Source organism: Corythoichthys intestinalis, chromosome 8 (genome assembly GCF_030265065.1).
Source record: "Corythoichthys intestinalis isolate RoL2023-P3 chromosome 8, ASM3026506v1, whole genome shotgun sequence".
Classification (NCBI taxonomy): domain Eukaryota; kingdom Metazoa; phylum Chordata; class Actinopteri; order Syngnathiformes; family Syngnathidae; genus Corythoichthys; species Corythoichthys intestinalis.
Window position 1 is genome coordinate 40763504 of NC_080402.1, and position 50885 is coordinate 40814388.

The 50885-nt window shown below is 39.2% G+C and overlaps 2 protein-coding genes across 8 annotated transcripts; one reads left to right on the top strand and one right to left on the bottom strand.

Annotated features, from left to right (window-relative positions):
• Positions 1–1973: 1973 nt before the first annotated feature.
• Positions 1974–8181, bottom strand: LOC130920299 (homeodomain-interacting protein kinase 1-like). 2 transcript variants are annotated; one of them, XM_057843399.1, is made up of 2 exons: positions 7929–8181; positions 1974–4894 (listed from the first exon to the last, which is right to left on the bottom strand). In XM_057843399.1, exons 1-2 carry the CDS (start codon positions 7975–7977, stop codon positions 3600–3602), a joined length of 1344 nt encoding a protein of 447 aa, XP_057699382.1. In that variant the 5' UTR covers positions 7978–8181; the 3' UTR covers positions 1974–3599. The 2 variants fall into 2 exon arrangements, with proteins under 2 accessions (XP_057699382.1, XP_057699383.1); XM_057843400.1 differs by lacking the exon at positions 7929–8181 and having other exon boundaries at positions 1974–4561; positions 4633–4812.
• Positions 8182–8297: 116 nt separating this feature from the next.
• Positions 8298–50634, top strand: wbp1lb (WW domain binding protein 1-like b). Of its 6 annotated transcripts, XM_057843403.1 has the most exons (6): positions 8385–8424; positions 8978–9070; positions 12711–12781; positions 42006–42108; positions 43725–43886; positions 47342–50634. In XM_057843403.1, exons 3-6 carry the CDS (start codon positions 12749–12751, stop codon positions 48118–48120), a joined length of 1077 nt encoding a protein of 358 aa, XP_057699386.1. In that variant the 5' UTR covers positions 8385–8424; positions 8978–9070; positions 12711–12748; the 3' UTR covers positions 48121–50634. The 6 variants fall into 6 exon arrangements, with proteins under 6 accessions (XP_057699385.1, XP_057699386.1, XP_057699387.1 ...); XM_057843402.1 differs by lacking the exon at positions 8978–9070 and having other exon boundaries at positions 8298–8424; XM_057843404.1 differs by lacking the exons at positions 8385–8424; positions 8978–9070 and adding an exon at positions 8460–8478.
• The last annotated feature ends 251 nt before the right edge of the window (positions 50635–50885 follow it).

The following is a 50885-nucleotide window of genomic DNA, read 5'->3' on the forward strand; positions in this document are numbered from 1 at the left end:
CTGTATTGCACAAAAGGGTAGTGGTATGGAGTTTTTGTATTGAAGAGAAACGTTTAACCGTCTTACTTTTAAGATTAAATTATTTCGATAGATAGGTTGAAAATGCCTTTTTCTCTTCGGTGCCACACTTCGTTGCATTGCGTTTTTGTAGACTGTATTTTGTGAAATAATAGTTTCAGTGGGGACTGACTTTAGAGGTGGCTAAAGTCAGTCCCCACTGAAGGTCCATGTACCAAAGACACTGGCTGTCAAATTTGGGAACGACTGCAAGATAGACACAATGTTAATATGAAGGAATGGGTGAACTAGACACCTCTCTGAAAAAGTCTCTTAGTCCTTCTGAATTGAAAAATATAATTAAGTCTTTAATATACAGAAATAATTCAATTCAGTTGAGCTAAATTTCACAAAAGTACTAAGTCCTTCTCAAAAAATTAGCATATTGTGATAAAGTTCATTATTTTCTGTAATGTACTGATAAACATTAGACTTTCATGTACAGTGGGGCAAATAAGTATTTAGTCAACCACAAATTGTGCATATTCTCCCACTTGAAAATATTACAGAGGCCTGCAATTGTCAACATGGTTAAACCTCAACCATGAGCGACAGAATGTGGGGGAAAAAAACAGAAAATCACATTGTTTGATTTTTAAATAATTTATTTGCAAATCATGATGGAAAATAAGTATTTGGTTAATATCAAAAGTTCATCTCAATACTTTGTTATGTACCCTTTGTTGGCAATAACGGAGGCCAAACGTTTTCTGTAACTCTTCACAAGCTTTTCACACACTGTTGCTGGTATTTTGGCCCATTCCTCCATACAGATCACCTCTAGAGCATTGATGTTTTGGGGCTGTCGTTGGGCAACACGGACTTTCAACTCCCTCCACAGATTTTCTTTGGGGTTGAGACCTGGAGACTGGCTAGGCCACTCCAGGACCTTGAAAAGCTTCTTACGAAGCCACTCCTTTGTTGCCCTGGCTGTGTGTTCGGGATCATTGTCATGCTGAAAGACCCAGCCACGTCTCATCTTCAATGCCCATGCTGATGGAAGGAGATTTTCACTCGAAATCTCTCGATACATGGCCCCATTCATTCTTTCCTTTACACAGATCAATCGTCCTGGTCCCTTTGCAGAAAAACAGCCCCAAAGCATGATGTTTCCACTCCCATGATTCACAGTGGGAATGGTGCAATTCAGTATTCTTTTTGCTCCAAACAAGAGAACCTGTGTTTCTACCAAAAAGTTATATTTTGGTTTCATCTGACTATAACACACCTCTCAGTCCTCTTCTGGATCATCCAAATGCTCTCTAGCGAACCGCGGACGAGCCTGGACGTGTACTTTCTTCAGCATGGGGACACGTCTGGCAGTGCAGGATTTGAGTCCCTGGCGGCGCATTGTCTTACTGATAGTAGCCTTTGTTACTGTGGTCCCAGCTCTCTGTAGGTCATTCACTAGGTCCCCCCGTGTTGTTCTGGGATTTTTACTCCCCGTTCTTGTTATCATTTTGACGCCACGGGGTGAGGAGGGAGTTGAAAGTCCGTGTTGCCCAACGACAGCCCCAAAACATCAATGCTCTAGAGGAGATCTGCATGGAGGGATGGGCCAAAATACCAGCAACAGTGTCTGAAAAGCTTGTTAAGAGTTACAGAAAACGTTTGGCCTCCGTTATTGCCAACAAAGAGTACATAACAAAGTATTGAGATGAACTTTTGGTATAGACCAAATACTTATTTTCCACCATGATTTGCAAATAAATTCTGTAAAAATCAAACAATGTGTTTTTCTGGGGTTTTTGCACCACATTCTGTCTCTCATGGTTGAGGTTTACCCATGTTGACAATTACAGGCCTCGCTAATATTTTCAAGTGGGAAAACTTGCACAATTAGTGGTTGACTAAATACTTATTTGCCCCACTGTATTTTACATTCATTACACACAACTGAAGTAGTTCAAGCCTTTTATTGTTTTAATATTGATGATTTTGGCAAAAAAAGTCAAGAAAAACCAAAAATCCCTATCTCAAAAAATTTGCATATCATGAAAAGGTACTCTAAAGAAGCTACTAACCTAATCATCTGAATATACGAATTAACTCAAAACCCCTGCGAAAGATTCCTGAGGCTTTTAAAAACTCCCAGCCTGGTTCATTACTCAAAACCTCAATCATGGGCAAGACTGCCGACTTGATTGCTGTCCAGAAGGCCATCATTGACACCCTCAAGCAAGAGGCTAAGACACAGAAAGAAATTTCTGAGTGAATAGGCTGTTCCCAGAGTGCTGTATCAAGACACCTCAGTGGGAAGTGTGTGGGAATAAAAAAGTGTGGCAGGAAACGCTGCACAACCAGAAGAGGTGACCGCACCCTGAGAAAGATTGTGGAGAAGGGCCGATTCCAGACCTTGGAGGACCTGCAGAAACCGTGGAATGAGTCTGGAGTAGAAACATTCAGAGCCACCGTGCACAGGCGTGTGCTGGAAATGGGCTACAGGTGCCACATTCCCCAGGTCAAGCCACTTTTGAACCTGAAACAGCGGCAGAAGCGCCTGACCTGGGCTACAGAGAAGCAGCACTGGACTGTTGCTCAGTGGTCCAAAGTACTTTTTTCAGATGAAAGCAAATTTTGGATGTCATTCGGAAATCAAGGTGCCAGAGTTTGGAGGAAGACTGGGGAGAAGGGAATGCCAAAATGCCCGAAGTCCAGTGTCAAGTACCCACAGTCAGTGATGGTCTGGGGTGCCATGTCAGCTGCTGGTTTTGGTCTACTGTTTTTTATCAAGAGCAAGGTGATTGCAGCTAGCTATCAGGAGATTTTGGAACACTCCATGCTTCCATCTGCTGAAAAGCTTTATGGAGATGAAGATTTCATTTTTCAGCACGACCTGGCACCTGCTCACAGTGCCACTGGTAAATGGTTTACTGACCATGGTATTACTGTGCTCAGTTGGCCTGCCAACTCTCCTGACCTGGACCCCATAGAGAATCTGTGGGATATTGTGAAGAGGAAGTTGAGAGACACCAGACCCAACACTGTGGATGAGCTTAAGGCCGCTATCGAAGCATCCTGGACCTGCATAACACCTCAGCAGTGCCACAGGCTGACTGACTCCATGCCACGCCCCATTGAAGCAGTCATTTCTGCAAAAGGATTCCCGACCAAGTATTGAGTGAATAGCTGATATAATTAATTGAAGGTTAATTGAAGGCTTTTTTTTTGTATTAAAAAACACTTTTTTTGTATTTGTCGGATGAAATATGCTAATTTTTTGAGATAGGCATTTTTGGTTTTTCTAGACTTTTTTTTGCCAAAATCATCAGTATTAAAACAATAAAAGGCTTGAACTACTTCAGTTGTGTGTAATTAATCTAAAATATATGAAAGTCTAATGTTTCTCAGTACATTACAGAAAATAATGAACTTAATCACAATTTGCTAATTTTCTTAGAAGGACTAGTATAATTTAGTGGACGTTATTTTGTTTTTAATTATTAATAATTAATCATATGAATTTAAAAAATATTGTGGGACTAACCAGAAACAGATCGTAATTAAAATATACAGAAAAATATCTCAGAACTGTTTACAGTTTAGTCATCGACCACGGGTCGAAAACATGAAAATAGTGAGGTAATACTGCGACAGAATCTGTATAATCGCTTCAAAATTGTCTGAGAAGAATCCAGTGTAGTCGGTTTTGCGGTTTTAATGGGTCTGTCCCTATCAGAACACTGCTTCTCTGGATCTTTGTCTTTGCAGGCTCCCTCTCCCACATTGCTCATCATGCTGCGAGCAGTGTGGAAATAATCACTGTACTGGTAGTCAGGGTCTTTGTTCAGGTGAGCCAGTGTAATAAATGGGTGCAGCAAGGCCTGTTGAGCGGAGATCCTTTGGTCACCATCAAGGTCCAGCAAGCATTTCATCAGCTCAACAAATTCTCTTCGATCCTCCAACTCCCCCACCTCCAGGACAGGATAAAAGTTGATAAGGTCGTCCAGGGAGCTGGGAGGTTCAATTATGCAACTCCACTCAAGAAGTGTAACATGGTTGGCAACCTCATACTCCTCTGGTGTCCTCAGTCTGTAGAGTCGACCTTCACTGCCTCCCTCCATAGTGAAGAAACGCTTGGTATATTTCCCAGCGCAGAGCATACGGTCCTCTGGCTGACCAAGGACATCCACCATACACTTCATCATCTGGTATTCGCAGTCTACAGGGAAAAGGTTGTCAGCAATGTAGAGGAATCCTAGTATGCAACCGACACTCCAAATGTCGACAGCCTCATTGAAGGGAAGGCCAAGGGCAGCTTCTGGAGCTCTGTAACCTTTAGGCTGTATTTTCATTCCCGGATGAACGCTGGAGACTACAAGAGCGAGACCAAAGTCTATTAATTTTACCCTGAGGGGACGGACTTGCTTGTTGACACACATGACGTTGTCTGGCTTGATATCTGTGTGTAGAATGCCAAGAGGCTTAAGAGCATCCAAGGCCACCAGCAGCTGCATGGCAATTGAGCGGATTTCGCTCAGAGACATTGGCTCCCAGTCTCGTCCTGTGAGCAAGTCAAACAAGTGACAGTCTAGCATCTCAAAAACCAGACAGGTATGTCCCATGTATTCAAACCTTTCGAAGAATTTGATGATATTGGCATGGTCTGGGTTCAAGACACTGACCATGTTCAGCATGGTTAGCTCTTTCTCAGTTTCCCTCATAAAAGCAGCACCTTTCCTGATGATCTTGATTGCCACTGTGTCCAAAGTGGGTTTTTTTAGGCATTTGGCCACTTTTCCGAAACGACCTTCACCCACAAACTCCAGGATGGTGTATGGCGAGGAACCACTGTTTAATATCTGGCCTTTCAGGATGTCGCATGTTACCGTCAGCACTGTGGAGAGAGACATTCAGAGAAACCACTGTCATAGCCCTTTAACAAAGAAATCAATTAGTCAGTCTAAGATATGCATATCTGAACTGGCTAACAGCCAATTTTAGGGCACACATAGACAAAGAAGCATTCACGCCTACACTGCTGGCCAAAAGTATTGGCACCCCTGAAATTCTGTCAGATAATCCTCAATTTCTCCCAGAAAATATTTGCAATTACAAATGCTTTGGTAGTAATATTTCATAGATTTTTCTTGCAATGAAAAAAACACAAAAGAGAATGGATTTAAAAAAAAAAAAAATGTATACAAAAATTGGCCGGACAAAAGTATTGGCACCCTTTGAAAAATCATGTGATGCTTCTCTAATTTGTGTAATTAACAGCACCCGTTACTTACCTGTGGCACATAACAGGTGGTAGTAATAACTAAATCACACTTGCAGCCAGTTAAAATGGATTAAAGTTGACTCAACCTGTGTCCTTGTATGTACCACATTGAGCATGGAGAAAAGAAAGAAGACTATAGAACTGTCTGAGGACTTGGGAAGCAAAATTGTGAGGAAGCATGGGCAATCTGAAGGCTAAGAGTCCATCTCCAAAGACCTGAATGTCCCTGTGTCTACCGTGTGCAGTATCATCAATAAGCCCATGGCACTGTGGCTGACCCTAGATGTGGACGGAAAAGAAAACTTGACTAGAGATTTCAACGAAAGATTATGCGGATGGCTGATAAAGAACCTCGACTAACATCCAAACAAGTTCAAGCTGTCCTACAGTCCGAGGGTACAACAGTGTCAACCCGTACTATCCGTCAGCGTCTGAATGAAAAGGGACTCTATGGTAGGATACCTTTGAAGACCCCACTTCTGGCCCAGAGGCATAAAAAAATAGGCTGGAGTTTGCCAAAACCTACCTGCGAGAGCCTAAAACGTTTTGGAAGAATGTTCTCTGGTCAGATGAGAAAAAGTAGCTTTTTGGAAAAAGGCATCAACATAAGACTTTACAGGGGAAAAAACGAGGCCTTCAAAGAAAAGAACACTGTCCCCACAGTCAAACATGGTGGAGGTTCCCTGATGTTTTGGGGTTGCTTTGTTGCCTCTGGCACTGGACTGCTTGACCGTGTGCATGGCATTATGAAGTCTGTAGACTACCAACAAATTTTGCAGCATAATGTAGGGCCCAGTGAGAGAAAGCTGGGTCTCCCTTAAAAAGCGCTAGAAAATTGTTTGAGAGAAAGCACTGTAGACTTCTAAAGTGGCCAGCAATGAGTCCAGACCTGAATCCCATAGAACACCTGTGGAGAAATCTGAAAACGGCAGTTCAGAGAAAGCATCCTTCGAATGCAGACACCTGGAGCAGTTGGCCAAAGAAGAATGGTCTAAAATTCTAGCAGAGCATTGTAAGAAACTCATTGATGGATACAAGCGGTTGTTCACAGTTATTTTGTCTAAAGGTTGTGTTACCAAGTATTAGGCTGAGGGTGCCAATACTATTGTCAGGCCCATTTTTAGGGTTTTATGTAAAATGATAATGATTTTTTTTTTTTTCATTGCAAGCAAAATAAATGAAGACATTACAACCAAAGCATTTGTGTTTGCAATCATTTTCTTGGAGAAATTGAGCATTATCTGACAGAATTGCAGGGGTGCCAATACTTTGGACCAGCAGCGTATAGGGACAATTTGATCTTCAATATAGAAGACTCTCAAGGCAAAACTATGAATAGGAAGGCCCCAGCCTGAATTTGAGACATCCACCCCCGGACTGTGAGGTGTGCTTACCAGCCAGCCACAATGCTATCATATCAGATATTTTCTCATCAAATTATTGCTCTACTTGCTGTTTTGACTTTTATCGCGATGTGCTGTCTTTGTTTTCGTTTTTTATTTAATGTCATTGTATAATACTTTCCTGGCTTTTACTTATCATGAACCATGTTTGTCTTTGTTGTAAAGCACTTTGAGGACCTTTCGGGTGTTTGTAAAGGGCTATAAAAATACTTTTCACTGATTGAAGACCAACATAGCTAAGTTTTTGCTTGAGCTAATGTTTTTTTTAATGCATTTGTATTTAGCTGTTTTTTTTTGTGGGAATATGTGTTTGAATCATTTGTTAAGAGCATTGTTTAAAAAAACACTGAAGTATTTTATAGCATTTAAACTAGCGGACTTTTGCTATGTAAGTTAGCCAATTGTTCTTTTGTTGTACTTAGATCCTCATTTTTTTATACCGTTTGAGGCTTAGCTCTGGTATTTTAATTTTTTAGGTTCCTCATTCGATTACTCAATTATTCTAACTAGCTAGTTAATTAATCGTCTACTAAAATAATCGATAGCTGCAGCCCTACTATATTATCTATTTACATTGTCAGAGATGACATTAATCAGATTGTCACCATTCACTTCTATCACATTCAACTCGGACCCACAACAGAGCTTGGCCTACTTTGGCGTTCATTCACATTAAACTAGGACCATCGAAAAAAATGTTTTTGACCAATTTAAATCGTTACAACTTGAACCGCTCATCTCTCATCTGAAATTTTATTCCCTTATCATCATCAAGGAAAAGGGGAAAACACGGAAAGGAAGAGTCCGTGTTACGTAGGCCAATGGGAAGACTATTTAATTAGATTAATAAGAAATAGTTAACATATCTGAATTATGGTGAGTAGTGTTTTTGCTAGAGTAAAGTCATCGAGTTTCTCATGAAGCTTACGCATACGGCGATAAAAAGCCAATGCCATCTTTATTCACTCGTAACAACATAATTGACGCATGCGCCCTTTGTTCAGTACAGTAGTCTGTTAATGAGATTTTCACTGATTTCAATCGATTATTTTGTCATTTTGCTATAATTCACGCCACTTAAAACACGGACCACCGCATCAAATTATTTTAGGTAAAGCTGGTTGAAAGACATCATTAAGACAAAAAAAGGACCAATAAAAATACTATTTGCATTAGGGTTGAACGTATTGGCCAATGTAATAAAGGCGTAATTAGTACAAACATGAGCCATATGTCACTCTTACCTGATTCATATGATGCACCTGAAGTTACAGAACTTATGCGCGATGACATCGTTCCATTTAGTTAAGAAAATGGCATAAAATTAAATTTCAAGTTTGGTCAGATGACTTGTAACGAGATCCTAGCAGATCTGCTCCAGAGTTCTGAGTTTGTTCGTTTGGCCTCTGCATTAGAGTGGTGCCTTTTCATGCTCGGATTAGTTGTTTTAAATACACTCACACGTTATTTAGTGTTTAACTCGCAGTCGTATTTGGTGTTGTACGCCCTCTCGGTTGTACTCACTCTAGCTGGGGGCGGATCCCGTTTTGATTGACGTCCACCCATTTCACGATTGAAACTCTATGTGACATCACAGAAAGTCGGGAAAGGGGCGTCGCCGCATAGTTGTACAGTACACTTTATCATAGATTTCCTGCCCTAAACAACTGGCGCAGGAATACGTACGACAAATAACAAAAATCCACCTGGTTCATCCCAATATCATCGTTTACAAAGTTGGTGAGGAATACTGTAGCTTCACCTGTTTTCGGCTTGTTATGTAGGATTGTAATTGTAAGTGTATCTCATTAGAATTTTTGTTTATCTTTTTTAAAAAATATATATATTTCAAATACATTGATTTAAGAAAGATACCGTATTTGTATTTTCTTAAATAGTGGCCACTTCTCACATCACATAGGGAGAACGGGGTTAGTGGTCACAATGTTTCCTCTTTCATGATTATCACCCTATTGCCACGTTTTAGAATAGTCATTCCTGTATTACAGGGAAGATCATTATCTTGGGTTGAATTTGACATCCTGGTTCATTTTTTAATGTATTTTTTCCACAGCGATTTATTGTTAATCAAAGACATCCTGACACTTTGTGACAACAGTCACAATCCCCATTGTGGCATTGGTTGTAAGTGACAACTTGTCACACTTTATGGGGTTGAGTGTAACATGTCATTTTAACTGGACTTTCTTTAAAAATGATGGCAATCGTCAGAATTAAATCTAAGTCTAAATAAGGAAAATGAACAAGAAATGTTACCATTAAATTCAAACAGGTTTAGAATGACACTTCAGCAGAACAGAAAGCAGAGATTTTCTGAAGTTATTCTGTAAAGATGAGCTCAGTGCACTCAAGAACTCATTTCGAGGTATTCAACACCACACACAACTGAACATAAACATCTTACAGCTATTCCCTGTCTGAAAAACAATTGTAGCAGACATATGGTCTGTGCGCTTCAAAAATGCTGAGTTGGTGTGGCCACTGAATTGTTTTTATTTTCTGGAGTTCTTTATTCTGTTTATAATACAACATAAAGAACTGAAAGGTGTTGGGAAAAAAGCCTTTAAAGTGACAATTAAAGTCATTTGAACTGTTGATGGTGTGTTAACCATTCCCATCCAAATTGTGACAACAAACCCCAGCTTGTGTTTTTGACTGAAAGCTAAACTGACACCAAGCAACAACTGACTAGCTAGACTGCAAATCAAATCTCTAGATTTGTCTTCATACATTTTAATGGCACCACATTCATAATTAGAAATAGTGAAGACCTTAAAGACGTTTAATAAAGTAATAGGCTCTTAGCTTGGAAAATGGGCCACACAGCAATAAAGACAAGATAGTTTTGTTTTTTTTTACTGTCGCAATTCTGAAAATTTCAATACATACAGTGGGGCAAATAAGTATTTTGTCAACCACCAAATGTGAAAGTTCTCCTTGAAAAGATTAGAGAGGCCTTTAATTGTCAACATGAGTAAACCTCAACCATGAGAGACAGAATGTGGGGAAAAAAACAGAAAATCACATTGTTTGATTTTTAAAAATTTTGTTTCCAAATTAGAGTGGAAAATAAGTATTTGGTCACCTACAAACAAGCAAGATTTCTGGCTGTCAAAGAGGTCTAACTTCTTACGAGGTCTAAGGAGGCTCCACTCATTACCTGTATTAATGGCACCTGTTTTAATTCATTATCGGTATAAAAGACACCTGTCCAAAACCTCAGTCAGTCACACTCCAAATTCCACTATGGCCAAGACCAAAGAGCTGTCGAAGGACACCAGACACAAAATTGTAGACCTGCACCAGGCTGGGAAGACTGAAGCTGCAATAGGTAAAACGCTTGGTGTAAAGAAATCAACTGTGGGAGCAATTATTAGAAAATGGAAGACATACAAGACCACTGATAATCTCCCTCGATCTGGAGCACCATGCAAGATCTCACCCCGTGGCATCAAAATGATAACAAGAACGGTGAGCAAAAATCCCAGAACCACACGGGAGGGACCTAGTGAATGACCGACAGAGATCTGGGACCACAGTAACAAAGGCTGCTATCAGTAACACAATGCGCCGCCAGGGACTCAAATCCTGCACTGCCAGACGTGTCCCCCTGCTGAAGCCAGTACACATCCAGGCCCGTCTGCGGTTCACCAGAGAGCATTTGGATGATCCAGATGAGGACTGTGAGAATGTGTTATGGTCAGATGAAACCAAAATAGAACTTTTTGGTAGAAACACTGGTTCTCGTGTTTGGAGAAGTAAGAATACTGAATTGCATCCAAAGAACACCATACCCACTGTGAAGCATGGAGGTGGAAACATCATGATTTGGGGCTGTTTTTCTGCAACGGGACGTGGACGACTGATCTGTGTAAGGGGAAAAAAATGAATGAGACCATGTATCGAGAGATTTTGAGTGAAAATCTCCTTCCATCAGCAAGGGCATTGAAGATGAGACGTGGCTGGGTCTTTCAACATGACAATGATCCCAAACACACAGCCAGGGTGTTAGGGATCGCGGAACCGGAGGGAGGATCCCCACGCAGACAAAGGGGAAGCAGATTAGGTTGATGTCACATTTATTTAGCACAAGGTTTTTTTTTTATCAGGCGGAAAGGAGGATTGTTGCGGTGAGCACCGCTGATTCCAACGTGAGATTCCGGCGGTTGTCTGGTTTGGCGGTTCACCGGGGAAGCGGAGGTATCCGACGAGGGGCGCGCTGATCAGGTCCTGGAGGCAAGGAAAAGAGATCGTGAGCCGGGTGTCAAAAGCAATGTGTATAATAGGAGTGCGAGAACAAATGACTGGAAAACACGACAAGTTGATCGGGCGATGTGGTGGTGCGTCTGCTGGGCTTTTAAAGCTGGCTGATGGTAATTGCCCACAGCTGTGGCCGCTCCACCCATCTGTGAGTTTTCAGAGGGAAAAATGTGGGCTGAATGGAAGCTGGACTACCTCAAGCGTCATATTCAGCAGAAAAGTCATTTGAAAGCTGTTGAAAATTACAAAGACTCAAGATGCGACAGGGGATTGGTACATTATTGTGGGAGAATGCAAAAGACCGATAGAAGAGAAACGAGCGGTCCCACAAAACAAAATCTGACCCAGAGCAAGTTGAAGTTCTCATTGAAAATATTTTACTTGCCATCGAAATGAATGCGTCAATGGTGTCAGTTCAACAAATCCGCAATCACATGGCAAAGTATGTGAGTATACCAGAAAGCTGGCGAAGTAAAAACTATGCCTTTGAATTTGTAAACTCAATCAATGATATAGTGGAGAACAAGACTATGTGCAGTGTTAAAAATGCACCCTGGCATGCACTGATAGTAGATGAGAGCACTGACATATCAGTACACCAAATGCCAGTCCTATATATTATGACGTGAAAAATAAGGTACAATTTAAGTCAGATTGGTGTGTATTCCACTGACATTTATTAAGATATTTTAATTATGGGTGTTAATCATTAAATGCTGTTACTACTAAATAATTTACGGGCAGTAGAAATGCTAATAGGCGTGAAAAGGCGTGATACTGGTGTGTGGCCGCTATGTACCGTATTTTTCGGACTATAAATTGCAGTTTTTTTCTTAGTTTGGCAGAGGGTGCGTCTTATTTTCTGGAGCGACTTATATGTGAACTTATTCACACATTAGTATATCATTGTTGCTAATTAGCATGTTCTTTATGCTTTAGTTATCTGAATAACTCTAAATAGCTATGTTACATTGACATACCAGGCATGTTCTCAGTTCGTTGTTTATGAGTCATGTAATGTTATCATACCGTACACTTATTCAGCCTGTTGTTCTCTATTGTATTTTTATTCTAAATTGCCTTTCAAAATGACATGTCTGTTCTTGGTGGTGGATTATACCAAATAAATTTCCCCCCAAAATGCAACTTATACGCCGGTGCGACATATGTTTTTACCTTTTCATTGCGCATTTTTTGGCTGGTGCGACTTATAGTCCAAAAAATATGGTGCACATCTGATGTTGCTCACCGTGGGCTGCAGTGTGCTCAGGGAGATTGTGTGTTTGCTCAGACACATGAAAAATTAGAGGGAACATTGCTTGTGAAGAGTTACAGAAAATGTTTGGCCTCCGTTATTGCCAACAAAAGGGTACATAACAAAGTATTGAGATGAACGTTTGGTATTGACCAAATACTTATTTTCCATCATGATTTGCAAATAAATTCTTTCAAAATCAAACAATGTGATTTTTTTTTTTTCCCCCACATTCTGTCTCTCATGGTTGAGGTTTACCCATGTTGACAATTACAGGCCTCTCTAATATTTTCAAGTGGGAGAACTTACACAATTAGTGGTTGACTAAATACTTATTTGCCCCACTGTACATTGCGCATTACCCTCATCTGGTGGTCAAGTTAAAGCAATTGTGACAACTAACCTATTTGACAACGAATCCCATTTTGCCCTTCCCCAGGGTGATTCTGAGTCTTGCATGAATATAATATTGATATTGCTCTTACTGTAGGAGGAAGACCAGAGAGATGCCAACACAATCATGAAGATATGAAAAATCCACACACAATGGCCCAAACCCAGGTTTGAAACAAAGCTACACTATTTGTGAGGTGGTCGTGCTACTTGCACATAAACATACAGTAAATGTCATTTTTAATGGGATCAGTAAAAGTGGCCATTACTCTAAAATAACATTCTGTCCGAAATTAAGAAAAATCAGAAATGATAAATTATTTGTCACTGTACTCAAATAGATTTTACAAGTGTCAGTATTTCATTCTTCTTTTATACAGCGTATCCTCATTTTTATCTACTTTTCTTGCGACTTTTTAACCTTTACTCCATGTATTTGAGAACTGTTATCTGTGCTCCTAAGTGGCTATATTGAGCTTCTTTCGACATCCACATATGAACATGAAAAACTCAACAACAAAAAAAGTGCTATAAAATCTTGTCCTCTATCATCCCCTGCTGCTTCTGTACTGACTGTGAGAGTGGTTAGTTTGGAAACAGGACGGGTAAATCGATTAACAAGTTTGGCGATGCTATGCTGCCAGTGAGGGAAGACGTGCAATGTTTGGCAAATGCTATTCGTAGACCCCCAATCCAAGCCCCCTAAACTTGTCACATAGGCAAATTTGGTATTGTAGAAGGATAAGCAAATTGTTACACCATAAAACGAGGGTAGAAGGAGTTCCTCTATTCCAAATAAATGTCAACCAAAAAGTGTAGTGATGATCGGATTGGTTTGATTACACAGGATACAAAACGAGAGATGGCAACACAAAGTGATACATACAAGTGGGAAAAGGTACAAAAAAATAAAATACACTTAAACATGTACATGAAATCTTGTATCTATTTTATTCTTAAGTGTAGTTGCATTCATTGACCTATTGTACACAGGTTGACAGTAAAGAGACTTTTATTAGTACAAACATTGTTTCCCTGTCATATAGTCCAAGATTGTTTAGACTGAACAGTTATCAAAATAAAACTATAGCCTAATGGAGGAGTGCCAACAATGAGTCAAGACATATTTATTCATTAAGCCCTTAACTCTTTCGGTGCCATTGACAGTGATCAATGTCAATCATAGGCAGAGTTTGACTTTTGGGGCAGGGGGGGCACAATATGTTGATGACCCCGAAACGCAATGTCAGCAATAAAATTAACTTACAGGAATAATTATAATAATAAGTTGAAATTGAGCGTTTTTTGTTTCCAATCTTTCTTGAGGGGAATTCTAAATCAGGCTGCTTCGGACAGCTATACTTTTCGCCAAGATCGTCATCCATTGAATATGGTACGCTCGTTGGTGTCGTGCCAATGCAGTTACCCCCGTCAAAAATTGTATCCCCTGGCCAGAGCCTCTGCGGTGCACTGATTTTCTTGATTTCTGTGTTTTGGTGATGTAGTTATCTCAAGATTTTAAAACATAGCCCATACATTAAAAAAAAAAAAAAAAAAAAAAAAAAAGACAATGTTTTAGTGTTGTACTCGTACGATGACCTATAACTGTTATTACTGTAATTTAAGTCCTGTATGGAGTTTCTCCAGTTTAAAGTGCGTACGACAGGATAAAAAAAAGTCTTAAATAGCATTATTGTGTGAATTACAATAATATTTTGAGACGATTCGACTATATACAACAATTTGGCAAAGCTCAGATGTTGAGGAATGAGTCTTTTAATCCGCCGTTTAGCCACGTCTGACATTATATAGGGCTTTAGCGTCCCCAACAGGAAAACGACGTCGGCAGGGCTATGGTTTCATCTGATTTAAAATTCAACCCATTAAGGGGGAATTATTCAGAACGAAGAAAATGCCATGAAGAGAGCCGCAAAATTTCATTATTTCAGTCTCTCTACGCCAATATTTTGACAGGATATTCTTGTTATCGAAGTATTTTCCCCCAATTTCTAAATAAATAGTATGGTCATGGCCAATAAGCCTTGTATTAAATGGAATATGAAATGATGAAAATGCTTTTATTCAGTACGACATGGCAAAATAATGGTCTAACTCCATAATGGTCAAAACTGTCGACTTCACCTTTACTGTCACACCTCCCAAACGATATTTATGCCACCGTAGTTAGTCGGGCTTTTATCGTGTCCCTGCCCTGGCTTCAGAGAATGTTAACAAACCAAGAGGCGTGACAACTAGCCGACGTGCTAACCCGAACCGAGTGATGTTTCAAAGTCTTCGAAGCGAAAAAACACAAAACTAGCCCGGATCATTTCACATGGCGGCGGGGTTATGGATTGTCTTCGCTGATCGGCAACCTGCCCAGCGGCGAGCAAGTTACAGCTGGTTCCCCTGCTACGGACAGGAGAGCTCGCCGGGGAAGCAACTGGAGAGTACCACCGGACAAACCGGCCGACGTCAGGGGACCGTGTAGCTGCCACATGGACACGAATATGGCGTAAAATAATGCTTTACTACACGGCAAAGACGTAAACAGAGACCGGGGTGCAGTTTTTGTGGAGCTAACATGGCATGATGTGTCTGAGGGGAACTTTTCTACATGTTAGTCCATGATCAAACGTAAGTAAATAGTTCTTTATTTAAAGAAAGTTTGTAGTGTTTACTTTGTAATCGCTGTATTCGCGGCAAGTTGCAATTTCTGATGGGTTTTGAAAATTTGAGAGAACACTGGGCACACGAAGAAGGCAATAAGACGAGTATAGCGCTCTCCTGACGGGGGTATGCGACAAGCTGCCGGTCGTCGGCCGAGTGGCATTTTTGGTGGCCAATCAGCCACAAAATGCAAGCTACATCCATATTAAAACGTGTGCCATGATCCCAGTATTTGACATGGTTAGATGTTTACTCACTTCCTCGTAAGTCCAGTGGTCCCACAATAGTAGGGCTTGTTTTGGCCAATATCTGCGATGAAAGGGAACCTTTTGAAACCCTAAAAGGCTCACACGCCTCTTCCTGGTGCATCAACAATTTTCTGCAGCCGTGAATCGAAAAATAAACAAATTAATCCGCAAAATCAGCTGAATCCGCAGTCCATCTGCATGCTATAAAGCAATGCTGTATTGTGAGATGCTGACCCGGGTGCAGCATTCATCCTAAATCCGAGACTGAAGCCGGAAGTCACTCATTTTCATGGCGCGGGATTCAAAAATTGAATTTATAAAACGATCGCTTCCACACACATCCAAGCGGTTCATTTAATTCAGGAGGATGAAACACCGCGTGAAATATGAAATAAACATGTTTGTTGGTGTTATATGCACTTTAATGAACGTCAATATCCAAAATATATAACTGGTTCTTTTCTGGCTTCAATTAATTGTTTAAGTCAACGTAACTCATAACTAATGTGTGTGTGTGTGTGTGTGTGCTCCCACAGCCAGGGGATACAATTTTTGATGGGGGTAACTATGTTGGCAAGACACCGGTGATGGCTCTGTTGTACAATTAGCATCTTCAGTGGGGCAAATTGAAACTCCGCTCACAATTTTGGCGGTGCGCTCTGGCGTTTCATGGTCCACATTTTCAATCCTTGGTTCTTGCTCAGTAGTTGTTTTCGCCTTTGATAGCTTAGGTTTGAAAAAAATTACGTATATCCATATTGCCTCTTTGGTCCTCAGGTGGTTTTGGCTTAACAAAGCAAATGGCCGTTTAAGGTGCTAGTCACATGATCTGTTCGAAAAATAATTTTGACCCATTATAAAAATTATTTTTTGTATATTTAATTCATTTTTGTTGATTGTTTTATTGCTGTACTAGTTTTATAGACAATATTTTACCGGAAAACTCCTAATTTTAAAATCATACATAGGAAAGTCAATTACATGCAATGACACTTTTCGGCCACCGTGGGGGGCTGCCATTGTAATTGACATTGTCAACCCGCAACTGCAGTGCCACTTGTGGTTCTTTTCATTCTTCTGCTGTGAATTTAAATTAGTTCACTAAATACTAGTGGTCTTCCAAACCATGTGAACAGTTGAAATGGATTGGACGTCTATCATCATAAAGGGCAGTCAATAAATTATTCCCAACAGTGTCTTAAAGGGTGTAGCAGGCCCACAGATGGCTAAAATGACGCCATGTAAAAAACAAACAAAATTTAGATGTGATCAACCAAGGCACTGGACCTAGACATTTTGGTGTAACATTTTGCTGGCCAACACTGTATAGGCTGCCATCATCATAAACTGGCTTGAAGGGGTTATAACCACTGCCCACTTCATCATCTTCCACCCCTCTGCCTTTCCAGGTTAATAGTGCTAGAACCGCCATTGCCGGGTAGTAATTTGGTGGGAAAACATAAAATCCAAACTTCCAGGCTACAGAGGAACGTTGCGGTGGCACACTGTTTGTCACCCATTGGAGGGGTTGTGCTAAAAATAAACAAATAAAATAAAATAAAAAGGAAGGGGGGGACAAAAATAACATGCTGAATTCTGTACCAGCTAAACCAGTACCAAAACACAACAAATCCAGCTGAACCTTAATTGCTGGATTTGTGGATTGATTTCTTTATATTTTCATTAATTAATTCATTTATTTCTCTTCATATTGAATCATTTTTGAAATTTTGGCATTCCTGTGATTCCATGATGATTTTTTTTAATGATCGTCTCTTTCCACCCGGAAGTATGTGTAAGTGACGTAATTTTGACTAATATTCAGCATACAGTATTTCTGGATATTTTATTGTCTGGAGTCCGTTTAAACGATATTCAGGATAAGGAACCTGAGGGTAAATAATAAAAAATTATATATGTTTTATATTTCTGGACAATAGTCGGAAAAAAATGCGAGAAAAAATGCACGATTTACTGATAGGGTGTCTTCCAGAAAATTATCCAATGGCGGTTCAGTCCGCTCATCGAACACGCCAATGTACGGTACACGGTTCACGTTGCTCACATGGATACGGTCGAGGTGATCACGCCACACCCCAGCAGGACGGACGCAAGCCGAGCCCACATGAAGAAGCAACAGATTGTGTAACCTGGAAGGTTTGCGGCCTCATACAGCAACCAGTTGCTCGCTGCTTTTGCTTTTGGTTCCGTGCCTCCCTCTGAAGTTCCACAATGCCGGGGAGGTGGCACTTGCAGCGGCCTCGAAGCGCAACAGTGCCCGAGAAGTAGTCGAGGCTGGCCGGATGAAGTTTGTGAACCACAGCTGTTGCATATTTTTGCCGTAGTCGTTGCAACTTTTCGGAGGGGAGTAATGAAATTCGCCTTGGCTGTCAACATGGGACTTTTTTTGCACAACGTTGCCTCTGCCACCCCCACAGTTTCCACAACAGACAGGGTAAGCTGTCGTAAGCAAGCTTTTCTCGGACGGGACTCATACCTAGCTCAACTTGGCTAATTTAGCGCACCGTCAGTACAAACATTAAGTGGTTTGTTAAAAAATAAAGCGATAGGTAGTATGGAAAACGTAGCCATACATTTATGTAATCCATTGGCCACCCAGAGTCATGTCAACGACGTAGTATGGTGAGATTATTTGCTCGCTTGCTAACTAAGCCTAGCAATGCTGAAGTTAGAAAACAAGGCAAGCTCGAGGAGTCAGGGCCTTGCTTTCGTGTGTTTTGCCCCCCCAAAATGTTGCCTAAATTCGGGTTTTGAGCGTCGTCATGGCATTTGTAATTTAATCAGGCTTTTGTTATCATTGTGTGTATGATCACTCTTAAAGATAACTCGGTGTCTTATAGAAAACTACACACGCTATTAATAAATTCACTTTGCAGTGTATAAATAGTCACACGTCGTTATACTTTAACATAACGTAAAATTCTGATTTAAATGTTGACTAAACTTTAAGCACAATGGACTGTAGCTAGACGATACAAAGAAAATCACAGTCATGTTTGCTTAATGAAATGTACAGTATTTATTCAAGAGCAAAGTGCTCTACAGAGCAGAGCACAATTTATAGTAACAGTTTAATTTTAGGTGTCTTTCATGTCAATCAAAGTCACCTTACAGTGTCAGGATGTCAATGGTAAATGGTGTTATACTTATATAACGCGTTTCCACCTTTCAATTAAATGTAGCTTGACAAAATGAGCAACAAAAGCAACGCAGCCTAATAGTGTAAAACGTAAGAATCAATACAAAGGAAAAGTTCTTGTCTTTTGAGTAATGATTTGCATGTGTTGAGAGAGCCCCAGCTACTAATGTTAGTGGGAGGGTGTTCCAGAGGTGGGAGGCTGAGAGGCTCTTGACCTCGCAGTAGTGACAATTGAAGATGGTAGGATAGCCGGAACAGAACAACTGGGTTTTATGATCAGGAGGAGGTTTGTTAGATACTGAGTGGCGATGTCATTGAATTACTTAAAGTATATTGTGGGTTGATGTTGTATTGTTGAAATAACTAGCCTGGGTGTAACTTCAATGTTGTGACTATTGAACTTTATTCTCAAGAATCTGTCGATATTGAGCTGAATTTTTGCAGTCCTCGTTTTTAACAACTTGGCAAGTACCAGGACTGTGCACACAACCCCGCAGCATAATGGATTAGCCACCAAATTTTACTGTGGCTAGCAAGTAGAGGTGGGAATCTTTGGGAACCAAATAATTTGATTATGGTTACGATTCAGAGGCTACGCTTCGATTACAAATTGATTATTGATGCCCAACCCCCCAGCTATTAGCTGCTTTTAATATTTCGTACATTAGTTCCAAAATTGTTCAAAAATCCTCTCCGGCTAAACCAGTGCTTCTCAATTATTTTCTGTTACGCCCCCCCAAGCAAGACGTAAATGTTTCGCGCCCCCCCCCCCAACTCTCTGCCGCCACTGTAAATAGTATCATTCGTCTATATTACTATTATAAGTACGCCTCAGCCTAACATTGTGTCCTTTTTTTTCTATTAAAGAAATAATAATAATAATAATAATAATATAATAATAGTTATAATAAAGTATAACTTTTTTAACATTGTGTTGCTTGTAACAGAAAAGACTTAACGCGCATCAATTTGCCTGAAGTTAAAAAAAAAAAAAAAAAAAAAAAAAAGTCACATCCAAACTGTAAAAATTCACTCAAGGTACATTTTTGACCATTTGATACTGAAAAATAAAATGTAATAAAATCAGTAAATAATAACAAATTCAAATTGATTAGAAACATTTACTCTTCAGGACAACATGCCAAAAAATTTGACCGAAAAAAAACAAAACTGAATAGAAGGGGGGAAAAAGGTCTTTGGATAGAAGGAATGTTTTTATTTTCGCTGATTCACCACAGTGCTCACTGGTTTACTGATATAACACTGACAAAGCGGGACGATTGTGACAATTGGCAATATTCGGCACATTTTCGCTGAAAAACAATCAAGCGGCTTATCAATGAGATTGAGGTCTAATGTCTTTAAGTGGCGTCTTAACTGATTTGGCTTCTCCGCTATAATCATTTTTAGACTCAGTAAACAGTGGTCTTTCCTCATTTCCCACTATATTAAAAGTCAAAGGCAAACGGCCCGAAAAAAGCGCATTCTCGGCGGCCGAGGGAGAACCGTAGGTGAGGGCGGTGGTCGTGACGATCCCAAGCCGAAAACGGCACTTCTCGGCCGGACACGTGAGAACCGAAGAAGACAGTGGGTCTCTGCGTGAGTCCAGCTCTGCATGAGTCTCTTCCGTGTGCTCTTGCTTACTTCAAAAATACTGCACGCACTTTGAAAATGAGAGCGCCACTGCCACCCACGGAGTGGATGTGCAAGTACACCATGTTCCCCGAGGTCACTCGCGCCCCCCCTGGCATCGCTCTGCGCCCCCCTGGGGGGGCGCGCCCCACCATTTGAGAAGTACTGGGCTAAACCAAACTACTCTTTCAGTATCAAGTCAAGAGTTAAAAACAGTAAATAAAATACTCAAGTCCCCATTCTGTATCAGCTTTAAACTACATTCAATTAATTTAATGTTGTGAATCAACCATTAAAGTTGTTAAAATTGCTCCCATTATTCCATAATTTCCCTTCTGTCTACTTTCGAAATGTGAAAGTTTTAAAACAGCTTCATCATTTTAAGATGGATTCAAGTCAGGATTTTGCCGATTTAGGAGTATTTTTGATAAAAAGTTAATTAGGTTCACGACAACAGAGCCTTCCAGAGAAGTCTACTGCTTTAAGATGGCGGCTGTTTACTAACGCCGGCAAGTCTGTCATTTCGCATCTAGCTCTCTACACGTTCTAACGCCGCCGTCTGTCATTTCGCATCTAGTTCTACATATATGTGATATCTACCCAGAGGTTGCGCTAGACTTTTTCGTTGTCTGTCATTTTGACTGACAGTGTCATAAAAATCCGGTCATAATCTATTTTTACCCGTCACTTACATTTTTAAAATAATAATAATGACATATTCAATAGTATTTAGTTTTTATTCATTTTTAATTAATATTCTGTCCGAACTAGCTTAACAAGAGGCAAACAGACAGCGGAGTGCACCAATCAGCGACGGGCAGACGTGCCGTTAGCAAAGCGACGAGGGCAGGATGAGGGACTTGCGCGCGGAAGTAAACATATGAGGAGAACGGAGTTTATTCAACATGGCTAGCGCGAGACAGACTGTTGTCAATGTCTCGTGTCGATGTGTTTTAGCTCATTTAAAACTGAATTTACCGCGGATTGGAACATATTTTCGGCTCTCCCGTTCGCCATCCATGTTGTTCTAGAGACGACTTTCGGCGCGCAAGAGTGACGTTGCTCGTGAAGAACACGTCACGCAAATAAACTAATCTGATTTGTCGATTGATTTTGTACCTACTCGAGAGGCTGTGTCCCAGACTTTTCTCTCAGTGTTTGAAAAATACAGGGAGAACAATCTGGCCGTGCGAGGCAAACACTCAGTTGCCTTGACATTTTTCCGAGTAAGGCCAACGACGTCATGCATCAAGAGAGACAATAGCTAACTAATATGCTCACTCGCCACCCTGTGGTCTGGGGTGTGAATTGCAACCTGTCAAAATGACGGATGGACTTCAGTTTTTTCCGTCACCGTTTTAAAAAACCGGTCAACGACGGAAAATATTCGGTTAACGCGACCCTTGTATCTACCGTAGCATTATTGTGGCCAAATGTTTGTAGCAACTTGCAACAGGGCGTTGTTTGTAGCTGCTGTCGGTCGCAGTCAGGTATTATTGTTTTTTTGTATCTAAGAGCATCAGTTGAACATGATATTTACTCTCGGTCCGTTCCTCATTGCATCCCAAAGACCGCACGGACTGTGTTTTAGTTCCGCTTTACGTGGTATAATTCAATAATAAGAATTTGGATTTTTGTGAATCCTTCTTGAATCTTCCACGGCCGAATCATGAATAATCTAAGACAGAAATTTTGCACGCCTCTACTAGCAAGTGCATTTCTTGGAAGGCAGTGTTCTTTCATCACCATTAATAACACTCCTTGTCCTCACCAAATAGTTCAATCTTTGTTTCATCAGTCCACAATACCTAGTTCCAAACAAAGGCTGGTTTATCCAACTGTGCTTTTGCATGTCTCAAGCAAGTCTGTTTTTGGCATATGTGCAGAAAAGGCTTTTTACACATCACTACACAGTGACACCATCTGCATCGAAATGATGTTTTTCTTTGTTAATGATCTTTGAGTAGTCTTGACACCCAATGATTAGTAAACGAAAATTGCCAGGGATGCCAATTTTTTCAAACCACTGTATCATGTTTTCATTTGTAAAACAATGAACATCATATTTGCCTATTTTCTGACTTGTTATGGAGCAAGCCAGTAATTCATTGTCAGTTTGAAGGAAAAGTAAATAGTTAAACCTTATGTGGAAAAAAAGTATTATTTTCAGCTGAATCTTCTGCAGCCTCTGAAGTGTATCTACATCCAACTTTTGCCTTTGAGCGCATTAATCAGTAGCCATGAAATAGCCCTATTTTCGGGAAAGGTTGTAGGGTTCAACAACATTCTCATGGGATTTTGCTTAAAGGTCTCCCTTCATGAATTTTATAAAATAATTAAAAAAAAAAAAAAAAATCTTTGTCCTTTAATCTGGTTTGCCAAATAATTTGTGTTGAAAATGCCCAGAACGTCGCTTTTCAAGCTGTTCTAGTTGTCTTATTTGCCTAGCTGAGAATTTAACTGGATAACTTTTTGCCAGTGCTTGTTGTAGTTTTTTTCGATGTAGATTTTGGAGTTGGAACTTATTGTGATCATCAATTTTAAATGTTACTACCCAATTAAAACAGCGCATCTTGGCAGCCGTGTGTTTGCCGTGTGTACATATTATTTTTATTTCCATTGTCTAGTAGAAGGTGTCACATGGATCGTATGTTACTTAACAGTGCATTTATCAGCTGTATTTCATCATTATATCATCACCACGATTATCATTTATAACAGAAATGATTAAATGATGATAAATACATCTTACTAGGACTAATTTTTCATGTAGTCAAAAATTACAGAACAGGAATATCTACTTGTCAGGGTGATTAAATCTTACGAGGACTACTCTGTCAGAGCTGTACAGTACGAGCGTTTTACTCGCATTTGCGCCTAAAAATAATTTGTTGCGAGTAGAGGAAAAAAGAATGGGAGAGCGAGCAAAGATTTTACCCCTTTAATTCACAATTTCTACTTATAAAATATGAAATTTGAAGACTTCTTTATCCCCGTCTTTTTAGCTTACAATAAATCATTAGTTATTTTAGAGATGACAATTCTTGCGGCCTCTGTATGCCTCCAATAGGGCTGATGACTGGTGGCATGGCCAATAAAATGCAAGCTAAAACATTAACAACTGAGGTAAAATTAATAAAACTGCTCATCGTTTGGAACTTAAAAAGCAATGGTATTTCAATTTGTGTACAGTGGCAATGAAGAAAATTGAGTGCTATTTACAAAAGATTTTGTCCAAGAAGGGAGAAGAAATTGGCAAAAGAAATGCAGCGTGAGATGCTTTTTGGGTCTGACAGTATTGAGTCCGAAGATATGCGGACAGCCAGTGTAGGGCAGCTACACTGCTAGCAAGATTTACAAATACCGATCAGATTGGCTCAAACTCTTACCTCGGTTAACGCTAGAAGACAATCTTATGATCTGTAGATATTGCAAACGGCAGAAGCAAACGGTGGTCAAGCCAATGGATGTTCGTGTTCCCGTGGTCAAATGAGTGGAACCTAAAATTAGCGCACCCACATAATTCAAGCATTACAGTCAATGCAGTCCAATGAATCGGCCAGACAGTTGACTTCTGTGTGCTCGCGTTGTTCCCAACTATTAAAAAAACACTCTTAACACTGTAAAATGCATACTGCCACCATTGTCATCATTTAAAAAGGAAATCAAGTCGCTTGACTTTAAAATCGCTCAAATCGTTTAGTAGATGGTAGGTTTAGGCCTGTCGCGATAACAAATTTTAGTGTGCGATAATTTATTTCATAAATTATTGCAATATGCGATATTATTGCACCCCCCATTAAAACAAAAAATACAATAACACTGTGAGAATGCAGTTTATATTAATAGATCACGTACACCCATTTAAACGCAATAAGTGTTTACTCTTAAATTCAAAAATACTTTCTTAGAAATCACAACTAAAAACAATAGACCATGCCTCTCTTAAGTAAAAGACAACAATATTAATACTGCGCAGAAACACAGAATAAATGAAATGTGTTTTTTTAACAAACAAAAAAATTCCACTTTATAATATAAGCATCTAGGCAAATGAAAACTTTTCCCCTCATAGCTTCTGCTATGGCGTTCCATGTGTAATACAGTGGTACCTCTACATACAAAGTTATTAATTCGTTCCAGGATCTTGTTTGTAAGTCGAAATGGTCGTATGTCGAGCAGGATTTTCCCATAAGAATACATTATAATTCCAAAAAATTTTTCCACAGCCCAAAAACCCACACTACATCCTTAATAAATAATTCTGTTACTATTGCAAATTGCAATTAAAAAGAGCAAAACAAATAAAATATGAGTAAAAATCCGATTAACAATAATATAATAATAGCAGTAATAATAATAATGATAATACAGTACAGTACCTGTAATAATGTAACGAATCAGATTCTAATGTGGCGGACTTTTTTTGCTGTACCTGAACGCACCGCGGGGCTGACGGTGAGCAGGATAGCGCTATTTTACTTTGTTTCGATCCTGGCGTCAACAGCAGCGGACACTCGGCGAGTTGATGGAATAAATGATTAGAAACCTGACGCAGCTGGCGATTTCTTTGGCGATGTTACCACAATAAGAACTGTCACCTTAACTTATAAAGACTGGCGAATGGAGGAGGACCACCGGCCGAGATCGGCATTCTACGGCCCTATTGTCGACCCAGTTCATGGATGCACACACCATGCTTATATTTTGCTATCATTCACATCTTCATTTCAATGGTAAGCGTCACCTTTTTTTTAATTTTTTTTTTATCACCTGCACTAAACTTATAAACTGCACTAAACTAAACGCTGGAGATTGTCCGCAGTCAATCCGGAGCACTGACGCGGCCGGTATACGTTGAACAATAGGATGTAATGGGAACAAAAACGAACGGACGAACGAAAATGCATTTTGCGTAGTTGGTAACAAGGAAGCCGAACTTTTAACAGCATGTCAGCCGCAAGCGCGCAAGCATGTGCACGCGAGGCGATAAATCGCAGCGGAAAAATTATCGCCTTCATTTTTATTTACCGTGCGATAAATTGAATTATTGCATATTGCGACAGGCTTAGGTAGGTTACAGTTCTCATTTTTGTGGTATTGTAAATCCACAATTTTGAATAGGTTCTGGCATACGTTGGTGAATATTAGTAGTAGACCTTAGCAGCCTGGCAGTATCTATCTGCGACAGAGGACCTAATGGGGAACCCTCTGGAGGAGCCAAGTCTAGAGGAGTTAGACCCAACTCATACCATTGTCGTGCATGTACTGTATGTGTACATTATTTGAATAAAAGTGAACTATTAGCGATAAAAAAAAGTGCTCTTATTTATTTTTTGTAATCCTTTTTTTTTTTTTTTTTTTTTTTAATTTATTTTTTTTTTTTAATTTGTGAGCACCTGTGCTCCTGATTAGAAAGCATAGCGTGCAGGCCTGCATGTAGTAAAAAATTCCAGAACAGGAATATGTACTTGTCACGTTAAGGTGCTGTCAGGCAAGATAAAATAACTTAGTCGTTTTTTTGTTTGGCATTGTTTCACTCAATTGTCAATGGAGGTGATAAAAAAATGAAAGTACAAAAACTGTTGAACTAAGATGTCGCCCATAGTTAGGCTGTGACAGCTCGCGTGGGGGAAAAAAGTAACTATCTAGCTAAGACATCTTGTCACCCACATTTACTTTCAGTGGCAGTCATAACTTAAATGGTGTCCTGTGCCAGACCTGCAGTTGACCTGCATGCCTATTTTTTGGTAATGTACACTGTTGGTAAAAATATTTCAAATACCCCAATGTTTAAAGTGCGTACGACTGGAGGAAAAAGTCTTAAATAGCATTATTATGTGAATTAGAATCGTGTTTTGGGTGGATTCGACTATATACAACAATTTGGCAAAGCGCGGATGACGAGAAATTAGTCTTTTAATCTGCCGGTAGCCACGCCTAGCATTATAGGGCTCTAGCGTCCCCAACAGTAGGATGACATCAGCAGGAGAATGGTTTCATCTCTTTTACTATTCAGCCCATTGAGGGGGAATTATTCAGAACGAGGAAAATGCGACGAAGAGAGACGGAAAATGTAATTGTATCAGTCTCTCTACTCCAATATTTTTATCCAAGTATTTTTCCTCAATAGCTAAATAAATGGTATGGTATTGTATGGTATGGTATGGTATGGTATGGTATGGTATGGTATGGTATGGTATGGTATGGTCATGACAAATAAGGCTACGTTCATACTACAGGTCTTAATGCACAAATCCGATTTTTTGTCATATCCGTTTTTTTGGCGTGCCCGTTCAGACGGACTTTGTCCATTGAGACCGTTCAAGTATTACGCATGCGCACTAATTCGGAGTCCGACACGCGCTGAGCATGAAGACCCGCATGCGCAGAAGCATCAAAACAAATGACACACGTCATCCGTCATTCCAGGGATATCATATTTTGCTTTTCAAAAGGAGGACACAAATAACATACATAAATAATCCCCGTTTAGGCTTATATTCAAAGTTTATATGGATCGATAGCATGCACGCACTGTCCCTGCATGTCACACACACATATGCGCAGTTTGCCCCGACTCTCGGCCGTGTAGGCAATGTTGAAATATTGCTCACTTGGAGCAAAGAGAAAACTGAGCATTCTCGGGTTTATCCTCAACCCATTTTTATTTTTTATGACTGTTGTCAAGCCCAGCCCTTCCCCAAAAGGCGTCTTCACTGCAAGCTAGGCGCTAATAACGCACAGCGGCACCGCTACGGTAAGCGTCTCTCTCGCTATTTGATGACGTAATTGCTGCATGAAATCCGATTTGGGAGAGTGGACAGTACAGACCGCCGCAACAGTCTGGAAAAATGTGGCCCAGATCGGATTTGAACCACATACGAAAGTGACCCAGATCGGATTTGAAATGGTCCAGTTCTATGCGACTTGTCACGTTCAGACCGTCAAGTTAATGCCTCACTCGAGTCGGAAAAACACGAAAAAATCGGATTCGTGCATTAAGACCTGTAGTATGAACGTAGCCTAAGTCTTGTGCTAAATGGAATATGAAATAATAAAAATGCATTTATTCAGTACGACATGGCAGAATTACTCCATAATGGTCAAAACTGAAACTGTCAACTTCACCTTTTCTGTCGCACCCTCCTAACGATATTTTATGGCACCGTAGTTAGTCAGGCTTTTGTCATTCCCCTGCCCCGGTTCGGAGAATGTAAACAAACCAAGAGGTGTGAAAGCTAGCCGACATGCTAACCCGAACCGAGTGATGTTTCAAAGTTTTCGAAGCGAAAAATCACACATACAGTGCCCTCCATAATTATTGGCACCCCTGGAAAAGATGTGTTTTTTAGCTTCTAATAATTTTTTTATTCAAATAATATGGAACCTTAATGGAAAAAAGAGAAAAATCCAACCTTCAATACAAGTGCATTCATTCAGTGGGGAAAAAATCCCACATAAAGAAAAAATTATTAGACATCAAAGAATGTGTGTCACAATTATTAGCACCCCTGGTGTTAATACTTTGTACAACCCCCTTTTGCCAACAAAACAAGGTCTGAGGACTGAGATGGCCACGGGAGGAGCTTGATTTTGTGTCTGGTGAACCCTTTCTGTGTAGATTTGGCCATATGTTTAGGGTCATTGTCTTCCTGAAAGACCCAGTGACGACCCATCTTCAGCTTTCGGGCAGAGGGCAACAGATTTTGATTTAAAATGTCCTGGTATTTCAAAGCATTCATGATGCCATGCACCCTAACAAGGTTCCCAGGGCCTTTGGAAGCAAAACAGCCCCACAGCATCACTGACCCACCCCCATACTTCACAGTGGGTATGAGGTGCTTTTCAGCATGCACATCTTTCGTGGCACGCCAGACCCACTTAGAGTGTTTGTTGCCAAAAAGCTCAATCTTGGTCTCATCTGACCAAAGCACACGGTCCCAGTTGAAGCCCCAATACCACTGGGCGAACTCCAGACGTTTGCGTTTATGATTGTGAGTGTGGAAAGGTTTTCTCCGTGCATGCCTCCCAAACAGCTTGTTGGCGTGTAGACAGCACCTCATACCCACTGTGAAGTATGGGGGTGGGTCAGTGATGCTATGGGGCTGTTTTGCTTCCAAAGGCCCTGGGAACCTTGTTAGGGTGCATGGCATCATGAATGCTTTGAAATACCAGGACATTTTAAATCAAAATCTGTTGCCCTCTGCCAGAAAGCTGAAGATGGGTCGTCACTGGGTCTTTCAGCAAGACAATGACCCTAAACATATAGCCAAATATACACAGAAATGGTTCACCAGACACAAAGTCAAGCTCTTCCTGTGGCCATCTCAGTCCCCAGACCTCAACCCCATTGAAAACCTGTGGGGTGAGCTGAAGAGGAGAGTACAGAGGAGAGGACCCAGGTCTCTGGATGATTTAGAGAGATTCTGCAAAGAGGAATGGCTGAAGATCCCTCTGTCTTTTCCCATCTTGTGAAACATTTTAGGAGAAGATTAGGTGCTGTTTTGTTGGCAAAATAGGGTTGTACAAAGTATTAACACCAGGGGTGGTAATAATTGTGACACACATTATTTGATGTCAAATAATTATTTCTTTGTGGGATTTTTTCCCCACTAATAAAAGCGCTTGTATTGAAGGTTGGATTTTTCTTTTTTTCCATTAAGGTCCCATATTATTTAGAAAAAAAAATATTAGAAGCTAAAAAACACATAATTATTATAAATCCAATAATTATGGAGGGCACTGTATATTGCTTGACGTGCTAATGTCCATTGATTGGTTGACTGAGTAGGTTAAGCTCACCTCCATTTATTGATAAAAGTAATGGGGGGGGGGAATCCAATGGCAGTCGAAAAAAATAAAATCTAGCATTGAAAATTCCCCCAGTCCAAATGGAATCCCACTACACTGTCGGTCCACAGTTTGAAATGTTTGGTGAGTGATCACCATATGTATTCTACAAGTACAATCTTGCATTTGAGCGGCAAGAATTGTAGAGTACACCAGGCTGGAGGAAATGACTTTTGAATCCTTTCTAATTGGCATTTTTTCTTCAACACGTTGTGTGGTCAAACATGGTTTGTTGTTGAATAAAAAAAAGAAGAGAAGCTAGAGACCCTAACAAACAGAATGGTTGTGTATCAGGTGGCAAAAAAGGCCCGGGTGGCCAGGTTACGAGCACAAGTTGGAGGGAAAGGCAGAGGCACTGTGAAAACAGATGTTAGTTCTCTGAGACATCACGTAGGGACATCATGTCTTTGTTATCCTAGAATTTCATGTGTTTTTCAAGTATTTTTAATTATTTCAAATACCTTACATACATACATACACAATACAAAAAAGCAAAACAATTGGGTGAGATGATGATGACCATCTCTGTTATGTGAGTTTGTAAGTGTGGACGTTTTTATGTCAGCAGTTGAGTTGGTGTTGAGCAAGTGGATTGTGTGACTGACTTCAAACCTGTTGCTTGGAAATTTCCGTAGAGCGAGCCTTACTGGGTCTAGATGTATTCATGTGTGTGTGTCTGTCATAGTGGGGGTGGGTATGTGTGTGAGACAAGAAGGTGAAAGAAGCAACACTGTGTGTTTGAGAGCTGTTTTAGTGAGGTAGTGTGACCTATGAAGTGGAGGTACTGGTCTGGGATCTTGGACCTTGGATTATCATGCCTTTAAATTTTGGGCTTCTGATGGTAATCTAGACAGAGAAAATACTTTTGTATTGATGTTTAGCTAGCTAATCATTAAGCTAATTCAAAACAAAAAGTGTCTTGAACGATTTCATACGTGTTCCATGAGAGATTCTAGTTAGTGTTTCTCTCAGCGTTCTATTTTGTCATCATTGATTAGATATGACCCCTGTTCTGGTAGAATCCTGTACTTGAAGTATTTTTAACTTATTTGATTCCTCTGTTTTATCTTAAGATTCGCTTGTTCCAAAGTCTCATAACTAGTTTCCCCGCTGAGCCAGTCTGTGACATTGCTTTCAAAGACGTTTGCTAATATACATTGAGATTATTATTACGTAGTATTATTGCCAAGTCACTTACCTACTTATTAGAGTACTTGTCATCATCTACTTGTAAAACGGTGAAATTCTTAAGATCCCAGGCACATTTACTCATCATGTGCTTAATTATTATTATTTTTTTTTTCATACTGTAGGTAAAAGCTTAGCATGCTATAAACAAGTGTTGTGCGATATGGGGAAAATCCTCTCACGATACGGGCTATTTTATATCATAATATCAATGTGCGACAATATGATGTACTTTGTAATAAATTGATGAAAATTAGGGATGTCACGATCCAATCACATGATCAGACATCGGGCCGGTCGCGCCATTTTTCAGATGATCGGAATCGGGTGAAAAGGATCTGGTTTTTAATTTAAATATATTTGGTTTTATGCTTCATGTTTGTACAGCGCCACAGCCTCTCACCCTCCCTCCTGCTAAGCAGTGTGGCCAAACTGTCCAACTTGCGTTTGGTTAGGTACTTAAATTTAACAATGATTGACAGGTTTGTAGCTTTGATCTCTCCAGAGAAGCTTGGTAGCTCTCTGATCAAAGGCATAAATCCATCAATCTTTGTTAATAAAGACAAGCATTTTTCTACGTTTATCTTGTTTAAAAATCATTCACATTATGACGGTGGCACTGGGGCAGTAACATGTTTGGAACTTTTGTTTTAGAAAAAAAAAAAAAAAAAAAAAAACAAACAAACCTAAAAACTTTTTTTTTTCGGTATTGGATTGGGATTCTGTATCTGCAGATTATCAAAATCAGGTGACTCTGATTAGTGTGCAAAACTCGGGACATTCCTAAAAATCATACAGCTTTTCTGTCATCACTTTTCTCATTCTTATTTGCCACATAGATAAAAGGAGTGCACACATTTGGGCAATATTGTTGAAATATTATCTTGCCTAGTGAAATACTTATCCCCCCAAAAAGAACTTGTTTAAAGCTAAACACTTTGGGAAAGGTATTATTTCTAAATGAAAATGAAAACCAAATTATCCTTTTAGCACTTGTTGTATGTCTTTCATATAGTAACACAGCAAATTTATGTGATTTTCATAAACAAGTTACCATTGAATTCTCAACATTGTTGACTTCTTTGGCTTTGACTTGATGGCCCCATTACGGTGGCCCTGAAGCGCAAAACACAACGGCAAATCAAAAAACACAACGGCAAATCAAAAAACACAACGGTAAATTAAAAAACAAAACGCCAAATTAAAAAAACACAACTGCAAATCACATAACAAAATAACAAATTAAAAAACAAAACGCCAAATCACATAACAAAAAAACAAATTAAAAAACACAACAGCAAATCACATAACAAAAAAACAAATTAAAAAACACAATTGCAAATCACATAACAAAAAACAAATTAAAAAACACAACGCCAAATTAAAAAACACAATTGCAAATCACATAACAAAAAAAAAATTAAAAAACAACAGCAAATCACATAACAAAAAAACAAATTAAAAAACACGCCAAATTAAAAAACACAATTGCAAATCACATAACAAAAAAACATTAAGAAAAACACAACGCCAAATCACATAACAAATTGAAAAACACAACGCCAAATCACATAACAAAAAAACAAATTCAAAAACACAACGCCAAATTAAAAAACACAATTGCAAATCACAAAACAAAAAAACAAATTAAAAAACACAACGACAAATCAAGTAACAAAATAACATTAAGAAAATCACAACGAAAAATCCGAAATGAAATTACATTTTATGCAACCGGAAAAGGTAGGGACCAGTCAAAATGTTAACTCATCGCTGATTGGACGAATCCACCGGAAACCGTACACTCATCGTTGATTGGACGAGACGGAAGACTAGACTGCAAGACGGCGCCTACCAGCAGAGATAGTTACTGCTCGCTTTTGGTTGAAGTTCAACATTTGGCCAAAAATACATAAAACACAACTGAATTCTTGAAGTATAATGCATTGCCAGACCTGTGGAAAGCAGTTGGTGGAACCTTCACCTAATTTTTGCAGCGGCTGTGGCAAGAGGCTTCGAGAAGTTTCTAATGTCAATGACGCAGAACGTCCTTCGAGTAAGTAAAACAGTGCAGTATGACTTTCTTTCCCTCTGTAAAACGATACATTTACCGGAGAAAGCTAACATTATTCATTCGGTTACCAGGCCTTAATAAGATTTCTTTGACATGTCCTAATTATGCACTTTCATTTTGGGAATAAAAGCATTGCGTAATGCATGCCAATCAAATGATCTACTGCATTGTTGCCATTCTTATTTCAGAGGAAGTTGCAGCCGTTTCCCTGGAAGAAGTTCTGATGTTCACTACAGGGTTTGCAGCATTTCCACCAGCCCCTTCCACGCATGGAGTTCTTAACACTCACGGTTCCACTCGCCAACACTTGTGCCAATACATTGTCAGCTTTATTTTGGACACATATGGTGTCTTCAAGCAAAACGTGGACTTTGGAATCCAGAATTCACCTGGATTTGGGTGTTTTTAATGTACTGTATTTACAATGTTTTTTGTATGACCTTTTGAGAAACATCCTATGAAATTTTAAAGTAACAATTGCCATTGACGACGCTAGATGTCAAATCTATTGAAATGGAAGGGTTAGCAAAGGAATGGATGTTCATTCTGTCACCCCACCTATTTTAAATGGATTATATGTCTGCTGGTGATATTAAAATTCACAGCAGAAGTATGAAAAGAGCCACGTGGTTCTACGTCTATCATTGTCAATGGCACTCAGAGTTTAGGATTTGTCTAAGTCCTTTTGCACTACTGCATGTTAGCCAAGTAGTAACCCCCCTGCACCTTAAGAGTTCTTAGGTTGTGGACTCAAATGTGGCCTTGTCTGTTTAGTGTATGTTATTCTGTTTATTAGTAAGCCAGTTCTCACCAGGTACTGTTGACCGGTGTTCTGCCAAAATCTGCTACATCGGCGAAACGTGCTACATTAGTCGAATTTGACACCCAAAGTACTACCGTGCGCTCTAAACTTGTTTAGATGCATACAGGAATAACGTACTAAAAAAATACCTGCAGAAAATACTTAAATGTAGCTATATCAAATAAGGACGGTTTAAATACGCTACGTGACTAATGTGGTCAACTGCTTCAAAGCTAACACAAAAAAAACAATGGTTAAAAGTATGAGAGGGTAATACATGCAAAAAGTATCTTTGAGGCAGTGAAAAGGTTCTAAATAACTAAATAAAAACAAAAATAGTGAGTTCTCGCCGCTTCTAACCGATGTGCGCATGCGTGTGGATGCACCGGTGTTCGGCGATTCCTTACTACGCGGCGAAACGTCCTACACAATGCTCAGCGCGCTTGCGCAAGCATTGGCACGTATGCACACATCGGTTAGAAGTGGCGAGTAAACACAATTTTTCTTTTTTAGTACCTTTTCATTGCCTCAAAAATACTTTTTGCATGTATTACCCTTTCATACTTTTTACCATCGTGTTTTTCTGTGTCAGCTTTGAAGCAGTTGACCACATTAGTCACGTAGCATATTTAAACTGTTCTTATTACTACATTTGTTTTCTTAAGGCATTTTTTTAGTACGTTCTGCCTGTATGCATCTGAACAAAAGTTGAGAGCGCAAGGTAGTACTTTGGGTGTCAAATTCGACTCCTGTAGAACGTTTCGCCGATGTAGGAAATTTTGGCAGAAACTGGTACTAAAGTTCGGAGAAGCACCTAGCTTTATTTTTTTCTCATGATTTTTCAGGTAAATGTTAAATCTTTAATAAAGTTTTCATTGAGAGAGCCAGACTTAATTTTTAACTCATTTTTCTAGTATGTTTTTAAACATTCAATGTTGCTATGCATGTACTGGAAAATGGTATTCATTAACAGTACATTTTCAAGTCAGCCAATACATACAGAAATTAACTACTAAATGCACTGACTACAATACAGTGCCATGAGGACAATAATTTAAAGACCAGGGTGAATACATTTACTCGGAAGTGGCCAAAAATTTAAAATTCTTTGTGCTTAACTTTCTGGGTTTCATAATAAGTACCAGGTAAAATGTTACCATAGCCAGTTTATTGTGAGGAAAGAAAAGTCACATATTATGAGCGAGTTTCAAAAATACTACAATCCAGCTATTTCTTTCAGAGTAAAATACAATTCTGTGGGTGACTTCCAGTCCTGTGGCCGCTGTAGTCAATTTTGCTGAGCAGCGTGCTGTAGGTATTCTTCAATATTTGTGTCGTTGCACAAGCCTACGGTTTGCCTTGCCTCAAGAAACACATCCAGTTCCCTCCCAACAGGAAATCCACCGTCTCTGGAACCATATATGCAAAATGAGAAAATATGATTAAGGTTTCCTTACACAGATCAAATTAGACGTCAATCTCAGACATCACTACTAAATGAGTTTAAATTGACAGCATTTCCCCCATTTTGTTTGGAAAATCAGTTCTGATGGAATCATTTAACTGTACTTCGATATATTTCAGAGTCCCAAATAATTGCTTATCAGGTGATGGAATAGTAAACTGATAGAGAGCACTTATTCTTAAATTGCTTTACCCATGTATACAATTCACACACTTTGATAGACTAATAATGTGTATATTTTATGACGTAAAATGTGATACAATTCAACATGAAACAATTACCTATGGGGCAAGAGATAGTTCATTTGATATCTCTACAGGACAAGATGCAAGACCGCTTGGACGAATCCTTTGCTTGTTCCAGTGGTCCTTGCGTTCATCCAGGTCTTTTTGTACACCACCACTGAAGCAAAATCCTAGCAGGCAGTTCGTGGCTTCCACTGAAACTTCCATAGTCTCTCAGGTCTCCAAACAAGTCTATCCAAAACTGAGACCTGGGGATACATAAGATTTTATGTGGCCATTAAAAAAAAAAAAAAAAACAAAAAAAAAGATTATAATTTGAATGACTCGCTTTTGGTATACACAATTTTGTTTAAAATGCTGTGTTCTTCTCATATACACACTCACCTTCTGAACAACGACCACCAGGATTTAATCCGCTGATTGCCGATTGATGATCCATAACGGTGGGTGGATGAGCCGGCATAAATGGCGTTGACGGAGGGCACACTGTATTGCTGCGATTGTCCCATTTTCCATTCCGAGGTCTGTTCGCATTCTCATTGGGATGGCACAAAGACCCGTGACGCAATTAATATAATTGCACGCGATTACAGACGGATTGTTGTTTGTTGCACCACAAACCAGCCAAATTATTCTTCTCGAGAATCCATACACCCAGAGCCAGGCCAAAGGGTTTAAGTTTATCGTAGCCATCCACGTGCCTGATGTAATTTGGCCACATGGAGTGGTACGTGCGTCTCACAAAACTTTTGCGAGTATGTCCAATAGGACTTCATACGTATGCCCCGAAAGAAAATATTCTTTTATAGTGGCAGCCATGTTCGCATCTTCGGTAAGGCTCATTTTGAAATTCCACGCCAGAAGCGGAGAAACTTCCTTCTTCATCAGTACTACGCTTTCCGGTGGATTCGTCCAATCAGCGATGAGTTAACATTTTGACTGGTCCCTACCTTTTCCGGTTGCATAAAATGTAATTTCATTTCGGATTTGTCGTTGTGATTTTCTTAATGTTATTTTGTTATGTGATTTGTCGTTGTGTTTTTTAATTTGTTTTTTTGTTTTGTGATTTGCAGTTGTGTTTTTTTATTTGGCGTTGTGTTTTTCAATTTGTTATTTTGTTATGTGATTAGGCGTGTTTTTTTATTTGGCGTTGTGTTTTTCAATTTGTTATTTTGTTATGTGATTTGGCGTGTTTTTTTATTTGGCGTTGTGTTTTTCAATGTGTTATTTTGTTATGTGATTTGGCGTTGTGTTTTTCTTAATGGTTTTTTGTTATGTGATTTGCAATTGTGTTTTTTAATTTGGCGTTTTTTAATTTGTTTTTTTGTTATGTCATTTGCTGTTGTTTTTTAATTTGTTGTTTTGTTATGTGATTTGGCGTTTTGTTTTTTAATTTGTTGTTTTTTAATTTGTTTTTTATGTCATTTGCTGTTGTGTTTTTTAATTTGTTGTTTTGTTATGTGATTTGGCGTTTTGTTTTTTAATTTGTTGTTTTGTTATGTGATTTGGCGTTTTGTTTTTTAATTTGTTGTTTTGTTATGTGATTTGCAGTTTTTGATTTGCTGTTGTGTTTTTTGATTTGCCGTTGTGTTTTGCACTTCAGGGCCACCGTACCCCATACAGCAAATTCATCAACATGAAGCCCAATTGGCTGCAAAGCAAAACATCTACCGGTAAATAATATTGTAAAATGTAACGTTTAAAGTTCTGTGATAAATATTTCTTCAGTTTAGAGCTGAAACGAATCCTCGAGCAACTCGAGTTTAAAAACTGATCCGAGTAATTTTATTCACCTCAAGTAATCGTTTATTTTGACAGCTCTAAGCATCACGTTTTGCTCGGACTACTTTTAATGCGGGACAACGCGCTGATGTAGAGCAGGGCGGTAAACCGAAAATTTACCGGTACCGAAATTCTTTACAAAGACCGACGTCATTTTGACCATGACGGTAAATTCGGTAATTTAATTTTCGGTAAAACAAGAAAATATAGTCTTTTCATCCCGCTTTGACTCCGTGTTGTTCAGCTATGTTCATTCCCCTTTAAAAAAGCAGACAGTGTGCTTACGTATGGAGTCACGTGGTTATCAGTAAGCCAAACAAACGAGCCCGGTAGGCTAAAGCTAGCGGCTAACGCTACAAGCAAATGTGATGGAGTGTTGCTTAAGGGAGGTTCGCCAAACTTTCACCCGACATTAAATAGACTCTTGGCGGCACCCAGACGGACTTTCACCCGTTGTCCTCTCTTGTTCTCACGATTTCCAAAGAGGATGCTTTCAATGCTTTCTACTGCTAGCCAAGCCACAGGCTAACGCTAGTGGCTAACGCTAGCGGTTAACGCTACTAATGAATGTGATGGAGTCGGATAGCGGCTCTAAACTAGTTGAAACAGCTGAACTTAATGAGTGGATTGGTCCCTGACTGCATCTAGCAATTATGCTGCGTTCCAGAAAAGTGGGATGTCGGACTTTTCCGACCTCCGAGTAGGAAAATATCATTGGAACGCCACTCGAACTGGTAGGTCCAAGTCGCGAAGTCGGAGAAAAAATAACTACCCCGACTTCCAAGTTGTTTCAATCTGACGTCACTGGACAAATTGGCGCTCATGAAAACGTATTGAATGATAACACAATACTGACGTAAATCAAGTTTATTTGAGACGCCATGTATTTTTTTCCTCATACAGTGAATTATCTTTGTTGTGCTATGTTTTTATATTGACGATCAGCAAAGTATGTAACTAAAAAAAGGCAGTTTACAGTGTGGGCTATAACGCAGCCGTCGTTTTTCCTCTACTATTTGATCGCTTAGAGGAAGGCAGGTTCGCTGGAGGTCAAAATGTCTTTGGATGGCCAAAATAAAAAACACCTCGTCGCGATCAGCCATCTTTGTCGTTTACATTTGCTTGGAACGCTTTGAGATCGGAACTGGTACCATCCGAGTGGGATAAATCCGACTTCCCACTTCTCTGGAATGCAGCATTAGTTTATCACGTTATTGTGTATCTCTTGTCTGTGTGTGATTTCTCTGATAGCTTTTGTGATGGTAAAGCATTCAGCATAAAGTACAATCGAACAGTGAAGAGTATAATATAACTGTTTAATGGCCCCAGCTATTTTTCTGTATGTGCTTAATTCTGTGTCATTAGATCAATGCAGCTTTAATGTGTGTGTGTATGTTTTAAAAAATGCACTGGGAAAAAAAAACCTGAAACCTTGCAGTAAACACTTGTGTTAAGTAATTATGTCACAGCAGCCATTAACAGTAAGTTGTCTTTTTGAAGTGCACTGTTCAAGCTGTAAGTAATTTGTGTTACAATGACATGTTTGCACAGGCATATTGATTTTGACAATGTACATTGTTCAAGCCATACAAGCTGTTTTAAATGTTCATACTTGAATTCTTATTGTTTACAATAAATTTTTGTATACTTAATGTTTAGACTGCATGTACAATTTTTAAATATATTAAATTGAAAGCTGGTAAATAAATCAAATTATATAACAGTCTGCTTGGGTGAATTTAACGTCATTTATCGTTATCGAGGTAAATCTGCTCAATTTATCGTGATACATGCTTAAGGCCATATCGGCCAGGCCTACGCTGATGTCACGTGCGTAGAGGAAGAAGCAAAAAAAAAAAAAAAACTTCAGCCGACAGCTGCTACAAACAATGCCGACGTTGCTAAATACTAGCCCGCACGATGCTACGTTGGTAGCAGGTAGCGTCTGATGAGTCTCATAGAGATCACATGTATGTTGAACTAGATGTGAAATGACAGACTCGGCCGTGTCTGGCCAGCGTTAGTAAACAGCCGCCATCTTAAAGCAGTAGAGCGCTAAGCGCTAATAAAGAGCACTAAGCGCTAATAAATAAGATGAACTTTAATGTTTAATGTTTGAAGATATCAAAAGGTCACTCTAAGCATAGCAGATGTGCTGTACTTTGACCATTAAGTGCATAAGGGCTCCAGGTATGTACATTTACTTTCTGCCCAACATGTCACGATATTAGCCATATGAGATTCTCACGACGATATGTCATTGTATATCGTTTTGACGATATATATAGTCATATCGTACCTCACTACCGTAAACGTAGACATATGAAATTCCTTTTAAGTTGATTTCATTCATTGATTATTTATACAAACACAGATGAGACAATACTTTAACTGTCAGCATATGTACGAGATCCGTCGGATAAAACGAAGAATAGACTCAAGGCTTCTAGGCTTCTTCATTTAGTCAATACCGATCTCTCCTTGGATTTGTATATTTAAAGGGCTTGGTATTTTAAAAGGTATATCTTAAAGCATGAATAGGGTCCTCACTTGATAAATATTTTGCTCAGGACGTGAAACTGAGATTCATTTTCAACAATATTTATCCCTTATGGAGCTATTTGTAAATAATTTATAGCTTCTGAATGCCCCCAATATATTGCCAAAGGCCTGTGTGATTGCACTGAAGGCCTCTACACTAAGTCTTTGTAAAATGTTCTCTGCTGCAAACTCTGTTGTTGAAAATGTGCTGTTTGGTTATTCAAAGCAGCACTTGGGTCAAACAGCAATTATACCGTTGCTAACCCATATCAACTAAGACAGCATTATGTTCAAATGTAGTTTAATCATTAATAAACCCCTATAGAGTACAGTTGACTGTAGTGCTGATAGCCACCTATCCCAAACAACCTCAAACTACCCTATCAACTCGCATGACCTGCATATCTTTCCTAAAAACCTTTAATTACGTGAAAGCAAAGCCATCTAACCAGCATCATCTAACGACTTTTTCAGAGCCACAAGTATAGCTACAATACTGTAAGTAGATGTTTGTGAAACATGCTATGTGTATAGCGAGAAATGAAGTGCCGACTTACTGTGCCTGTATTTTCTTCCAAAAGGCAATAAAACGTACTTTTTTGCTTCCATTTGACGGGCATTGGCTTATTAAGACGGTCAAGAAGTTTATTCCCCCAAGCTATTCAAATTGATCAATTTGGGATTAAAAAATTAGTCAAAGAGGCTGAAGTTCAATGGATTTTGTATGAGGGAAGCACTTAAACCAAGTGAGGGTGACTGAAAATGGTCAAAACCCACCACAAAACCAGCCACATTACAGAGTAATTTTTGTTCATTTTTTTATGTGGTCATGCCATTCAAGTCCAACACTATAAATCAAGTTGCAGTCTATGTTGCATTATAGATGTACCTCAAGTCAAGTTTTTTAGACCACCAGAGGGACGTCTCAAAAACTACCTTGTTTTCTTGTTGTTGTTGTTATTCGTGGGCAGATCAGAATGAGATTTGGTAGGTATATGCTAGGGATGTATCCTCAGTAGGGATGGGAATCGAAATTCGATTCCAATTCCGAACCGGTTCCTAGTGTTTCGAGGCCTCAACATCACAATGAAAAAGCCTTAACGATTCCTAAAGACGCGTATTGCGTCATCACGTGACGTGACGTCTCTTGCTGTCCAGACGCATCAAACTAGCATAGCGCCAAGAACCACTTACTCCAAAGTTTGGCTAAACTTCACCAAGAAAGAGGGTGAAAATGAAAGGTTACAAAGGTTTAGCACGAGCATTGCAGCCATAAACATAACAATGACAGCACGTAGATTCAAACGCTCTTGCAGTCATTGCAAGGTGGAGATAACTGCGTCGGGAGGGAATACTACTGTCCTCACTGAGACGCTAAGGCTCAGTCCTGGCTGTACAGCGTGCTAAACTCCCAAATGACGATGCAGAAGACGTTGGTATAATATGCTGACTTTATTTAGCCGTCGTTATGACACCATCACTTGAAGAGTGAAACTAAAAATAGAAATTAAACAAAACAATTTCGTCCCAAATAACAAACAGGTTCGCATCAACATAAATCAGCGATGATTAGCTGCTAATACCGTAATATCGCAAACGGTTAGCATGCGTTCGCTAGCATTAGCACATCGTTCAAACCACTACTTAACTGGATTTAAGTGTCCGATTGCGAGTGGAAACACACAACAATAACACAAAAGATAATACATACAGGTGTTGTCTCAGTAGATATTTTAAAAACATTAACAAAGAACGTAGGCTCGTAGCAGTGTTTCCCTCTCACTAGCTTGGATGCTTTGTAGCTGCACTCCTTTGCTTGTTAGCGTGTCTTCTTCATGTGAGCGCGTTCTTCTTCGCGTGAGGAAGCGCAAGAGCACCCCCACTTGAGCGTGAAATCACCATAAAAACTAAAAGACATGCATTTCAATATAATGGTAATTAATTCACTTTAACACAAATTGCCAAAGGCACAACAACGACCTATATGCCAATATGTATACTATTTTTTAAAAATTTCTATTAGAAAAATGTTTCAGTCAAATATTACACATTCTTGTGTATTTGCCACTTTTTTTCCCACAGTTAACATTGAGACTTTGGGCCTCTTTTGACCTCGTTGTGATTTTATAAGGTTGTTACTTCTGATTAAACAAACTCGATGCCAATCAAACATTTGTTCTTCTTTTCCCCCAAATTAGAATTGATAAGAGAATCGATAAAGAATCGAATTGTTAAGCAATATCGATAAGGGAGTCGGAATCGTAAAAATCGTATCAATTCCCATCCCTAATCCTCAGAACCCAATATTTTATTTTATTTTTTTGTCTCAGGGCTGATTAAACAGATAAATTTGATTGGGGACTTAATGTTGCCTGTAAGTTCTAAGTTAGCTGGCAGAGGGCATGTACGCTTTTCGGTTGTGCTTTTAATCTCGCCAAGCTGTTGAGATGTTAAGGAAGCAAGTTGAGGGACTTTTTAGTTCCAGTAAATGCTCAAAGTCTCTATGTTGAACATATTTGGTAAATTATGTCAATAAAATTTACTGCGTCAATAACGATGATTGATGTCCAATCCGACGTTAATTATCTAAAAATAGTTTATCCTTCAGACAATTTTTAACTTACTGTCCATTATGGTATCTTTCAAGCCATGTTAGTAGTGGTTAATTGTGTGTTTTTAAGCTTTGAAAATGACTTGTGGTTGAATCCATTCCATTTCTAATTATCTTGCAGAACCTGCTCCTCTGTGAAGGTGTAAACAACCAGAGCTACATGTGTGAGTCAGGCCACTGCTGTGGAGAATCTCAGTGTTGCAGTTACTACTACGAGCTCTGGTGTAAGTCTCCTGCTAGTTGTAGCTCACACTGTCAACACACAGATGTACAGATTTTGGTGACAAGTCATTTTCTTACTCTTGCAATGCAGCTAGATTTTGAGATTGGTAATCTTCAAAGTCAAATCTTTCTAGGTGTCTTCTTTTTAAGATGCAATGAAACTAAGATGCGCCAAGAATGATCTTTCACTATGTTGGTCAGGAGAAAAACTTCAGTTTTAAGCAAGTGTTAAAATTAATTAGCAAATTTTCAAGCCAAAGATCATTGCTTGGATGACAAATAATTCGTGTTAAATATAATTTAGGTAAACCATCACTAATTTTGCACTTCTGTAATCGGTGCATAAGAGTACAATCTTTATTGAGAGAGAGAGGCGACATTCTGGTTTGTTTTAATTTGGAAATATTTTCCCCAAAAGAAATGGATATTATTAAATACTGGTTTTGAGTCAAACTGGTCTCGAATCATGAAGTTCATAATTCAAACTGTTTTGTGCAACTTAAGAGACATCGTTTTGTTGAATTTGCTGACTTCCAGGACTTGGGGATTCAAATTTACATTTCAGTTTCTTGGAAATTGTCTTGATTGAAAAACTAGCAGTAGGAAATAATTTTGGTCAAACGTATTGACTAAATCTTGCTACAAGTCTATTAAAAGCTACTACTAGGTGTGTCAGTACAGTGGTACCTCAACATATGAACGAATCGACATACAATCCTTTTGACATCCGACGTAACATTTGACTCGTCGTTTGACTTGACATTTGACAACATGCTCGAAATACAACGATTTACAACAGCGTTGCAAATTTTATTGTTTTCACGCAAGCCGGAAGCACGGTGAGGTGTAGGTGGTGAAAAATGGAAAAAGGTGACGCTTACCATTGAAATTAAGATGGAAATGATATAAAAATATGAGACAATACTGCCGGAATATGTCTACAATCTTGATGGTCTTCTTCCAACCTCCGTTCACCAGTCTTTAAAGGTTAAGGGGACATTTTTTATTATTATTGTGTTATTGGCAAGCTTTATCAGGTTTTTAATTTATTTCAGAACTTCTGCAACACAACACGGCTACTGTCCATCGCAGCCGACACCAACATAAACAGAACATGAAAAGAGAAAGTAAAAACTTACCACTCTTTCGCACCTCTCTCTCTCTCGTCAGTCACACGGTGCGTTCAGGAACAGCAGGCAAAATACAACGGCCACATTAGAACCACATTCATTACATTATTATTGTTACGATTTGTATTTATGATTTCATTTGTTTCGCTATGTGTAATTGCTATTTGTAATTGTACCTGCAGTATTTATGAAGGATTTAGCAGAGGTTTTTGGGCTGCGGAACGAATTACTCAAATTAGAATATATTCTTATAGGAAAATCCCGCTCGACATACGACCATTTCGACTTACAGACCAGGTTCTGGAACTAGTTAAATTTAATGTAGAGGTACCACTGCACTTGTTAATATGCACCAGAAAGTGTATTATACACACAAAGATGTTATCATTATATACAGTATATACTGTATTATGAAAAGTCTACATGGGTTCATCATTGTTATCAAACATGTTCTTCAACATTATACGTGTGTGGATTGTTCCTTATAGGGTTTTGGTTGGTCTGGGCTATCATCTTTATTTTGAGTTGCTGCTGTGTTTGTCACCATCGCCGCACAAAACATCGACTGCAGCAACAGCAGCGACAGCACGAGATCAACCTCATTGCGTACCGTGAAGCACACAACTATCCCTCAGTACCCTTCTACTTCAGTAAGACGTTCTATTACTTCCATTGTTTCTCATGATGATTATAATTTGTTGGCCAATCTTATTGTGGCAATATCCAATTCTGATATTTTGAATGTAGGGCACTTTCACACCTGTCCCATTTGTAGCGTTTATTCCAAAATATAATTAAACATTGGTTCGGGTGGATGCAGAGCATAACTACCGAGCGCTAAGATGAGATTGTCTCAGCATTTGAGCTCTGCAGTGGTACTTTTATTGTGAGAACAGAACTGACGTGACAACCAAAACAACTCACTCATAAGATTCAACCTCAAAGAAAGAGGTTATTGCTATCTTTTAACATTAACAGAGCTTATCGTGTGTGTTTAAGTAGTTGTGAGTAGCATATACACAAGACAGGCACTTCCTTTTTTTTCATCAAAACCATTTGACAGAATTTTCTGAGCTCAGTTTGGATTGGTGAAAAGAATTAGATGTTTTCCTGAGTTTGACAAGTATATTAATCACAAAAATAGGAGGAAACTAAGTCGCCACACATTCTTGTATAAAACTTGGGAGACAACAAATGCAGCCACAATCTTTCCGTAATTCCGTAAAAGGTTTCCGTAATTATACTAAAGTTGTGATATCGTGGCAAATGCAGATTTGAGGCAGCGTGTAACAACTGACTCTGAAGTGATAATTCTGTTGAATTAATTAGAAGAATTTAACCTCATACAGTGGGTTTGCATAAAGAAGACACATGCCCCAAACGTAAAAAGTACAACTATATCGATTTAGCCTATGAATCGGAAAAAAACGGACCACAGGTGTGAAAGCACCCTTTGACATTGGTAATGTTCTGCACTCCTCTTCATTTGTAATGTAGTTAGTTAGAAATGGTAAAACTATAGAACTGACTGAAATACACTGGTTGACGCTGCTATATAAACTGAATTTTCGCTTTCATTGCTCTTGAATGTGACGAAATGATTTAAAGTCTTTAATTCATAGACTATTCAATATTGTAAATGATAACAATTCTTAACTGCTGTATCTAAAATGAAAGGCTCCTTTAGAATTGTCCTGTAATTTTCGGACTATAAGCCGCTACTTTTTCCCCCCTCCATGAGCCATGCAGTTTATGGTCCACAGTGCAGTTTATAAATTATGTATGGATATTTATAGGATGATGAGCTGGATGGCTTCTGGTTTAAATACACCAAACTACACTGTGGACACCTGCAGATTATAGTCCAGTGTGGTTTATATGAAAAATTACAGTTTTCTTGTCAAATATGATGGGTGTGGTTTATAGCCTGGTATAATCTGGTTGGAACTTTGCAATGGTAACATCAGTATTTATTGAGAATTTAGTGTAGGTTTTCGGGCTGTGGAACGAATTAATAGAATTATAATGTCGTCTTATGGGAAAATCCTGCTCGACATAGGACCATTTCGATTTACAAACAAGTTCCTGTAACGAATTACCTTCGTATGTAGAGGTACCACTGTAATACTGTTTAATCCAGGCTAAGGTGGTTCATCTGTGAATGATGGATTGCTTGATCTAAAAGGGATCCATGTCCCTGCTAAGCCTGTCGCAATATGCAATAATTCCATTTATCGCGCGAAGGCGGCAATTTTTCCGCTGCGATTTATCGCCTCGCGTGCGCGCGCGCGGCAGGCGTGCTGTTAAAAATTCGGATTCCTCGTTATCAACTGCGCAAAATGCATCTTCGTTCAATCCGGCAAAAACTAGCGCCGGAGCCAATCGTTCCCATTATATCCTATTGTTTAACGTATACCGGCCGCCTTAGTGCTCCGGAGTGACTGTGGACCATCTATGGCGCGCCGGTGTTGTTGACGTGTGGGCGCTCCCGTCAGGAGTGACATTTCACGCGGGGCGGCTATTTTTCGGCACAACGCCGGATATTTTCAACGACGTCCGCCAAAACATTGTTACCGACTTGGCTGCTACGAACAACCTCCCTTTGACAACGAACAGCTGCTTCAAACTCGTCCTGTTTATGAAAGTCGATTGTCATTACATCATATGCCGGTGTTGTGTAGTAATGAGCAGACGTGACTACAGCGGCGCTTGCTAACACTAGATATCATGAAATGGCAAACTAGATGTACTACGTCCCATGCCATTGGCTACGTGAGCCCAGAGTGATTATGGGACACGTAGTCCATATACTACATCGATGAATTCTAAACTGTCACGACTGAATGGAAGTTAAAAAGGCCAAATCAATCCATACCAGTGACTATAGATAATGTTGCAAATATTGTTAATTCAGTACGTGACACAGATGGATTCCGACCACAAATAGGATGTCTTGCTCATGTAGTAAACCTAGCTGCTAAGAGAGCTGTAGCAATCAACAGTGTGCCCTGCCTCACTTTACAAACAGTAAAGATTGTTCCCAGCACTTTCATACAAATTTTTTTCAGATCAGTAGGATAGTAAGCACATAAATATTATGATGGCAATTTAATTTTTGCTCGTTTGCTCGTACCAAAAAAAAAAAAAAAAAAAAAAAAAAAAAAAAAATAAAATATATATATATAATCCCCCCCCCCCCCCCCCCCCCCCCGAGCATTAAATGTATTGAGTCGGATCGAAAATCGTGTCCCCCATCTTAAAAATCGTACCAAACCATAACTTAACTGTATCATTTCATCCCTATGGAACACCATTGCAGAAGCTATGACGGGAAAAGTTTTCATTTGCCTAAATGCTTAAGTTATTAAGTGCATTTTTTTTTTTTAACACATTTTATTTATTCTATGTTTCTGTGCGATATCAATATTGCTGTTTTTTACTTAAGAGGCATGGTCTATTGTTTGTAGTTGTGATTTCTTAAAAAGTATTTTTGAATTTAAGAGTAAATATTTATCGCGTTTAAATGGGTGTACTTGATCTATTAATATATTCTGTATTCTCACTGTGTTATTGTAAATTGGTTAAAAAAAAATTGGGGGGGCGCAATAATATCGCATATCGCAATAATTTATGAGAATAATTATCGCACACTAAAATTTGTTATCGCGACAGGCCTAGTCCCTGCATAATGCATGATTTATTTAACACGGTATTTCAAACTTCAACAGCAGCAAACATATTAAACAAAACTAAAAAAACAGGTACTCCACACTGCCTATTACACACTAAAACAAATTTCGTCAGTTTTGCATACTTTAATCGCACGGATTTGTGTTCTAAAAAACAAAACAATTGCACGTAATGCAATGGGACTATTCCCAATGCGCACATCGCATTGTGCAGGCCTATTTGTGTGTGTTGGGGTTTAGTATACGTACAGTGGAATTTCATGTTTTGTATCATTGGTGACCAATGGCCCACGAGCCATATATTTCTGTATTGACAAACCAAACCCATCAAGTGTGTTAGAGATTCTTATCTCCGTGAATGCATTGTTGTTGGTACAGCCCTTGTATTGAGTCTCTTACCTCATGTACTTCTCCAGGGTTTCTGCCAAGCTACCTCCTGCCAGATTATGAAGAAGTAGTCAACCGGCCATCCACGCCCCCTCCACCCTACAGTGTTTTACACTCAGGACCTTCTTCAGCAGGACCTTCCTCACAGTCTCACACTGAGCAGCAGGATGGTCACTGTCCAGCCGTTCAACCAACACCAGTGCCCCCCAATGCGGATCGCCTGTGCAATGGGTCCAGTCCAGTGGAGCCACAGCCACCTACTTTAGATTTAATGCCAAAGGCTGACAACAAGGCTCCACAGACCACACAAGACTCTGGCGTGATACTTTTGTCAGATGGGATTAGTAGCGAAAGACTCAGTTTTGAGGAAAAAAACGACTGCAAGGATCCTCTTTTGAAGGACCTTTCGGATGACAAAGATAGACTCCCTAATGGTAGAAGGCGGCGATTTACAGGCGACTCTGGGATTGAAGTGTGTGTGTGTGGCACACGTGGCAGCAGTGGCTGTAGTGGAGTGGGTGGTCCGGAAGGTAAGGAGTTTCGTGAGCTGGAGAGCCTGCTCGGTCGAGAGGGAAATGATCAGGAGGAGGCTGGAGACTTCTGTGACAGTTGTGTACACCGTTCTTCTTACAACGGGGAAGAGGAGCAGGTGCTTGGTGGGTCGGAAAGGCGGATGGCACCAGGATCTTCCCAGACGGCGCACCTCCCAGGAAGTGCCTCACTGCACCCTCCAGTATGCCTTCTCCTTCACACTATCAATGAGCAAGAGGGTCCACACTACACCACCACCATTGAGCCCCTGGGTTGAACCACACATTTTACATGGAAGTTTTTTTTCTGGTGCAAAGGGTTTTAAGTGTCAAGACTTTCAGAGTGAGAGTAGCTGCAAATTATTTGTGAGATCCAGAAGTAAAATTCCCAAACAAAAATATTGATGAGAAAGAGCCGTTCTTCACACTGGAACACGAGGTGGCCTTCACAGACTTCTGCACGGACAGAAGGCAACTCTTGCATATGACAAGCTCAACCCAGTTATATCTTCATACGAATGTGATACATATCACTACCCGATTGCGGCAGGCTATTCGATTGTGACTGCACACGAGCTGTGACTGCACTCTGGATATATACTTGATAGATTCAGTGTAAGAAATCCATTCTAAACCAGAAGGGCATGTGAAGCAGACCTAATTTGGCGATGTCACAGCTTGAGAGCAAGTGACGTAGCTGCATGAACTGTCACAATCGGGTAATGACAATACACCTAGCTAAGATGGAACCGCTGTAACAGGAGCCATAACAGGATCTTGACTGATGTCAATCGCCAGGTACGTCCATACCTGGTGCCTGTGTCTGGAGGAAGTGAACTAGTTATTGTAATACATAAGCAGCAGGCATTTACTGTAGAAACGACCTGCACCTGCAAGTACGCTTTAAAAACGCTTGTTTTTTTTTTTTGTTCAATTTGAACCACTAGCTATAAGTGCATTTAAAAATCTATATATGAGTCTCTACTTTGCACAAATAGTATTTATCTTTTATAATGAAGCGTTTAACTTTTAAAGACTATCATTTTGTTTTCATAAGTATGTCTTAAATTGCAACACATGGTTAATTTGTGAGTTGAAATGCAACGGATTCGCTTGTTGGTCAATATATTGCCTTTTTTTTTCAACTCTATGATTGTTAGTAATATGTGCCTACTCAGACAATTTATATGGCATTACAATAGTTCCTTTGATTCACTGTAGCAGATTATCACCTTCACCAGCAAAACCGTATAAAAGCGCTGATTTTAGTTGCTGCATTTAAAATCAGCATCCTACCCTCTAGTGGAATTCAGGGTTCCAAGACAAAAAAATACATTTCTGCTCTTTATGTTGCTAATAAATACTTAAACATCTCATTTGTGCATCATCACTAAGAACTGGACGACAATCTTTGCCCAACAAAAAAATATTAATAATAATGCAAATTAATTGGTATGATCAGGCATGACACGGTGAAATATTTAGTTGTACTATGTCAAATTTTAAGGGTACAGTGCTTGCATTTATAGGCAGTCTGCAGCCCTGAGTATTCATAAGTTACTGCTAAATCAAAAAATATCAATAGATATATGTAGTAATTTGCACAAGTCAATGCTATACATGTTACCATCTTAGATGATTGTTTGATATAGTAACCTTAATGGGAATTTTGTCTATTTTAAACCCCCTCCCGCCTTTACCATTTTTGTTTGTGAGGTTTGAACCTACTTGCCCTGGTATAAAGCTCGTTTAGACCCCTCACAATCATGGTAATCATCTTAAATAGTTGCAGGAACGGTGAAATGACCCATGTATTATAACTATGGCACAAATACAGCCTGAAATGGAGGCACTATATGGACAAGCCCCTCGCATTTTTAAAATGCCATGTATATAATACCTATCGAGTTGCCTATGCCTGAATGTGATTTGACATTGTAGAGAACAGACGAAACATTCCTTGTGTAGGAATGTGAACAGTTCAATTTACAATTAATGACAATTCTGCACTAAAAAACAAAATGGCCACATGTAAAAGATCAGTTATTGATCTGTAACCTGGTGGTAGAATCTTGCACATCTGCCCTGTAAATATAAACGTTCCTGAGGTTAACGCCTTGATGAAAATTTTACTTTGAAGAACGGGACTGATTACACTTTGGAACTTAACTATTTTCACAAATACATACAATGTTAAGTACATTTGCAGACTTAATGGATCGGCTAGCAAATTTTACAAAGCACAAAGCAAATTTTAATTAGCCAATGCGAAAACTCATTCAGTGAAACACTTAAGTGTGCCTCTACGCCAACTAAACCTTTCAAGCACAATTTCTATTTTCTATAAACTTTACTGGTGTGAGCCTAAGAAAGTACATCACAAGTACTATCTGTGCATTATAAATTGTGAAACTTGTCGTACATGTAGTGCAAAGATGAGCGGAATCATTCTTGCTTTATTTAATTGAAAAAAATGTATAACATTAGTTAACCACTTTATTTTCACATGTACAATCACATGACAGGTTCTAGACAAGACTTTAATTAACAATTAGCTTTATTTGTTCTGCTCTCCATGACCTTAAGTGTAACATTGAGTGTCATGCTGATATTTGTGAAGGGTACATGATGATTGAACATGCTTGTTCAACCCAATCAGGTAAAATCATGCCAAAGACTCACAACATTATGTGGATGTGCACATTTTCTTTGAATGTTTCGATGTCAACACCAACAAGTTGGATGTACTTTTAATAAAACATTTCAGTTTCGATCAATCAACATCGAATTGTTATGTGTTTACTTTTCAATGACTATCACCTTAGGTGTTTTTTATTTTATTTTATTTTATTTTTTTTGAATCAGCTGTCATAAATTTCTTGGTCAGGTTAGTAAAATCTGATTCAGAAAACGAAAGGTGCATCTGTTTTAATTGGCAAATTGTGTTTGGATACATTTATGAAATAATTTTGGATAAATTTGCACAGCAGCAAAAGAATAATCACGTTGAAAAAGCATCTGTCAACACATTTAGACTTTTTTT

Coding starts and splice junctions, on each gene's coding strand:
- wbp1lb (XM_057843401.1), top strand. CDS start 17,903: ATGAAATTCGCCTTGGCTGTCAACATGGGACTTTTTTTGCACAACGTT. Junction 17,987..42,005: donor CAGTTTCCACAACAGACAGG/GTAAGCTGTCGT, acceptor ATTATCTTGCAG/AACCTGCTCCTCTGTGAAGG. Junction 42,109..43,724: donor TTACTACTACGAGCTCTGGT/GTAAGTCTCCTG, acceptor TGTTCCTTATAG/GGTTTTGGTTGGTCTGGGCT.
- LOC130920299 (XM_057843399.1), bottom strand. CDS start 7,977: ATGTCATCGCGCATAAGTTCTGTAACTTCAGGTGCATCATATGAATCA. Junction 4,895..7,928: donor AGGTGCATCATATGAATCAG/GTAAGAGTGACA, acceptor CTCTCTCCACAG/TGCTGACGGTAACATGCGAC.